This window comes from Phyllostomus hastatus, unplaced genomic scaffold (assembly GCF_019186645.2).
Source record: "Phyllostomus hastatus isolate PE091 unplaced genomic scaffold, TTU_PhHast_1.1 phas_contig_5, whole genome shotgun sequence".
NCBI classification, from domain to species: domain Eukaryota; kingdom Metazoa; phylum Chordata; class Mammalia; order Chiroptera; family Phyllostomidae; genus Phyllostomus; species Phyllostomus hastatus.
The window spans coordinates 595,557-667,645 of NW_025333897.1; the positions used below are offsets into that span (position 1 = coordinate 595,557).

The 72,089-nt window shown below is 42.5% G+C and overlaps 2 protein-coding genes across 3 annotated transcripts; one reads left to right on the forward strand and one right to left on the reverse strand.

Moving 5' to 3' along the window:
* Window positions 1–7,341: 7,341 nt before the first annotated feature.
* On the forward strand, window positions 7,342–7,799 carry LOC123823896 (ornithine decarboxylase antizyme 2-like). The gene is given in 2 exon segments (XM_045846950.1): window positions 7,342–7,390; window positions 7,393–7,799. Coding segments are annotated over 2 exon segments (456 nt in total).
* A 39,123-nt stretch (window positions 7,800–46,922) lies between these two features.
* LOC123823893 (cytochrome P450 2A13-like) lies at window positions 46,923–54,514 on the reverse strand. Of its 2 annotated transcripts, XM_045846943.1 has the most exons (9): window positions 54,302–54,514; window positions 53,855–54,017; window positions 52,882–53,031; window positions 52,537–52,697; window positions 51,829–52,005; window positions 50,727–50,868; window positions 50,136–50,323; window positions 49,437–49,578; window positions 46,923–48,913 (listed from the first exon to the last, which is right to left on the reverse strand). In XM_045846943.1, exons 1-9 carry the CDS (start codon window positions 54,479–54,481, stop codon window positions 48,732–48,734), a joined length of 1,485 nt encoding a protein of 494 aa, XP_045702899.1. In that variant the 5' UTR covers window positions 54,482–54,514; the 3' UTR covers window positions 46,923–48,731. The 2 variants fall into 2 exon arrangements, with proteins under 2 accessions (XP_045702899.1, XP_045702900.1); XM_045846944.1 differs by lacking the exon at window positions 53,855–54,017 and having other exon boundaries at window positions 52,882–53,095.
* Window positions 54,515–72,089: the final 17,575 nt, after the last annotated feature.

Below are 72,089 nucleotides of genomic sequence, written 5' to 3' on the forward strand. Positions count from 1 at the left end.
GTATAAAAATGTCACCCTGTAACCATAGAGGATACATTTCAAGACCCCCATTGGATGGCTGAAAGTGCATGAAGGACCAAACCCTACATATACTATGCTTTTTTTCTATACATACATTTCTAAGTTAAAGTTTAATTTACACATTAGGCACAGTAAGAATTAACAGCAATAACTAATAATAAAAATGAACAATTATGACAACATAAATGAAAGTTATATAAATGGCTTTGGGGCCATTATTAAGTAAAATATGGGTTACATGACCACCAGCTCTGTAATGCTGTGACTGTTGATTTGGTAGCTTTGACAAGTACTAAGTGACTAATGGGCAGGCAGCACATATACAACATGGATACACTAGACTAAGGGATAATCAATGTCCTGGAAAGGATGGAATTAGATGGTGCAAGATTTCACATGCTACTCAAGAACAACACACAATTTAAAATGTATGGGTTGTTTAATTTTAGAAATTATCATTTAATATCTTGGGACCATGGTTAAGCGTAGGTAACTAAAACACAGAAATTAAAACTGCGAATAAGAAGGGATTACTGTACCTTCATTCCTTTTTATGACTGAATAAAATTCCAGTGTATGAATATACCAGGTTATTTTATCAACTCATCTGTGGATGGATGTATCCATTTCCAAGGCAGGTACCTTCCTAGGTACCACAGCAAACTATCACAAATGGGGTTGCTTAAGAAAGCAACACAAACTTTTCCCTGGGGCCCAACTCAGCTTAGTGAAGTTCAAGGTTCTAACTTCAGGGCTAATCATTGAAAGGCAGAATTGTGGCAGGGTGAAAATGGAGACAACTGTACTTGAACAACAATAACAGAAATCCAAAAATAAACAAATAAATAAATAGGCAGAATTGTGGTGCTTGAAAGAAATTTTTCAAAGTAGACAAAGTATATTTGTCACATTGGTACATGTGTCCATTTACATGTACAGAATAGAGGTTTTTGCTTCCTTAGTCCTTTTCATGGTGGTAGCAGGGTTGAATTTTAAAAGGTGACAAATATCTATAGGAACATGTATGTGTTCCTGTTTGAGAATTTCCATAGAGTTCAACGGCATTATTTAAAGTATTTTTTTTGCATCAACCAGAAAGCTCTCCTGACTGGAATCTGGGGGTGAGGGAGCCTTGTGTTCTTGTGTAAAAGTCTGGAGTGGAGTCTGTCTTACTGAGTCAGGAAGTGTTAGGAAGAAATCAGTCAAGACTCAAATTCCACCCACTCCAGACTTTCTTGCAGAATTTTTGTTGATTATCTTGAATACATGTTATTTATTTCATTTGTTGTTTGCTCTTGGGATCATTTGCATTGGTTTAAATGGTTATTTAAAATTCCCTTCACACAAAAAAACTATGGTACATTTATTCCAGGGGTGTCAAACTCATTTTCACCGGGGGCCACATCAGACTCATGGTTGCCCTCAAGGAACTAAAATAATTTCAGGACTGTATAAATGTAACTACTTTTTAATTGTTGAAGAATTGAAATTACATTGGGCCCTTTGAAGGCAACCACAAGGCTGATGTGGCCCCCCATGAAAATGAGTTTGACACCCCTGATTTACACAATGGAATATTATGTGGCAGAAAGAAAGAACTCCTACCCTTCTCAACAGCATGGATAAATCTGGAGAGCATTATGCTAAGTGAAATAAGCCAGGCCGTGAAAGACAAATACCATATGATCTCACCTATAAGTGGAACCTAATCAACAAAAAAAGAAACAAGCAAAATATAACCAGAGACATTGAAATAAAGAACAAACTGACAGAAACCAGAGGGGAGAAGGGAGGAGATAATGGAAGAAAGAGGGGAAGGGTCATCAAGGAACATGTATGAAGGACACATGGACAAAACCAAAGGTGGGTAGGATTGAGGGTGGGGTAGGAGGGAGTGGTGGGGAGAAAATGGAGACAATTGGACTTAAACAACAATAAAGAAATATTTAGTCCTGACTGGTATGGCTCAGTGGATTGAACACCGGAATGCCAAGTAAAGGGTCTCTGGTTCAATTCCCAGTCAGGGCACATGCCTGGGTTGGAGCACCATTCCCCAGTAGGGGACACACAAGAGGCAACCATGCATTGATGTTTCTCTCCCCCCTTTCTCTTTCCCTTTCCCTCTCTTTAAAAATAAATACATAAATTTAAAATTTTTTTTAATTTTTAAAAAATACATAAAATTCTCTTCACAAATGATAGTGATTTCCTTGATGAACAAGCTAACTAAATAGTCTCTTATACACATATTCATATTTCTCTGCAAATGTTACACACAGTGTAGTTTCAACCACTTCTACAAAGCTTTAGCCAGCATAACCAATTTTGGTTTAATAGAAGAAGCAGAAAACCTTAAATGTCAAGTGTTTCCACCCACAGGAGGTTTCCACCCACTTTATGTATTACTTTTAAAATTATAAGATGGAAAAAAGGACACGTGTAGTAACATCATCCAGTGGCAGTTGTATGTGCTATATCTTGTTAATCTAGTGCCACTCTAAAATATGTAAGTTTAATCAACAAGCATAAATTAAAACTATGTTTACTGACTTAGCAACCAGTCATTTGTATCTTTGTTCTTAGTTTTACATTGTCTAGATATCCAAAAATTATTTATAAATTAGCTCCCCTCAATTTAATATTATTCTAGGCTCTTAAAGTTAACTAAAATCTGAGAAATGCATTGAAAAATTGAGTTATGACTGTAGCATTTTAAAAATGTAATTCTTTATTAAAGACATTATTTACAGGCCCTGGCCAGGTTGCTCAGTGGGTTGGAGTGTCATCCTCTACACAAAAAGGTTGCAGGTTCAATTCCCCCTCAGAGCACGTGCCTAGATTGCAGGTTTCATTCCTGGTCCGGACATGTAGGGAAGCCACTGATCAATATTTCTCACTTCTCTCTCTCTTTCTCTCTTTCTCTCCTCTCTTTCTAAAATTAATAATCATATCCTCAGGTGAAGATTAAAAACAGATATTAGTTACAATAATTTGATTGAGTTAAACACATGATTTTGTAATCTTAATGCAATGATGATAGTCTACCTTAAAAAAAGAAAAAATAAGAGTATTCAAAATAACTAGGCTATGCATAAGATAATAAAACAAGAACATAAACAGACTAGATTATTATGCCAACATCATTTTTACATAGTGGTAAAAGCAAAAAAAAAGACCTAGAAGTGTTTTACAAAAACAACAACAACAACAACAACAACAACTACTGAATCAGTCAGAACAGTATCAACTAGGAATATTACCAGAAAAGAATATTTTTCTTGATCAGTTATATACTAAATATTTAAAGTTTATACTTGCTAATAGTAATTTTTAGTGCATTATAATCTTAAAACCTAGCAATCAAAGTCATTAATTAAATTGATAGTTAATAACATTTTTGCTTTTTTTCCAATATACAGCTTTTTCAAAAAATATGGAGCTAACATTTTAAAAGTATATAAAGTTAAAATGCATAAATCTTTTATTTTCTGTATTTTTAACTTTACACATGTACTTAATATATTGACATTGTTTTTTAAAAGTCTATTGGAATATTGTCACCACTCCGTTAAATTTTAAGAGACTTTATAATTAGATTAATTCCCTCCTTGATGCAGACAGCATATGCCAGTTTGTTTCAAAATACTTTATATTTATAAAAGGGAAATTGTACCAACTCTTGTGCAAACTATAGGAGTCACATGTGGTAAAGTTGAAAAAATCATGGTAGAAACTATGGTAAATTGATGGCAAGAGGATTGCAAATTGTTTATCCTCACCTCCCATGTTCATACTCTGGGAAATGAGACTGTGTAGTTCTTCTCAGAAAACTGTACACTCTTTCTCAACCCCTTCAGTCTGGGATGTCCTTGTCATTTGTTTTGGCCAGTGGACAGTAGCAAAGGCACTGCAGGTAGAGATCGGAAAAGTGCTCCCGCATGGGATTTGCTTCTCTGGGACTTTCCCAGCAACAGGTGAACAAGCTCAGCCACATGGAGAATAACCAAGACATCCCAGCCAATTGCCAGTCTGCTAACTCAGTGACCAGCAGTAACACATAAGTGAGCCCCAAGCAACATCAGCCAAGCCCAATCTAAATTTCCAACACACCCCAAATGTATAAGCTATATATAGGAATGTTTGTTGTTCAGACCACTATGTTTTAGAGTACTTTGCTTTCCAACAAAATTAAGTAATACAGAGACAGAGGCTGAAGTTTCTATAAAAGCATTGATTAGTTAATAAAAACAATCACATAAATTAAGAAGCCTTAGATCTTTTAGCAAAGTAACTTGAAAATCTCAGTAATTTTGTGATTACCTTCTGAACCTGGCAGGATAACCAATTTCTCCCTCTCTCTCTTTCTCTCTCTCTCTTTCTCTCTCTCCCTCTCTCTCACTCTCTCCTTTAAGTGTCTGCCTCTCTTTAGCATATATTAACCCTTACCAAAAAATTACATTCTCTCTTTTATTATTTAAAAAAATTTGAAGTGACAGTAATTTTGAAAGCGTTAAATCATTTACAGAAACCAGTAAGCACTGACCATTTTGTGCTAAATATGTGGTGTTCATTTCATTAACTGTTTGGTTCTTTTGCTAGGCAGGGGACCTGGCCTGAGCTGGTCTGCTTAAGGCCAGTGTGTGTGGGTTCTTGACTTCATGCAGGAAAGATCTCAGAACATGAGTCCAGGTGACTTTGAAGGTACATTTATTAAAGCTGGGGACAGTGAAACAAGGAAAGGCCTACCGTAGAAGAAGCGAGAGGAGAGACCTAGGCTGGGGCTTCTTCATCTCACTGGCAAGTCAGGGAGAAGGAGGCCTTGAAGACAGGTTTAGGGGGTTAGTTCAGGATGAGCTGTTACTGCCCCTTGTAACCCTGGTTTCGAGTCTCACGAGGTCCGGTAGAGTTTAGGAGATGCACACCTGAGAAGGAAGAAGAGGGGGAAGAGAAAAGTGCAGGCATGCTCCTGGGAGTGAGCACTGGGTTCTTGGAGGGTTTTTAAAGTCTAGAAGTTTGGGGGAGGTCTTAGGGGGACATCTCAATAGAATATTCATCAGCTTTTCTATGACCTTTCAGGGTCATGGTCTCTGCTGATTGGTCAGCCCAGGGTTAGAGGGTCATTAGTCTTTGCAGCTGGTCTTGGTGCCACCCATCTGGTTTTGCTGCTTCCCAGGACCTGGAGCTGAAATACAATTGAGGCTTAGATGTTGTCTCTGGGGAGGTGACCTTCTGTATCTGGCAGTAAATTGCTTGGCCAGTTTGTTCAGCTCTCTGCCTCAGTGTCCTGATTCCACGTGACAAGGAGTTTCCCTAGCTTCTTAGTAGCTTGCCTCAGTTCCATAATGACGAAACATGAACATAATACCAGCATTCCAAGAGAAGGAAATTCTAAGTTTTAGGGAACCCAAATGGGTGAAGACCACAAACACAAAAATATAGGGTATCTTACCAATCATAAAAAAATTCCAAAAACTTTTCAACCCCACAGTCTCAAATGCCAAGAAATATCAGATCCTCAGAGATGCAAAGATGAACAGAAAAAGTGTCGTCAACAGGAACCAGATTCTATATTCCCTGTCCACTGCCACCTGGTGGCCAGTCCATAGAATGAAAGTTCAGACTCCACCTTGGCCACTGCCTGCATGGACAAAAATTAACCTTGAGCAATCAGTACAGGCCCAGTCCTAGAATCGACCTTAGCCAGGAGCCAGGTTTGGCATTGAAGATCAGAGGAGCTCAAGCACCACATGAGATTTACCAAGGCAGCCAATGGAAGCCGAGCTGAGTGAGTGAGGTCCAGGCCCTGGTGGCATGAACTCTGGGGCTGTATTTTCTGTTGTTACAATGGAAGAACTCAAAGGGGTTGGTAGAACCACGGTATAATTCCAAAGAGAAATTCACAGGCTTTGGTTAATTCTTAGCATATTAATTCCTTAAATCACAGAAAACCAAAAATGGATTGATTTTATAGAATAAAGGCCAAAAGGGGCATTTATATAACAGAAATAAAACAGGGAGAAGGAAAAACCATGAACTTTGATTTCCTTTCCTTGGATGGGCAGCTGAGGAACTAGCAAATACTTTATTTAGCTGAATGGTAATCAACTAAATAAAATTCAGTTCTTCATGGACTCTGCAGAAAACTCTGAGAATTTAAGCGCATAGTGTGTGAAAGGCTGGCTCATCAAAAACCAAACAAGCAAGCAAAATATAACCAGAGACAGTGAAATTAAAAACACACTGACAGTAACCAGAAAGGAGGTGCAGGGATAGTGGGGGAAAAAGAAGAAAGTGTTTTCAGGAACAACTATAAAGGACACATGGACAAAACCAAAGGGCAGTAGGATCAAGTGTGGGAGGTGGGAGTGGCTGGGGGGGGCGAGGCGGGGGAGTGTGTCGGGGGAGGGTGGAAATGGAGTCAACTGTAGTTGAACAGCAATAAAAAATATTTAAAATAAAAGAAACAAACAAAAAAGGCTCGCTCTTTATAATGCTTGTGGCTGTCCTCACCACCTCCAGGCCAGGGTTTAGCACTCCCTTATCAGAATCTCACACTGTCTTCCACTATACATCAGTGCTGTATCTCTTCCCAAACTTTGTAAATTCAGTGGGGGGAAAAAAGATGGCTCAGTACTGTTCAAATTTTAATTTCCTTACTTACTAAAGAGCTGGACTTTTGTGTGCTTATTTATTCTTTGCAATTCCACTTTCCTGAGATGTCAAATCATTTCTTTGACCTTCTTTACCTACTCTATTTCTGAACTTCTCTCATTGACACTCTAAGCTTGTCATACAAGGAAGATGTTGAGCCTTATTTATAATGTTGGCTGAAGACAGTCACCTGATACACTGATTCTTGCTTCTGAATCCAATTTTTTAAACCAAGGAAATTACTTCTTATAAAATCAAGTGCTTTCCTATTTTTCTTTGGCAATTTGTTTTATTATCTCTACTGTCTGAAATACCTCATCTTCCACACAAATCTTTTAATCCAGCAATTATAGTTTGAGGAAGTGTCCAAAAAGGAATGATAAAGACAATCATTCCAGCATTGCTTTCAAAGACAGAAAAGAGAGGGAAGTAATCTACATGTACATGGATAGGAGTCTAGTACATCCCACGCCATGAGACCATTTAAAAGGTCAAAAATTCTAACTTAGCCACATGTAAACATATAATAATTACATGCATAATATTTACATTCCATAACTATCATTTAGAAATATCTAGAGTTGGAGGCAGGGGACCCCACACCCACCCACTCATCCACCTACCCACTCCCTGTGTGGCCTCCTCCCCCACTAAGCAGAGCCAGCAAAGATGATAAACAGCCAGGACAGCAGTATTTTGCCTTTGAATACCTGCCCCCAGTTCCAGGGCCTCTGTGTCCGTCCTGATGCCCTCATCCACTATCGAAGGTCCTGGGTGGGCAAGGGGGCGGCAGGGGTCCTTCTTTCTCAGCTGTAATATATAAGAATGAGAAGCTCCCTGTTAACCAGGACCTCCGTCTAAACGATGGGAGACCTCCCATCATCCACTTCCAATATGATGTCACTGAGGTGACGGTCTCTTCCTGGCATGCAGTTCTGTCCAACCAAAGCCTGTTTGTAGAAATGCCAGATGGATCATTAGCTGATGGGAGCAAAGAAGGATTGCTAGTGCTGCTTAAGTTTGCTAATGCACTGATTGTACCTCGAGGCCATTCCCGTGTCCCTTCTCAGCCAGATGTGATGTTCATGGTTTACCCCCTGCACCAGAACTTGCCTGATGAGGACTAACGGTCAGAGGATGCTTTGCCCAAGAGCCACAAAGAGTTAAGAGGGCAAGTTAGGCAGCCCTGGGACAGAACTGGGGGCTCCTTGCTGTCCAGGGAAGGAGGCTCGGGGGCCTCCTTCCCCTCAAGGTAAGGACTGCCTATTGAGTTCTTGGAGTTGACTGGCTGAAATTGTTTTCCATAGAGAACAGTAGAAACATATTATTCACATGTAATCGCCAATAGTAAATATTTATGAACTGGCATTAGAAGCTTTTTAAACTGTGCTGTGTGATGTGTAGGGGAGGTCATTGCCTGCAGGCGGAGGGACTATCTGGGTCTAGGGCAAAGCCTGGAGGGCCTGTGGGTCCCCAGCTGTTGTTGTTTGTCTTTTGGTTTTGAAGACTTGTGTATTTTCTTTCCTTGCTTCCTATTGTTACAGAATACAACAAGGGGGGCCTGGGACAATATACTATTATTGAAAGAAGGCCCCGGGTCCGTTATGTCCGCCACCAGAGGAAAGACATCTCTCAATGCCAGAGATTCGTGAAAAGGAAAGGAAATGTTTATTTAATGCTATTCAAACTTAAAGTAGTGACCTAACGTCTTTATCAAAAATCCCAAAGTCCCTCAAAACACCCACAAACACACACAGTCCTTCCTTCCTTCCCCCTTTGCCCAGTCCAGAGTACCGTATCTCAGGAAAGGAAAACGGAGTCCATGGCTCAGGCAGTCCTCTGGTTCTTAGTTAGTCCTCCATCTCGACTGGGAGACCTCCCTGGGTTCCTGGCACCCTCGGCTGAGTTGCCGGGATCTCTGCTAAAACCAGGCGGTGGTTCCCCCTTCTAAAGCTGTGGGAGTCCCCACTCTGTCCAGGCCATGTGGTTCTCCCTCTCAGGGCTGCAGGAAGGGGAGAGTCCCCACTTTGCCAAAGCCGCGTGGTTCTCTCTCCTAAAGCAGCACGGTTCTCTCTGGGATGCAGGAGTCTCCACTCCGTCAAAGCCACGTGGTTCTCTTTTCTATGGCTGCGGGGAGAGTCCTCACTCTGCTAAAGCTGTGTGGCTCTCCCTCCTAAAGCAGCATGGTTCTCTCCTCCTCAGGGCAGCATGGCTCTCTCTCTCAGAGGGCTGCGGGAAGGGGAGCGTCCCCACTCTGCCAAAGCCGCGTGGTTCTCTTTTCTAATGGCCACCAAGTCTGGGTTTTAAATCCCCGTGGCCAATCTTCCTCTGCAGCCTCATTTCCAACTCCTCCCACACTCGGCTTCACATGCCAGAACTCGTATCCTTCTAGCTTTACTGGGCTGCCATCTTGAGTCTGGGCAGGTGTGGCCCCATGTCCTGGAGCCAATCTTCTCTGAGCTCCCAGGCAGGCACTGTAGCTTGGGGGATCTGCCCCCAGTCACGTCTTGGTGGGGAAGTTACTTCCATTCCCCTGGCTCAGAGATGATCACAGCTATTTAACATATCTAAGTGACCAGCCAAAGGCTATAGATATGTTAAATGACCACGCCAGAGGGTAGCTGCAAGGCTGTTGCTATACAAAACAGCTCTCAATGGCCCTGCTCCATTTGTCCCTTCCCCCAACCCACACCCTTGGTGGGGGGATGGAGACATCTTAAAATCTCCTGGACACCTTAAGTTCTGGACCCCATTTCAAATGCCCATTTGGGGTCCCCCCTCTAGGCTGCACCCTGTAACACTATCACCCCAGGGGTTCCTGTGTATCAGCTTTTTAGCCCATGTGCAGCAGTGTCCTTGAGTTGTTTTCTGACACTCCACCTGGGCTTCTCTCTGTGCATGGTGTCTGGACTGGAGAAAACCGGTCTGATGCCCTCCTTCTGTAGAGCTTAGTGTTGTTCTGGCATTTGGTTAAGTTAGAGTAATCTGTTTAATGTTGTCAGTGCATTTTTAATAACATTTTTTTATATTTTAATTGTTGTTCAAGTGCATTTTTAATAGGTGCATTGAAGTTTGCTCCCACCACCAAAGATTTTTTTAGGGTATCTGGAACTTAAAAAACAGAATCCAAATTCCAATTATCAGCTCACAATCAGTTTTTGCCCCTGGCTACAGCCCCAGCAAAAATCCTTCCTAGGGTCGCAAAGGTCAGAGAGGAAGAGGAATAGTGACTCAGGGCCTGGGGGCAAAGGGAGGCAGAGGGGACTAGCTGGGTGCCTCTGCCTAGCTGAGTATAGTGCTAATGGCACACACCTTCAACCCACCCCTCCAGCAGGTTCTGAATAGTGCCTGAGACCCTGCTTCATAGGGCCTAAAAGGGACTGGGGCTGTAGAAGTGGCCTGCCCTTTTCTGTTTTCAAGGAACAGCTTGTTCTAAGGAGGGAGGAAAGGAGAGAGATCTATCTAGTCTGGGTGAGGGGGGTGGGAGTGTCAGGGAGGCAAGTGTGTTGTGTTACTGGGTCAGTAAACTGACTCAAAGTTAAAAAAATATTTGGACAATGATGACTGACGATTCTATCTTTCTAACTAGGCCCTAAATAAAATAACTGCTATTTTTCTTTCAATAAGAGAGAGATTGCAAACTCCTTAAGGAAGACTTTAGTAAAATCTTTTAACAAAGTTCTTTAATTTTCTATTAATATGATATTAAGTAAAAATCAGAATTATGGGCACAGGTTTCTTGGCTCTATGCTACTGAGGTTTCTTTCTTCTGTTTCAAGGATCTTCTGTATCATAGAGACCCCACTCTATGTAGGAAGGGATTGCAAGACAATTACTTGTCACAAGGAGAGGAGAGAATTAACAACTTCAATGTTCCCAAGGGTAAGGTATCAAAACTCCCTCACTGATCACTGAAATAAATGGCTTTAATCACACCCAGTTATAAATTTTCCTGTCCCATTTGTGGGTGGATAGAGGCGATACTTCTTCTTTTTTCTAGGCCTGCACAATCTAGCCCAGCAGACACTAGTTATATGAGGTATATAAAATGTAGCTAGTGAGTCATGATTGGTGTGGCCCAGTGGGTTGAGCATTGTCCTGCAAACCAAAAGGTCACCAGTTTGATTCCCATTCAGGGCACTTGGGCACATGCCTGGGTTGCAGCCGGATCCTTGGTTGTGGGTTTCAATGTTTCTCTTACACATCAATGTTTCTCTCCCTCCCTTCCCCTTTTTCTAAAAGTAAATAAATAAAATCTTTTTTAAAAATGTATCTACTGAAACTAGATAACTGAATTTTTAATATTATTTAAGTTGAGTGCATTTAAATTTCAACACTTGATTTAAATTTAAGCTAAAAAGTTTAAGTATGCTCAGAACAACTTTGACTTGTATATCAACTTTTTCAGGTTTACACTTTATGAAATCTAAATACAGATCAAGAATTTTTGTTGAAAATTCATAGTCCAAATTGATATGTACTATAAGTATTGTTAACCTAAAAATAGATGCCAAATGTCATATGTGCATGGATATGGGAGCCTTCCAGATGGCAGACACCAAATAGTGTATTCCCATAGGACAAAAAGCCAAACTCTCAAGACTAAAGAAAAAACATCCAATTTAACCCAAAGTGAATTTCCTTCTTATGACAAAGGACACAACAAAGATAAAGAATAAAGACAAAACAGCATGCAACACAAAAGAGTATTGAGCCACCAGTGGAAGTGATAGGGGACTCAAAACTTGGAAAATTTTAGCGTAAGGTAAATAGCCATAAATCTAGCAAGTAATGTGTATGTTAAGCTTTTTGTTTCAGAAACTACAGATAAGGCTCATCTGGCACCTGAGAAACAAAAAACGGCTGACCTTCTGGGGTGCTGGCTGGAGATACCACATGGAGACATCCATATCAGGTGACTACCTCTTCCCTTGGAATTTCAAGGCCTGTTTGTCCTCCCCCAGCCCCCTTATAAAAGATCTGGCCAGGAAAGAGAAGGAAAGATGGTTTGTTAGGGTATGAACCTGCCATCTTCTCGGATCACTGGCCATCTGAATAAAGTGCCTATCAAAGATTCAATCACTGTCATTGCTTATTGGATTTGGTAGTGACAGGCAGCCCGAATGCTGATGTCTTTTCCGGTTACATATTTTGGCGACTACGATCAGACAGAAAGGACATCTGTATCTGTCTGATCTGAAAGGATTTCTGTTGGAGCTCCATCTGGTCCGAAAGGGTATCTGTTTGGAGCTCCATAGAGTTCCGTCTGGTAATATAGGCAGGGAACCCTCTGTTCCGAAAAACAGCCTGCTGGGGTGGGTTCTGGTAAACTGATTGACATATGAGCGTATATCAAAAGCGTATGTTGTTATGTTGTAATGCTGTTTGTTGGGAATAAGGAAATTAAGAACTAAATTTAACCTTAGTAAACAAGAACCACATTGTAGCTAAAAAGAAATGATAAAAGAGACAAAGTGCAGTTAAGCAAACATCCTGTGTCGAGCACATGCTCTCCCCTGGGTAGGCTAGATAAGCAATGCTTTGTAGTTTTTAGGAACCTAGCTAGCTAGAGCCAGGAGATTACTAGGTTAATGAACAAACATCCTGCCTTCCTGCCTTATGCAAGAATGCTTGGTTTGAAATTCCCGCGCGCGGTCTTTGTAAGCAAATTGCTAACTGCCACATCTGCTTCTGTATAAAGCTTGCTTGCCCGCCCCTATATAAGAACGTAGTTGTAAGTGCTTGGCGCAGCTCTGTCGTTTGCAGCTCCTTGTGGGCACTGTGTCGCTGGACACTTTGAGAGTTCGCCCCTGCACAGGTTAAACTTGGCCAATAAAGTAACATCTTTGATACCCTGAAAGTCTCCAATATTTGTTCTCGCATTTGCTGGATGCTACACTGTTCTGTTTGTGTCCTGTATAATTTAGACTCAGGAAAGTGCTGGTCAGTGAATGGGTCTTTAAATTACTGTATTATACTGTAACTAAAGTTGTTTTGTCAAAATCAGAGAAGTGGGACAAATTGCCTTACCTAGTTTTTGGGTTTACATGATAAAGATGCATGCAGAGTTAAAAAGCAAAAAAAAAAAAGAGGAAAGTCAATTAATGGCTCAGAGAAAAGAGAATTTACACATGAAAGATAGAAGGTCAGAGGAAAGGGGCCAGGAAGATCTAGGTATTAAGACTGCTGCAGGCTGATCAGAGTTCCTGCAGCCCCAGGGGATCCACTCCTGTGAGTGAAATGGGAAAAGTGCACCTGAACTGACATCGCCGTCTTGAATCAGTCAAGAAACCAGATTCGGTGGAGGAAAAGCCCCTACTGGGACAGGGCAATATCCTTTTTGGAGACTTTTTTCAGTGAGAGTAAGGCCAGAAGGCCAGTCTGCTAGATGTTATCTGACACATACTCTGTTTTGTACATTGGATCTGTTAAACTGGAAAAGCTCAAACCCTTCTTATGGACATAACCCTGCTAAAATTGATAGGGGTTTAAGATTTGGGAAAATTTAGCTTAAGGTAAATAGTCATAAATCTAGCAAGTAATGTGTATGTTAAGTTTTTGTTTCAGTGACTACAGATAAGACCCATCCTGGTGCCTGGGATTCAGCAGTTGACCTCCTGGGTCACTGACTGGGGATTACCTCATCTGGAGACTTCTGTACCAGAAAGAAGCAAGCGACTACCCTTCCCCCTTGGAGGCAACTGTTGAATTTCAAAGGCTTTCACTGACACCTTGTTTGCCCTCCCCCAAACCCCTTATAAAAGATCTGGCTGGGAAAGAAAGAGCAAGATGGTTTGTTAGGGTATGAACCTGCCATCTTCTCAGATCGCCGGCCATCTGAATAAAGCGCCTATAAAAGATTCAATCACTGTCATTGCTTATTGGATTTGGTAGTGATAGGCAGCCCGAATGCCGGTGTCTTTTCTGGTTACAAAATGACTGATTTGATTGCGTCAGTTTTTGCCATTTATCATCTCAATTGGGCAGACATAGGAGCCTTATTGCATTCTTTGCTTCAGTAAGGGGGATGAGCAGAGGCTGGTGTTGAATAAGGCAAATGAAGGGGCTTGGAGGTTAAGCCAAGAAAATCCAGATGGGGCTCTGGGCCTTCCCAGGGCTGTACCCATAACTGAGCCCAACTGGGACCCTTAAGGGGATGGCCTTTCTCTCTTAGAGCATTATAAGAGATGCCTCCTTGAAGGAACGGGAAAGGCATCCCTGAACAGAAAGTCTGAGTAAGTGCAGGCCATGCAACAAAAGTCCACAGAGGACTCCTCCCAACACTAAGAAACAGTTAAGGAGATTCCTGAGAATGGCAAGTGACTGCTGCATTTGAATTCCAAGCTTTGGGCTCACTGCTAATCCACTGTGTGAGGCTCTGGAGAGACCAGAATATAGCCCTTTAGAATGGACAAAGGAGCGCACTCAGGCTTTTGAGTCTCTGAAAGTGCACCTGGCTTCAGCACCAGCCTTGGGGCTTTCAAGCCTACTGGAGCCCTTTCAATGACATGTGTGTGAGAAACAGGGCTTTGCCCTAGAATTCCTCACCCAAATGTTTAGTGACATTTGCAATCCATCTCATAATTGTCAAGGATATTAAATCACATCGCACAGGGGTGGCCAGCCTGCTTGAGAGTGGCAGCCACCTGTGAGCTCTTGGAGGAAGCTGAAAAAGTTTGCCTTAGGGCAACCTATGCCAGTTATGTGTCGAAGCAAGTGTTGAGCCTGCTGGAGCCAAAGGGAAATATGTGGCTGACTGCTGAAAGAATGGGCAGGTACCAATGTTACAGAGCACACAAGGGGGGCCTGGGACGATATACTATTATTTTAAAAAAGCCCCCAGGTCCGTCATGTCCGCCGCCAGAGGAAAGATGTCTCTCAATGCCAGAGATTTGTGAAAAGGAAAGGAAATGTTTATTTAATGCTATACAAACTTCAAGTAGTAACCTAATGTCTTTATCAAAAAATCCTAAAGTCCCTTAAAACATCCACAAACAGACACAGTCCTTCCTTCCTTCCCCCTTTGCCCAGTCCAGAGTACCGTATCTCAGGAAAGGAAATAGGAGTCCATGGCTCAGGCAGTCCTCTGGTTCTTCCCAGTCAGTACTCCATCTCAAATGGGAGACCTCCCTGGGTTCCCGGCACGCTCAGCTGAGTCGCCAGGATCTCTGCTAAAACCAGGTGGTGGTTCCCCCTTCTAAAGCTGCGGGGGTCCCCACTCTGGCAAAGGCACGTGGTCCTCTCTCCCAGGGCCACGGGAGTCCCCATTCAGCCAAAACCACGTGCTTCTCCCCCTGAGCAATGGCTGCAGGGGGGCGGGTCACCACTCTGCCAAAGCTGAGTGGCGGTTCTCCGCTAAAGCCACATGGTGCTTCTCTCCCTCAGGGCCTCGGGAGTCTCTGCACTGCCACAGCCGCATGGTTCTTCCTCCAATGGCTGCCGAGTTTGGGTTTAAATCCCCGTGCCAATCTTCCTCTGCAGCCCCATTTCCAACTCCTCCCACACTCGACTTCACATGCCAGAACTCATATTGTAACCGGAAAAGACACCGGTGTTCGGGCTGCCTGTCACTACCAAATCCAATAAGTAATGACAGTGATTGAATCTTTTATAGGCGCTTTATTCAGATGGCCGGCGATCTGAGAAGATGGCAGGTTCATACCCTAACAAACCATCTTGCTCTTTCTTTCCCAGCCAGATCTTTTATAAGGGGTTTGGGGGAGGGCAAACAAGGTGTCAGTGAAAGCCTTTGAAATTCAACAGTTGCCTCCAAGGGGGAAGGGTAGTCACTTGCTTCTTCCTGGTACGGACGTCTCCAAGAGGTCATCTGTTTATTCTTAGGCGCCAAGATAGGCCTTATCTGTAGTTACTGAAACAAAAACTTAACATACACATTACTTGCTAGATTTATGACTATTTACCTTAAGCTAAATTTTCCCAAGTCTTAAGCCCCTATCAATATCCTTCCAGCTTTACTGGACTGCCATCATGAGTCTGGGCAGGTATGGCCCCATGTCCTGGAGCCAATCTTCTCCAAGCTCTCATGCAGGTGCTATAGCTCCAGGGACCTGCCCCCAGTCAAATCTTGGTGGGGTAGCTACTTCCATTCCCCTGGCTCAGAGATGATCACAGCTATTTAACATATCTAAGCAACCAGCCAAAGGCTATAGATATGTTAAATGACCACACCAGAGGTTAGCTGCAAGGCTGTTGCTATGCAAAACAGCTCTCAATGGCCCTGCTCCATTTGTCCCTTCCCCCAACGCACACCTGGGGAGTGGGAGTGAGGACATCCAAAAATCCCCTGGACACCTTGAGTTCTGTACCCCATTTAAAATGCCCACTTGGGGTCCCCCCTCTTGGCTGCACCCTGTAACACTAAGCCCTTTCTTCTTGACGATCCCTACCTCTCCCTCAAAACTGTAAGTAAAGTAATTCCTGCCTTTCTTCTCCCAGACCCTGACTCGGCTGCACTAATACATGACTGTGCTGAAATAACTGATGAAGTGTATTCTAACAGAATTGATTTACAGGACCATCCTTTAGAAGAAGCAGACTGGACTCTCTGTACAGATGGAAGCAGTTATATGGACGCAGAGAGGCTGGATATGCAGTTGTGACTCTTCAAGGAATAGTGGAGGCCAAGGTCTTGCCACCAGGAACCTCTGCCCAGAAGGCTGAACTGGCTGCATTGACAAGGGTGCTGGAACTGTCTCATGGAAAGAGAGTGAATGTGTGTATCAACTCAAGGTAAGCTTTTTGATTTTGCATGCACATGGTTCTGTAGGAGGGTGCAGCCAGAGGGGGCCCCAAATAGAGATTTGGAATGGGGTCCAGAACTCAAGGTGTCCAGCTGATTTTAAGATGTCCTCACCCCAACCCCCCAGGTGTGGGTTGGGGGAAGGGACAAATGGAGCAGGGCCATTGAGAGCTGTTTTGCATAGCAACAGCCTTGCAGCTACCCTCTGGCGTGGTCATTTAACATATCTATAACCTTTAACTGGTTGTGTAGATATGTTAAATAGCTGTGACCAGCTCTGAGCCAGGGGAAGGGAAGTAACTTCCCCACCAAGATGTAACTGGGGGGCAGGTCCCCCAAGTTACAGCACCTGCGTGGGAGCTCACAGAAGATTGGCTCCATGACATGGGGCCACACCTGCCCAGAAGCATGACGGCAGCCCAGTAAAGCTGGAAGGATATGAGTTCTGGCATGTGATGCCAAGTGTGGGAGGAGTCGGAAATGGGGCTGCAGAGGAAGATTGGTGCGGGGATTTAAACCCAGACGTGGCAGCCATTGGAGGGAGAACATGCAGCTGTGGCAGTGCAGGGAGGACCGCAGCCATTGAGGAGAGAACCATGAGGCTTTAGCAGAGTGGGAACTCCCGCAGCCACGTAGACACCATCCGTGATGCAGCTGCCTGCGGGCCTCTACTGCCTGGCTCCGAGCCCCAGTTGGCTCTGCAGCCGCAGCCACAAGAAGGGGGCCACCAGTAAGTGACTTGGGAGCACCAGGTCACTGCCCAGCCGCTGCAGCCACTGCCAGGCCTCCATATGCTGTGCCCGCACTCTCATCGCTTGGGCTCAGCCAACCTCACAGCCACCTGCTCTGGCCAGGACACGATGAGCTCCGCACTAGCCCTCTCAGTGCTTCTGCTGCTGCTGTAGCTCTCCCAGAAAGAGGGATCTCCCCTCTGCCCCGCAGCCATGAGAAGAATCACCATGAGGCTTTAGCTGGAGATCCTGGCAACACAACCAATGGTGCTGGGAACGAAGGAAGGCCTGCTGAGCACAAATTACTAGGAAAAACCGAGAGCTGCCTAAGCCACGGACTTCTATTTCTTTTCCTGAGATATGGTACCCCAAACTGGGCAAAGGGGGGAAGGAAGGACTGTGTGTGTTTGTTCTCAGGGACTTTGGGATTTTGACAAAGACATTAAGTCATTACTTTTAGTCTATATAACTTTAATAAATAACTCTTTCCTTTTTCACCAATCTCTAGCATGGAGAGCTATAATTCTCTGGCTTAGGGAAAGGTAAACCTAGTACAGGGGGACCCCAGGAGAAATGGGGATCAATTTGGTAGCATTGTGGGGCCCTCTTCCCTGGTGGCCAATTAGGGAGGATCATGGGAGACCACATGCGCAGTAGCTTTAAAGTAATGCAACTACTTGTATATACTCAGTAAAAGCCCACCAAAACTAGCCAGAAAGGATCCTCCCTATAAGAATAGAGTCCCTCCAGCCCATGAGGTCAATCTCTGCTTGGAGTTGGCCTGCTCCCATGTTCTCTTCTATAAACTCTGGGTGTTCGGTTCAATTCTTTGTCCCGATCACTAAGAACCTGGTTACCTGTGCCCACCTGTGACAGTTCCATCTGAGAAGACAAAAGACTGTTAACCTCCAATAAAAAAGAAATTAAGCATGTAGCCGAAGTTCTAAAGTTATTAGAGGCTGTCCAGGCACCCTTACAGGTGGCAGTCGTGCATTGCCTGGGGCATCAAAGAGAGGTAACTGAAGTGGCTAGAGAAAGCAATCTGGCTGAACAGGCAACAAAAGAGACTGCTAAAGGAATATTTATGATGCCATTAGTACTTGTTCTGGACTTGTCAAAATTTGAATATTTGACTGCAGACTTAGAAAATGTTAAGGAATGGAGTTTTAATGAAGAAGGTCCTGATAGCCAATAGAAAAGAATAAGAAAGAAGCTATACTGTTTTCCTGAACATTTAGTAGAGCCAGTCATAAAGCATTTGCATGAGGCCACACACTGTGGAAAAGACTCATCAACCACCTATGTCAACTGTGGCTCACAGGTTCTGGAATTTCTAAAGCAATAAGAAAAATAACTGTTAGATGTGTTGTATGCCAAAAGAACAACCCCAAAACAGAACCCCACCAAAAGAAATAAAGAAAGCAATATCAAGGACAGTGCCCATTTGAGGACTGGCAAATAGAATTTACCCAGATGCCAAAGCTTCGAGGGTGGAAATATTTGTTAACCTTTGTGGACACCTTTTCAGGATGGGTAGAAGCCTATCCCACTAGAACAGAGAAATCTTCAGAAGTAGTAAAAGCATTATTGAAGGAAATAATCCCTCGCTTTGGTCTCCCTGACAGCATTCAGAGCAATAATGAACCTGCTTTTGTTTCAAAAATCACACAGAAGGTTAGTAAAATCTTAGGAATTAAGTAGAGACTCCACACGGCATAGAGACCCCAGGCTGCTGGGAAAGTAAAAAAGATGAACCACACCTTGAAGAAAAATATAGCCAAAGTGTCAAGAAGCTCATCTTCATTGGGATCAAGCTTTACTTATTGCCCTGCTCAGGGTAAAGGTGGCTCCTCAAAGTGGGATTCAGTTAAGTCCCTATAAAATTGTGTACAGATAGCCATTTCAGGTCACAATTGGGGTGAAAGATATGTATGTAAATAAAAATATGAAGGTAAGAAAAAAATATGTGCAATATTTAAATCAGACCTTAGCTATAATGAATGACTTTGCCTGTATTAGGGACTTCTCTCCCATAGGTCCACTGCATTTGTTCAAATCAGGAGATAAGGTGCTGCTCAAGATTTGGAGGACAGGATCCCCAGAAAATCAACTAGAAGAAAAGTAGACTGGACCTTGGGATATACTCCTCACCACCCCCACCATGGTGAAACTGATGGAAATAAAACCTTGGACTCATCACACCAGGATAAAGAAAGTACCAGAGGAACAATGGATCGCCAAGCCTCAAGAAAACCTGAAAGTCATCTTTCGGAAACAGTGACTTATGTTCTTTTCTTTACCTACTGTTTAAAGCCTTGTTATAGACAATTTATTCCATTCAAATGGAATAAAAATATCTGAGTATATTTGGCCAAAAATGTCCTGAATATTTCTGACTTTTGTCTTGCAGGAGGAACTTGTTAAAAAAAAAGTTTCACTTCATGTCTTATAAGTGTCTGTACTCCTTTGGAAAGCCTTAGAAGTTATACTGTTTGATGATATTGAAAAGAAAATTACCTATCTGATATTTATAATTGGGACCAGTGGTAACTATAAAGGACAGGGAAATGTTTTCCTTAAAGGTCACTAATGTACCCCAGCTAGAAATTGTGCAACTTTTGCCAGCGGTGCTAAAACTCTCTTGTGTTCTCAGCAGGTGTGAAGATGAATTGCACCACCACCAGTGATGTATCTTATGCTTATGTTTCTGTTAAACTGCCAACAGGATAGTTTCTAATCTGTAAAATGTCTATTCCTATGTTCCAGCAAACAGCTCTGGGGGCTGTGCTCTCTGGAAAGACTAACGGTGTTTATGCCTCAGAAGCCCCACTTAACCCGGGTTCGATGGGATGTCTCCCTTACATCTAATTGCATCAGTAACTTACACCTTTTAGCCCTGATAAATATGTGTCCTTAATTATGTTTGTAATGTCAACCATGGTAACTTATTTAATGTAGAAATAAGCACATTAGCCTGCACTGTGGCAAAAGCTTTAAATGCCACCTTGCAAGCCATCAGTGCCATTAGTCAAGAACAAAGACAAGTCAGAAAAGCAGTTCTGGAAAATCGTGCAGCTATAAACTACCTTCTTTTAAGACATAATCATGGATGTGAGGAAGTTAAGGCACTCTGCTGTTTTAACCTAACTGGTAGTTCACAGCTTATAGAGCATAAACTAAAGCAAGTAAATGATGTGTCTACTATAAAACAGGGAGAATTCTTTTTTTTTTAAAGATTTTATTTATTTATTTTTAGAGAGGGAAGGGGGGGAGGGAGAGAGACAGACAGACAGACAGACAGACAGACATCAATGTGCGGTTGCTGGGGGTTATGGCCTGCAACCCAGGAATGTACCCTGGCTGGGAATCGAACCTGGGACACTTTAGTTCCCAGCCCGCGCTCAGTCCACTGAGCTACGCCAGCCAGGGCAGAGAATTCTTTAGTATTGACTTGTCTAAACTAACCTCCTGGCTGCCTAGTATACCTGGTCTTTAAGAGGCATTTATTGTTTTTCATCCTTGTCATTGTCTTCAATATCATAGCTTGTTGCTTACTATGTGCCTCCTTATATAGGCCTGCAATTAGGTAGATTCCTAACCACCCCCACACCAGACAGCCAAATGCTAAGTTCTGATCTCATAAAAATGAGATAGTTTAATACTAACAGTGGGGAATGATAGGGGACTCAAAACTTGGAAAATTTTAGCTTAAGGTAAATAGCCATAAGTAATGTGTATGTTAAGCTTTTTGTTTCAGAAACTACAGATAAGGCCCATCTGGCATCTGAGAAACAAAAAACGGCTGACCTTCTGGGGTGCTGGCTGGAGATACCACATGGAGACATCCATATCAGGCGACTACCCCTCCCCTTGGAATTTCAAGGCCTGTTTGTCCTCTCCCACTCCCCTTATAAAAGATCTAGCCAGGAAAGAGAAGGGAAGATGGTTTGTTAGGGTATGAACCCGCCATCTTCTTGGATCGCCAGCCATCTGAATAAAGCACCTATAAAAGATTCAATCACTGTCATCGCTTATTGGATTTGGTAGTGACAGGCAGCCCAAATGCTGATGTCTTTTCCAGTTACAGAAGAAAATCTATGGGAGCTGCTCACCAGCCACAGACTTCTTGCACAAGTGACAGCCAGGAAGAAGACTCTCCTGAGGAAAATAATTCCACATGCCATGGTCAACTCCTGGGGCTGCAGTTCCACACGGGCACAAAACAAGCATTTCTGGAGCCCTCCTTCCCTGCCATCATCACCCCAATTACAGGAAAGATCTCTCCTCATCTCAAATGAATTACCTGACCTCAGTAATAAAAACAGAGAAGTCCAGAGTCTGGGGGGAACTCAGAGCTGGGGAGGTGGATGTTGGTGGAGCAGCGAGCACAAAAGAAGGTCTGGAGGCAACATACCAAGAAGCATTTATTTGAGGTAAGAAAGAATAGTTATTTTGTTACAGGGTGCAGCCAAGAGGGAGGATCCCAAATAGGCATTTGAAATGGGGTCCAGAACTTAAGGTGTCCAGATTTTAAGAAGTCTTCACCCCTTACCCCACAGGTGTGAGTTGGGAGAAGGGGCACACAGAGCAAGAACATACAGGGCAGCTTTGCAGCTAATCCATGGCATGGTCATTTAGCATACCTATAGCCTTTGGCTAGTCACTTAGATATGCTAAATAGCTATGGCCAGGCTCAAGGCCAGGGGGATGGAAAGGGATCTCCCCCCAAGATGGGACTGGGGGACAGGTCCCCTGAGTTACAGCACCTGCATGGGAGCTGGGAGAAGATTGGCCCCATGACATGGGGTGACACCTGCCCAGACCCACGATGGCGACCAGAAAAGCTGGAGAAGACAGAAGATTGAGGGCAAGTGTGCCCAAGTGTAGGAGAACCATGTGCAGCCCTGAGAGAGAGAACCACGCGGCTCTGGCAGAATGGGGACTCCCATGGCCCTGGGAGAGAGAACCACGTGGCCTGGACAGAGTGGGGACTCTTCCAAAGCTTTGGGAGAGAGGACCACGTGCCTTTGCCAGAGTGGGGACCCCCGCAGCTTTAGAAGGGGGAACCACCACCTGGTTTTAGCAGAGATCCCAGCGACTCAGCTGAGCGTGCCGGGAACCCAGGGAGGTCTCCCATTTGAGATGGAGTACTGACTGGGAAGAACCAGAGGACTGCCTGAGCCATGGACTCCTATTTCCTTTCCTGAGATATGGTACTCTGGACTGAGCAAAGGGGGAAGGAAGGAAGGACTGTGTGTTTGTGGGTGTTTTTAGGGACTTTAGGATTTTTTGATAAAGACATTAGGTCACTACTTGAAGTTTGTATAGCATTAAATAAACATTTCCTTTCCTTTTCACAAATCTCTGGCATTGAGAGACGTCTTTCCTCGGGCAGCAGAGATAATGGACCTGGGGCCTTCTTTCAATAATAATTTATCGTCCCAGGCCCCCCCTTGTTTGTTCTGTAACAATTTGGGAAGAACTGATTCAGGCAGAGAACCAAATATTATTCTAGTTATGAGAAGTCAAGGGAGTTTTATGAGAAAAGGAAGGGAAGTAATTACATGAATAGAAAGTAGGAACTTCTATTGGTGTCAATAAGCTAAGGAAGGAATTTTTATATGTGCAAATAATCTGTTATTCTTTAGTGATAAGTGGATGGTGTCAATTATAAAGAACATCTTTAATTTTCAGTCCTGTGGTCAGGATGTCTGATTTCCTGTTAGCTTTGCAAGCATTCGTTAGAAATACAGTGTTGGTTTGGCCTGTTCCAAAGGCTCTTTTGCCCAGTTCGTGCATTGCAAATGTTCAAAGAACAAGAAATGCAAAGCCCTTCATCTGGAATGGAGGCTCTGACTCCATTTTGAAGTGACTCTGTTTACATTATTTTTCACAGTACAAAATACCAACAAGCTAGAAGACTTAATACCAAAAATATGAAATAATAATTTTTACATAATTTGTGGATATAATTATATTTTATTTAATTATATTATGTTGATTATGATGACAGTTGTCCTGATTTTTCCCCCTTTGCCCTTCTCCACCAAGCACCCCCCCCCACTCCCTCAGGCAATCCCTCCACCATTGTTCATGTCCATGGTCATGCATATAAGTTCTTTGGCTGCTCCCTTTCCTATACTGTACTTTACAACCCCATGGCTATTCTGTAACTACCTATTTGTACTTCTTACTCCCCTCCCCTCTTCACCAATTCTCCCCCTTGCCCCTCTCATCTGGCAACCTTCCAGCAACTAACTTATTTTCTCTTTCTTTTAAGAGTCTCTCTTTATCTTTAACTTTTGCCTTTTAAAAATGATGTGTCCTGGAGTGGACCTCTTTGCATCCATCACAATTGGGACTCTCTGTGATTCCTGGCCTTGCACGTCTATTTCCTTTACCGAATTAGGGAAATTTTCCTTCACCTTTTTTTTTTTTCAGATAGATTTCCAATTTCTTGCTCTTTCTCTTCTCCTTTTGGCACCATTATGAGGTGAATGTTAGATTTCATAAAGTTGTTCCGGTGGCTGTTTATACTATTCTCATTTTTCTTGGATTCCTTTTTTTGTGTTGTTCTGTGGTCATTTTTGGCTTCCTTATGTTCCAAAACATTGAGTTGATTCTTGGCTTCATCCATTCTACAGTTGTTTCCTTGAAAATTGTTCTTTATTTCAATTAGTGTATCCTTCATTTCTGAATGGATCTTTTTTGTACTGTTGTCCTCACTACGTTCCTTGAGCATCCCTATATAACTAGTGTTTTGAACTCTACATTTGATAGATTGCTTATCTCCATTTTGCTTAGTTCTTTTTCTGGAGTTTTGTTCTGTTGCTTTATTTGGGCCATGTTTCTTTGTCTTCTTATTTTGGCAACTTCCCTGTGTTTGTTTCTATGTACTAGATAGAACTCCTATGCCTCCCCAGCTTGGTAGAGTGGCCTAATATAGTAGGTGTCCACTGGCACAACTCCCCTATTACCCAAGCTGGGTACTCTAGGTGCTTCCACTGTGTGAGCTGTGCACACCCTCCTGTTTTAGTTGAGCCTTGATTGCTGTTGTTACATCCAAGGTCAGCCACTACCTGTGTTCTGTCCAGAATCACACAGCATAAGCTACAAAGTGATCTGCACATGACTGCTACTCATACTGAGCTTGGAGGTGCCCAGGCGAGGCCAAGGTGTAAACCAAGGCCAGCCTCTGCTAGCTCCTGGTTTGGGGCAACTTAATGACAGCATGGGTCTCACTGAAGCAAGATGCTTCTTGTTTGAGGTAATTTAGGGAAATCTGAAGCATGGGCCAACACAAGCCATTCCTATGGAAAAGCCACTGGAAACAGCTTTGGTGGACCTGAAAGTGGGGTGGGGCAGGGCTCATGGAATCACCAGGGTGGGGCAAACAGTGTGAGTCAGGTTGATAGAGTCTCAGACATGGCACAGACCTGTCAGCTCTGTGGCTCTGTTGGGAGAAGGCTTAGAAAAGGAGCAGTGCCCTCTGCCAGCACTTATGTTTGGGAGAAAGCTGTCCCCCAGCTCTCAGCCTGGTGTTGGATGATTCAATTCTTCCCTTCATGTCTCTGATGCCTTTCATTCTGCTGCAGCCACACTGAAGCTCAGAGGAAGTGCGTCTGTAAGTTTGTTCTTGGGCCTTTTAAGAGGATCTGCCAGGAAGTCCAGAGGTTTCTGTCTTCCACAGCCTCAATCTCTGCTCATTTTCACAGGCAGAAATTATGGTGACTTCTGTTCTTAGCACTGAAAGCTTGTGCTAGGTAGGGGTCGTGGTATAGCTGGGACCTCTGACTCTCAAGAGACTCCCAATTTTTATCCACCACCTGTGGGTATGAGACTCACCCATTCTGCATTTGCCCCTCTTACTAGTCACATTGTAGGTTCTTCTTTAATTCCATAGTTTTAGGACTTCCATTCAGCTTGATTTCTGATGTTTCCAAATGATGGCTGTTCTGTAGTTTTGTTGTAACTTTGATGTGGTTGTGCAAGGACATGTTTACCTACACCAACTTGATTGTAAGTTCTCCAGAGTGTTTGGGGGGGGGGGGGCGGGTGTTACTATTCAGTTGCACGAGTTCTTTATAGATCTTGAGTGTTAACCCTTATCAGATATATGATTTGCAAATATATTCTTCCATTCAATATGTTGGCTTTTTATTTTCTTATAGTTTTCCTTTGCAAACTCTTTTTATTTTAGTGTAGTTCCACTTGTCTATTTTTGCTTTATTAACTTTGATTTTGGTGTCAAATACAAAATCATTGTCAAGACTGACATCAGTTAGTTTACCACACATGTTTTCTACAAGAAGTTTTAAGTTTTCATGTTTTGTGTTCAATCCTTAATACATCTTGAGTTGGTTTTTGCATATTATATAAGATAATGGTCCACTTTTATTCTTTTGCATGTAGCTTTCTAATTTTCCCAACAGCATTTATTGAAGAGACCATCCATTCCCTAATATATATTCTTGGCTCCTTTGAAATAAATTAATTGTCCAAATATGCATGTTTTTTTTCTGGGCTTTTTATTTTGTTTCATTATTAAACTTTACAAATATGCCAGAGACTTAAAAGTAAAGAAGAATGATAACTTTGGAATCATAGAATGTGATAAACTTAAAATTCTATGTGTTTAGAAGTTTAGAAGCTCAATACTTCTCATCATAGATTCTTAAAATATTATAATTTTAGAAATTTATATTTCTACATAATAAAATTTTAGAACTTGGAAGCATTGAATTATATACCCTTATGCCCTACAATTTTCAAGTTTTCCAAGGCATTCTACTTCCTACTACCTGCATTCTCCCTATTGTTCATTCCACTCCAACTACTGGCCCCCTTCCTGCTGCTCCTCCAATACAGCAGACATCTTAATACTTCAGGATGTTCGTTCTGATCAAATCCTCTGCCTGGAACATTCTCTCCCAACATGCAGCTAGTTTACCCACCTATTATCTTTTCAAAAAGTCCTTCCCTGAACACAGGAGGCAATAAGAAAAAAAAAACAGAAAATGTTTACCATCCTCCTTTTCAGGAGAAAAAAAAATCCACATATGGCAGAAATGAAAGATTTACTAACTGAAATAAAGAACAACTTACAAGCAATCAACAGTGGAGACAATGAAGCCGAGAATCAACTCAATGATTTGGAACATAAAGAGGCAAAAAAAAAAAATAACCAATCAGTACAGCAAGAAGGAAAAACAATTCAACAATCAAGGATGACTTACAGCCAAGATGGAGGCATGGGTAGATACACTTTGCTTCCTCGCACAACTAAAAGAAGGACAACAACATATTCAAAAACAAGAAACAATCAGAACTACCAGATAATCAAACTATATGGAAGTCTGACAATTAAGGAGTTAAAGTAGAAACATTCATCCAACTGGTAGAATGGGTGGAGACATGCCAGGATGGAGAGGACATGGAGCAGTGAAACAGAATGACTGGGAGAAATGATGTGATGTGGACCAGGTTGTCCCACATTCACATGTGGATAAGCCAGGAGGAACAACTAGGGAAGGAGACAGACAATGCATCCCAGGGTTTTAGCATGGGAAACTAAAGCCTCAAAACCTCAGGCTGCAAAAAATCTCTGGGGGTTGTGGTGAAGGGAGAAATTCTGAGGCTCGCATGACAATTCACTGGACATATCCATGGGGACTTAGAACATACACAAGCCCAGCCACCCTGAAGTCACCACCAAAAAAAGGCCCAGTTTGCTTATGGGTAGTGAGGGAAGTGACTGAAAGTGAGGTGAGAGCCCAGCAAGCTGCAATTTTCTCTCTGACCTCTCCCCCACATACAGCACCACAACTCAGCAAAGTGGGTTGCCCCACCTTTCCAAATGCCTAAGCTCCATCCCTTATAATGTAACAGGTGCACAAAGACAAAGAAATATGACCCAAATGAAAGAACAGATCAAAACTCCAGGAAAAGAACTAAACAACAAGGAGATAGCCAACCTATCTGATGGAGAGTTTAAAACATCCTGGTACTCAGGATGCTCACAGAAATGATTGAGAATGGTTCCAAATACAACAAGTTAAGGCTATGCAAGTGAAATAAAGAAAAATAAACAGGAAACAAAGAGTAGAGGGAATAAAACTGGAACTCAAATAAACAAATTGGAGCAGAAGGAAGAAACAAACATTCAACTGGAACAGAATGAAGAAACAAGAATTCAAAAACATGAGGAGAAGCTTAGGAACCTCTGGGACAACTTTAAGGCTTAAGTCTTCCAACATCTGAATCGTAAGTGTGCCAGAAGGGAGAAGACGAAGAGCAAGAAATTGAAAAATTACTTGAAAAAACAATGAAGAAAACTTCCTTAATCCAGCACAGGAAATAGATTTCCTGGATGTCCAGGAATCTCAGAGAGTCCCAAACAAGTAGGTCCCAAGCTAAGAAACATCAAAATTAAATTCCCCAAGATTAAATATAAGGAGAGAATCTCAAAAGCAGCAAGAGAAAAGGAGAGAGTTATTTACAAAGGAGTTCCCATAAGACTGTCAACTGATTTCTCAAAAGAAATCCTGCAGGCAAGAAGGGGCTGGAAAGAAGTATTCCAAGTCATGACGGGCAAGGACCTACATCCAAGATTACTCTATCCAGGAAAGCTATCATTTAGAATGGAAGGACAGATAAAATGCTTCTCAGATAAGGTCAAGTTAAAAGAGCTCATCATCACCCAGCCCTTATTATATGAAATGCAAAAGGGACTCATCTAAGGAAAAGAAGATGATAAAAAATATGAACAGTGAAATCAAAAGAAACTCACAACGATCAATGACTGAACCTAAAAAACAAAAACAAAGTAAGCAAACAACTGGAACAGGATCAGAATCACAGAAATGGAGATCAGATGGAGGATTATCTGGGGAGGAGGAGCGGAGAGAATGGGGAAAAAGGTAGAGGGAATAAGAAGCATAATTGGTTAGGTAGAAAACAGACAGGGGGAGGTTAAGAATAGTATGGGAAATGGAGAAGCCAAAGAACTTATATGTACAGCCTACAGACATGAGCTAAGGGGAGAAATGCTGCTGGATCCAGAATACAGGGTGGATCATGATAAAGGGGCAAAAGAATTGGGGCAACTGTAATAGCATAATCAATAAAATATAGTTAAAAAATCAAAGATAGTGTAAGGAGCCTCTGGGACAACTTCAGGAGGTCCAACATTCACATTGTAGGGATGCCAGGAGAAAAGAAGGAGCAAGAAATTGGAAATCTACTTTTAAATATAATGAAGGAGAATTTCCATAATTTGGTGAAGGCAATAGAAATACAAGCCCAGGAAGCACAGAGAGTTCCGAACAAGATGGACAGAAAGAGGACCTCACAAAATCATATCACAATTAAAATGTCAAAGTTAAAGATAAAGATAAAATATTAGAAGCAGCAAGAGGAAAACAGATATGTACTTACTGCAAAAGAGTTCCCATAAGACTGTCAGCTGATTTCTGAAAAGAAACTTTGCAGGCAAGAAGTATTCAAAGTGATGAAAAGCAAGGACCTACAACCTCTATCCAGCAAAGCTATCATTTAGAACAGAAAGGCAGATGAAGTGCTTCCCAGAAAAGGTAAAGCTAAATGAGTTCATCACCACCAAGCCATTATTACATGAAACGTTAAAGGAACTTATATTTAAGAAGAATATGATGATGAAAACTATAAGCATTAAAATGGCAATAAGTGTATAACTATCAAAAATTAATCTAAAATTCAAACTAATTAAACAAGCAGAACAGAGACAGGATTATAGATATGGAGAACATTGGGACAATGGCCCATAAGGAGGGGGTCTGGGAGAATGGGGAAAATGTGAAGGGATTAACAAGTAAATTGCTAGTTACAGAACAGGCAGGGGAGTACAAACAGCAAGTGTAGGAAATGAAGTTGTCAAACAACTTATATGCATAAACCATTGACACAAACAAGGTGGGGGGATGACCAGAAGGAAAGGAGTGTGCAGGGTGGAGGTGGGTAAAGGAGAAAACTTGGAACAACTGTAATAGCATAATCAATTTTAAAAAGCACTTAAAAAATAATAAACATAATAGCCCTGACCAGCGTGTCTCAGCTGGTTGGGTGTTGTTTTGCAAAGTAATAGGTTTCCAGTTCAACCCCTAATCAGTGTGCATACCAGGGCTTCAGGTTCATTCTCAGCTGGGGCACGTGACTGGTGTTTCTCTCTCACATTTGTGTTTGTCTCTCTCTTCTTTATTCCTTCCCCAATCTAAAAAATAAAATGTTTTTTAAAAAATAAACATAAATAAATGAGGTAGTATGCTAAAATGGTAATAATTCCAGGATTGGGATTTTTAACTGAGGTAATCAAGGCTGGTCTCAAAAGGCACTGGAGCAGCAACTCATACAGGTATCTGGGAAGGGATGTTCCTGACAAAGAGATTAAAATCAGCAGAGGTATAAGGCAGGAGGCTGCCTGTAGGTTCAGAACCCCACAAGGAGACACATGTAGCTGGAGTAGAGGAGGAAGGGAGAGTGTAGGAGTAAAGAAGATGGGGTACAGAGTTAGAGGGCAAGACTGGGTGGGGCCTTTGGGGCCTCCTTGAAGATTTTGGCTTTTATCCTGAGTGAGATGGGGGTGTGTCTTTGTGAACACAAGTTGACATACTGACATATTTTAAAAGGCAAACTCTAGATGCTGCATGGAAAATATTGAAGGGGAAGATAGCAGAGACCACTTGTGTAGGTGGGGAGAAGTGAGTGGATTTGGAACCTGTTATAAAGACCTGGGGACTCCAGGTTAAGATGGAGATGTAGGTACACATGCCTCACCTCCTTGCACAACCACAATAAAAATTACAACTAAGCTACAAAACAACTGTCATCCAGAATCGTCAGAAAATCGGGCTGAATGGAAGTCTGAAAACCAAGGAATTAAATAAGTTTCATTCATCCAGATGAGTAGGAGACGTGGAGACTTGGAGAGGCACATAGATGTAAAGAGGGACACGGAGACAGAGACATGGAGTACCAGAATGGGAGGTCCTACACACATGTGTGCTGTATAAAAATTGGGAAGGATGCCTTGGGAGTGAGGGTCACAGACCCACACCAGACCACCTACACCAGGGATCCAGTGCCAAAAAGATAACTTCCCATAACTTCTTGCTGTAAGAACCAGTGGGGTTGAGACAATGGAGGAAACTGAGGGTTTCTCAGGGGTCTCCTCTTAAAGGCCCCTCAATGAACTTAGGACTTATGCAGACTCACTGTCTCTGGGCTCTAGCACCAGGGCAGCACCTGAAAGGGCACCTGTGGCATAATGGGAGAAATTGAAGTGTCTGGCATCAGGGCAAGTGCCAGGGGACAGCTTCCTCCTGGACAAAATTCCAGAGACCAGGCATCAGCATTGTCCCCTTTTTGAACCCTCCCCCACAAGGAGACACAGAATATCAACACCATATCAGAGGCTCCATCAACCTGGTTCATACTGGTTGCCCTGACCTGGCAATTACCTACAGCTCCACCCATATCCAACCAATTGGTGCACTTTTCCACACTAGGCCATGGGACTAAAACAGGGAATCAAAGCAGCTCTACTTAGTACATAGAAAAAAAGCACAGGGAAGCTACCAAAATGAGGAGACAAAGAAACATGGCTGAAATGAAAGAACAGATAAAAACTGCAGAAAAAGAACTAAACAAAATGGAGATAAGCAGTCTATCAGATGCAAAGTTAAAACACTGGTTATAAGGATGCTCAAGGAACTCAGTGAGTACTTCAACAGCATAAAAAAGACCCAGGCAGAAGTGAAGGATATACTAACTGAAATAAAGAACAATTTACAGGGAACCAACAGCAGAGTGGATGAAGCCAAGAATCAACTCATTGATTTGGAACCTAAGGAAGAAAAGGACATCTAATCAGTGCAGCAACAAAAAAAAGAATCCAAAATATAGGGAATAGCATAAGAAGCCTCTGGGACAACTTCAAACACTCCAATGTTCACATTATAGGGGTGCTAGAAAAAGAAAAGAAGCAAGAAATTTGAAACCTATTTTAAAAATAATAAAAGAGGACTTCCCTAATCTGGTGAAGGAAATAAGCATACAAGTCCAAGAAGTACAGAGAGTCTCAAACGAGATGGACACAAAGAGGACCACACCAAATCACATCATAGTTAAAATGGCAAAAGTTAAAGATAAAGAGAGAATCTTAAAAGTAGCAAGAGAAAAGCAGAGAACTACCTATAAAGGAGTTCCCATAAGACTGCTAGCTGATTTATAAAAAAATAAAAATAAAAATAAAATAACTTCGCAGGCTAGATGGGATTGGCAAGAAGTATTCAGAGTGATAAAAACAAGAACCTGCAGCCCAGTTTTCTCTACCCAGCAAAGCTATGATTTAGAATGAAGGGCAGATAAAGTGCTTCCCAGACAAGGTAAAGCTAAAGGAGCTCATCACCACCAAGCCCTTATTATATGAAATGTTAAAGGGACTTATTTAAGAAAAAGAAGATCAAAACTATGAACATAGAGATGGCAATAAATTCACAGTCATCCACAATTGAATCTAAAAAGCAAACTAAGCAAACAAGTAGAACAAAAACAGAATCATATATATGGAGATCTTTTAAAGAGGAAACCCCTCCCCCTTTAACCCCCTCCCACCTACCCTCTGGTTACTGTCAGTTTGTTCTTGATTTCACTGTCTCTGGCTATATTTTGCTAGCTTGTTTTTTGTTGTTGATCAAGAGACCCACCTCAGAACAAAAGACCTTCACAGACTGAAAGTGAGGGTTGGGGAAAAAAAAATCCAAGCAAATGGACAGGAAAAAAAACCCAGGGTAGCAATACTCATATCAGACAAAATAGACTTCAAAATAAGAGCAATAAAGATATGCAGAAAATACCTCATAATACTAAAGGGAAGAATCCATCAAGAAGACATAAACATTATAAATATATGCATAGCAGCACCCAAATACATAAGAAAAATCTTGAAGGACTTCAAGAGAGATATTGACAGCAACACAATTATACTAGGGAATTTTAACACCCCACTGTCAAAAATGAATAGGTCTTCCAAACAAAATATCAACAAAGTTAATTTTGGGAATTTAGTGATCAAGAAAAGTGATATACTACAGTTTAATGTTTTATTTCTTTGGTTAGTAAGGAGATAGCACATTTTTGTGTTTACCCATTGCATTCCTTTTTTTATGAGATGTCGATTCATGTTGTTAGCCCCTGTACACAGTCTACATTCAGAATTTTTCTCATTGATTCTATAAACCTGTCATACACTGACCCTTATTTTGTTTATTGGGAAAAGAGATTTTCATGATGTGTTTGCTTTTGAACTTGTATTTTCTTAAACAATGAAATTATTTCATATGAAGTCAAAGTCTAATTTTTCTTTGGTGATTTATCTAATTATCTCTAGTTATAGAAAGAATCTTCTCCTTTGTAAAGGCCTTATAACCCAACAATCACACTCCAAAAAAAAGTGTGCAATAATAAAAACACATATTTTATTTCAATAATGCATATAAAGACAAAGATAAGATAAGTAATCCTTCTATCCATTGTTGAGCAGAGCAGCATATGTAGTTTATCAGTACCAGGGGAGGAGTTCAACTACCTGGAGGGCAGCAGAGATCATCATTATACCAGCCATCAGGAGCAAACACTTCTGCCCACTGCATCTTGCTATCAGTGTCACCAAGGGAAAGTGATATATCAACTACACAATGTAGTTGAGCATGGGAGGAAGCAACACTTTATTTACACAGACAAAAGACAGACCAAGATCAGCTTCAATAGTGCCCATTGATCCCCTATAGACAACAGGCATCTCCTAGCAGTCACCCAAGGCAATTTGCCTATGGTTTACCTCTCTTGTGCCACATACAAGGACCCCATTCCCTTCCCATGGGGACAGTTATATCAGTGGGATTACTCAGACACCATATGATAAACATCCTTAAGCAGAATAAATGGGTATTCATTGAGTTTACAGAGCAAAAGATATTCCTATCCAAGATTATAAACCCAGCACAGGCTGCATGAGCTCTTCATCTCTTGGTAAGAAAGTGTCCAAGACTCTTATCAAGGTGGCAGACCACCCAGGTCAGGCAGGGCTGGCTGAATGGGAAACTAGACTGAAAGCTAGATGTAAACTACTGTAGGAGTTGCCACAGCAGGAGATACTCCCAGTCTCACAAGAGAGAGTTCATTGGAAAGTGGGGCTAGAGCAGAGGATGCAAGCTTCATTGTTCCCTCTCTAATCTTTCCCCCACAGACAATGCAACAATGCAGGACAGAGGGTACCCCACTAGGGTAACAACTTAAGGCCCCACCCCCTTACAACAAAACAGATACTCTGAAACAAAGAAATATGGCCCAAATGAAAGAACAGAGAAAAGCTCCAGAAAAAGACCTAAGTGACAAGGAGATAGCCAACCTTTTTGATGGAGAGTTCAAAACACTGATAATCAGGATGCTCATAGAAATGACTGAGTTTGGTCATATAATGAAAGAACAAATGAAGGATATTCAAAGTGAAATAAATGAAAATAGTCAGGGAACCAACAGTGAAGGGAAGAAAACTTGGACTCAAATCAATGATTTGAAACAAAAGGACAAAACAAACATCCAACCAGAACAGAATGAAGAAACAAGAATTCAAAAAAATGAAGAGGCTTAGGAAACTCTTGAACAACTTTAAATGCTCTAACATCAGAATCATAGGGGCGCCAGAAGGAGAAGAACAAGAGCAAGAAGTTGAAAACCTATTTGAACAAATAATGAAGGAAAAATTCCCCATTCTGGTGAAGGAAATATACTTCTAGGAAGTCCAGGAAGCTCACAGAGTCCCAAAGAAGTTGGACCCAAAGAGGAACACACCAAGGCACATCATCATTTAGTTACCTAAGATTAAAGATAAGGAGAGAATCTTAAAATCAGCAAGAGGAAAGGACAGAGTTACCTACAAAGGAGTGCCCATAAGACTATCAGATGATTTCTCAGAAGAAATCTTACAGGCAAGAAGGGGCTGGAAAGAAGTATTCCAAGTCATGAAAGGCAAGGACCTACATCCAGGATTGTTCTATCCAGCAAAGCTTTCATTTAGAATGGAAGAGCAGATAAAGTGCTTCCCAGATAAGTCAAGTTAAAGGAGTTCATCATTACCAAGCCCTTGTTATATGAAACGTTAAAGGGAATTATCTAAGAAAAAGAAGATAAAAAATACAAACAGTAAAATGACAACAAACTCACAATTATTAACAACTGAACCTAAAAAGAAAAAATAACAAAAATAAACTAAGCAAACAACTAGAACAGGAATAGAACCAAAGAAATGGAGATCACATGGGGGTTATCAACTGAGGAGTGGGATAGGGAGGGGGGAAAGTTAGAGGGAATAAGAAGCATAATTGGTAGGTACAAAATAGACAGGAGGAGGTTAAGAATAGTATAGCAAATGGAGAAGCCAAATAACTTATATGTATGACCCATGGACATGAACTAAAGGGGAGGGGCGTAATGTGGGTGGGAAGGGGTGTGCAGGGTGGAGGGGAATAAAGGGGGGAAATGGGACAACTGTAATACCAAAATCAATAAAACATATTTTAAAAAAAGAAGAAGAAACTATGGTACATTTACATACCACAGAAATAAAAAAAAAAAGGAGCTCTTACCCTTCATAACAGCATGGCTAGAACTGGAGAGCATTATGCTAAGTGAAATAAGCCAGGCAGTGAACGACAAATACCATGTGATCTCACCTATAAGTGGAACCTATTCAAATCAAACAAACGAACAAAATATAATGAGAGACAAAGAAATAAAGAACAAACTGACAGTAACCAGAAGGGAGGGGGAAGAGGGATAATGGAGGAAAGTAGTCGAAGACTCATCAAGGAACATGTATATAGGACCCATGGAAAAAGCCAAAGGTGGGTAGAATTGGAGATGGGAAGTGGGGATGGGTGGGGTGGGGTGGGATGAAGTGGGGGGGGGTGGGGAATGAAGCTAACTGTACTTGAACAACAATAAAAAAGATGGAGAAATTCAAACCTAGATGAGGAATGGTGAATGACCAAAAAGAAAGCACATTAGCTCCTACACAGGAGAAAGCAAAGAGAAAGTGGAAGCAGTATAGTGAATAATCTATAAGAAAAGAGGGAAAAGGATGAGATACCTTTGAAGATTCCTATGAGGAAGAACCTGAAATTCTAAAATGTGAAGTTGTTGTAAACCACTCTGCCTAGTTTCAGAAACTGTAACCTCTCATGGCTAACATTGAGTAAAAAGGCCTTGGAACCCTATGCCACTAAGCAGACAAAGCTTATATCCCTGACAGGGGCACTGCCTCTGCACCCTTAACTTCACCCTGCCTGGCCCCCAGTGGATGACCAGTTAGCCAATGACGGGTAAGATCCCTCAAGGGAGGGACGACCTAAGACTGGCATGTTCAGAAGGGGCCCTCCAGGAAGGACTTGGGGGGCTATAGGTAAAAAGTGTGATGGACCCTCGCCCTTTGGCTTTGGCCTAGCCTGAGTCCTCATTCTGCCTGCAAGAAGTCTGCTAACCTCTTGGCTGCCTTACTTCCTCTGCCCAACTTAAGCCTGAAACAATGCACAGGTGGGTGTGGCCATGTTCTAGAAAGGGTGGGTTCCCTGAGGCGATCAGGCCTAAGAAAGAATGCTTAAAATTCTTTGAAACCTACTTTGCTAATACCCTAATTGAAATGATAAGAGTCCAAACATAGAATGAGTTTGTTTTCCCAAAGTTTTATGGCCCTTTAGCTGTGACCCTGACTCAAATAAGTCTTCAGAGTTCTTTGAATGTTATCTATTGTTTGATCATTACTGCCTGATAATAATTCATGAGCTTTACATATAACCCTGCATTCCTATGCAAAATAAACCCAATAAAAGCCCATTGAGGAACAGGCTCCTGGCCCTTCTCCTTTGACAGATTAGCCACCTTTCCTCTCCAAGGAAATCGTATCTTGGTAGACTTATTCTCATCCTTGGCAGCCAGAGGGCCCCTGTGGGCAGAGCCCTGCCACATGAAGTGAAATCTGCCCTGAAAGTATAGGGAAGAAAAAAATCATCAGAGGTAGGTGGGATACTGAGAGAATTATTTCAAGCCACAGAGACTAAATCTGTCAAGATCCTAACAAGAATATGTCAATAACTATGAAAAACAAAACAATGGCCTACAGACTGGAAATGTTTAATATACATACCAATTTTCAGGAAAGGACAGGCCAAGGAGTACAGTAACTGTAGGACCATTGCTCTAATTTCTCACACAAGTAAAGCAATGTTCAAGGTGATGCAACAAAGGCTTTTACCTGAGATGGAGCAAGAAATGCCAGATGTTCAAGCTGGACTCAGAAAAGGAAGAAGCACTCAAGAACTAATTACAGACATTTGTTGGACACTAGAGTGTTCCAAAGAATTTCAAAAAAATAGTCTATGTTTTATAGATTAATAAAGCCTTTGTGTGCATCATGAAAAGTGATGAGTTGGGTGTGCCTCAAAGAAATGGGTGTGCCTCAGCCCTATTGTCCTGTTGCATAACCTGTATTGTAGATAGGAGGCAGACAGAATATGGAGAGATAGAATGGTTTCCTCTAGGCAAAAGTGTCAGACAAAGTGTATTTTTTCTCCCTGTTTATTTAATCTGAACACAGAACTGATATACCATATGAAAAACGGAGCTGGACTCAGAGAAAGGAGAAGTGAAAATTGATAGAAGAAATATCAGGTACTTAAAATATTGCCCTGGCTGGTGTAGCTCACTGCATTGAGCATGGGCTTCAAACCAAAGGGTTGCCAGTTTGATTCTCAGTCAGAGCACAGGCCTTGGTTGCTGGCCAGATCCCCAGTATGGGGTGCATGAGAAGCAACCACACATTGATATTTCTTTCCCTCTCTCTCCTCCTCTTCCCCTCTCTCTAAAAATAAACAAATAAAATCCTTTAAAAAAAGGAAAAAAGATATTAAGATGATGTATTTTACTGGCAGAAAGTAGCAATGATCTGAAATGACTGCTAATGAAAGTGAAGAAGAAAGTTTCAAAGCAGGACTACAGTTGAACATCAAGAAAAAAAAATCATGACCACAGAAGAAGCACACAACTTTAATATAGACAATGAACACATTTAAACTGTTAACAATTTTGCTTACCTTGGCTCAGTCATGCATTCAAATGGAGACCACTCAAGATATCCAGAGAAGGCTGAAGCTCAAAAGCACAGGAATGGGAGAATTAGGGAGAGATCACTAAGAGCAAAGATGTGTCATTAGAGGAGGATCCAAGATGGACGCATAGGTGGTCACACTGTACCTCCTCGGGCAACCAAAACTAAGGACAACAAGAATTTACAAACAAAAAACAACCAGAACAGAGAGAAATGAACCCAATGGAAATCTGAATACCATATATCCAGTCTGGTAAGGAGGGGAGGAATCAGAAGCCTATGGAGAGGGGTTGAGGGGTACTGTCAGGAAAAATCGGTGGCTGGCAGACGCACGTGCGCAGGCGCAGACCACAGCTGATGGAGCAGTGGCAAACCCTGGGTGCGGGAGGCAACCAGCAGACCCAGTGAGGCGCACAAGGCAGCTGGCTGTCTGCAGCTGCACATTCACACACAGAACTTAGAGAAAACAGGCAGCACGACACTGACCGCGCATCCCAGGGATCCAGCTCCGGGAAACAAAGCCTGAAGGCACCGATTAAAAACACCCGTGGAAGTTGAGGCTGGGAGATTCTATCAGCCTCACAGGAGGCTCCTTGGAGAAACCCGCAGAGTCCGAAAGAGTGCACAGGCCCACCCACCCAGGAGCCAGCACCAGAGGGCACAAATTTGCTTGAGGGAAGGGACAAGGGGGATTGGAGTCCTAGTGAGAGCTGAGCTGGAACCATTGTTCCCTCTTGGACCCCGCCCCCACATAAACGTCACAACTCAGCGACTGAAGTACCCCGCCCTGGAGAACACCTAAGGCTCCACCCCTCATACATAACAGGCGTGACCAGACCACAGAAAAAAATTTAATTTAATTTAAAAGATGTCTCAAACAGAGTTAAAAGCCCCAGAGCCAATTTTGTTAAGCGACCAAGAAATAGCCAACCTATCAGATGCACAGTTCAAAGCACTGGTGATCAGGAAGCTCACGGAATTGGTTGATTTTGGGCACAAATTAGATGAAAAAATGAAGGTTACCATAAAAGAGATGAAGGAAAATGCACAGGGAACCAATAGTGATGGGAAGGAAACTGGGACTCAAAACAATAGAGTGGACCAGAAGGAAGAAAAAAACAACCAAACAAGAAAGAATGGAGAAATAAGAATTCAAAAAAATGAGGAGAAGCTTAGGAACCTCTAGGACACCTTTAAACGTTCCAATATCCAAATCATAGGGGTACCAGAAGGGGAAGAGGAAACACAACAAGTGGAAAAGTTATTTGACAAATAATAAAGGAGAACTTCCCCAATCTGCCAAGGGAAATAGACTTCCAGGAAGCTCAGAGAGTCCCAAAGAGGTTGGATCCAAGGAGGAACACACCAAGGCATATCATAATTACATTACCCAAGGTAAAAATGAAGGATTGAATTCTAGAAGCAGCAAGAGATAAGGAGACAGTTACCGACAAAGGAGTTCCCATCAGAATGTCAGCTGATTTCTCAAAAGAGACCTTGCAGGCAAGATCTCTGGAAAGCAGTATTCCAAGTCATGAAAGGCAAGGACCTACATTCAAGAATACTCTATCCAGCAAAGCTTTCATTTAGAATGGAAGGGGAAATAAAGTGCTTCTCAGATAGGCCAAATTAAAGGAGTTCATCATCACCAAGCCCTTATCATATGAAATGTTGAAGGGACTTATCTAAGAAAAAGAAGATAAAAAATATGAACAGTAAAAAAAGACATCAAACACACAGTTAGTAACAAGCACACCTAAAACAAAAGCAAACTAAGCAACAAAGAGAACAGGAGTGGAACCACAGAAATGGAGATCACACGGAGGATTAGCAACAGGGAAGTGGGAGGAGGAGAGAGGGGGAAAAGATATAGAGAATAAGTAGCATAGACAATAGGTAGAAAATAGGGGGAGGGCAGGAATGGTGTGGGAAATGTAGAAGCAAAAGAACTTATGACACGTGGACATGAACTAAAGCAGGGGAATGAGGGTGGGAGGGAGTGGGCAGGGGGGAGGGGAGTGAAGGGGAGAATGGGACAACTGTAATAGCATAATTAATAAAATATATTTTGAAAACTAAAAATAAAATAAAAACTTTAAAAAAAGATGTATCATTAAAAACCAAAATTAAGATCATACACACCCTCATATTCTCAATTACTATGTATGGATATGAAAGTCAGACAGTGAAGAAAGTTGTGAGAAAAAAATTGCTCCCTTTGAAATAATGTGTCAGAGGAGACCCCTACAGCTTCCCTGCATCACCAGAAAAACAAACAAATGGATCCTGGAACAAATTAAGCCTGAAATGTTGCTGCAGGCCAAAATGACAAAACTGAAGTTGTTCTACCTCAGGCACATCATGAGAAGGCAGGGCTCTTTGGAAAAGATGATAAAGGCGAGAAAAATAGAGGCATCAGGAAAAGACGATGACCAAATATGGGGATAAATTGATTCCACAAAAGACACCACAGGCATGAGTCTACAGCAGTTGAGCAGGGCTGCTGAGGACAGGATGCTGTGAACATCACTCATTCACAGGGTCTCCAGGAGTCAGAGCCAACTCAATAGTACATAACACACACACATTATTGTTCGGTTTTTAAATGCTTAATCTTTCCAGAAACAAAGAAACAAATCTTTCCATTTGTTATGGCAATTTGTTATTGCCATAACAAATTACCACAAACTGGGTCAAAAATATATTCTCTCACAACTCTGCAGGCCAGAAGTCCTAAATCAAGTCATCAGAGCTGGACTCTCTCCCAAGGCCACCATTCAAGTCCCTATACTTATCATACACACAAATGAGTGTATAAAATGTATATGAATTGCTTCAAGAAAAGAAAATGAACACTTACCACTTAGCCTAAGAAATAAAACATTATGAATACTGGAGAGGCCCACTCTGTCCATCCCTTTCTAGTTATATCCCCTGTCTCCCCCAGAAACAATTCCCCTTCTGAATTTTTTATCATTCTCTTGCTTTTCTTCATAATTTTACCAAATATAAATCATCCTTAAACAATACATTGTTATATTACCTTAGTTTTGCCTGTTTCTAATCTTTAGATGAATGGAATCACACCATATGTATGCTTCTGTGATTTGGGGTTTTTCCACTCAATATTACGTATCTGCAATTACCCATGTTGATGCATGTGGCTATAATTCATTTTGATTCATGGATGAATATGTCATGTGAATGAATCCAGTTTATGAAAACATTACAGTCTATTTACCCATTCTATTGTTAATGGACAGTTGGGGTTGTTTCATGATATTTTTATGTCTCTTGGTGTAAGCTTGAAAGAATATCTTTAAGGTATACACATTTAGAAGGGATATTGTTGATTCAAGTTAGCTCAGTAAAGACAAGCTTTTCCAACCATATCACATAATTTATAGTTTCTACCATCAGTGGAAAAAGTTCTACACCCTCTCTATCAGTTGCTATTATCATTAACTTCTAGATTTTGCTGATTCGGAGGGTATCAGAATGATGTCTCAATTTGATTATAATTTGCATTTCCCTGATTACTAATGAAGTTAAATATTTTCACATGCTATTGGTCATTTATATTTTCTGTGAAATGATTATTTGTGTTTTTGCCCTATTTAACCCTGATTTGTCTTTTTTCTTAGTGATTTTTTCAAGGGAATGTTATTTTTTTACTGTTGTTCAAGTACAGTTGTCTCCATTTCCCCCCTCACCACTCCTTCACACACCCCTGGCCCACCTCTCACCCTCCATCTTACCCCCTTTGTCTTTCTCCATGTGTCATTTAAGCATGTTACTATTGATTCTTAAGAGTCTTATAATTAGATTTTTAATATTTAACTCTATGCTATCCAGGAGCTCTTTCTCTCTCAGCCCCTGACTTCTTTCTACCCATCTCCTTGGGATCAACAGAAAAGACATAAAGACAGAGAGAGATAAAATGACCTTCCTAATCCTCAAATTACAGGGAGTACACTTGCATTTTTATAAGATGCCGAGGTCTCCAATCTCTGACTTTCCTTAAAACCAACGCTCACCCAGAGTTGAAATATGGCTCAGAAATTGTATTTATTTTTGAGTATGGTATAAGTTGGTGATTGAGTTTCATTTTTTTGCATGTAGCTGTCCAGATCTCCCAATGCCATTGGTGAAGTGGCTATTTTTACTCCATTTTATGCTTCTGCCTCCTTTGTCAAATATTAATTGACCACAGATATTTGGGTTTATTTCTGGGATCTCTGTTCTCTTCCACTGGTCAATGTGTCTGTTCGTCTGTTCATATGCCTGTACCAGGCTGTTTTGATTTTAGTGGCCTTGTAATACAGTTTGATATTAGGTATTGTTATCCCTCCTGCTTTGTTCTTCCTTCTCAAAATTGCTGCAGCTATTCAGGGTCATTTATAATTCCATATAAATTTTTGAAATGTTTGTTCCATATCTGTGAAATATGCCATTGGTACTTTAATAGATATTGTACAGGAGACCATTCTGTGTGGCATGGGCCCAGACAGGACTCATGCACATGGAGAGGTTCCCCCATGGGGAATCAGGCCTGCATTGTACCCAGAGTGCTATGAGACTTGCTTTTGATAACACTCCCTCACCCTGAAATGAGGCAGCAAACGTTTACTGCATATCTTTAAAGTAACTTCCTAAAATCCATGCTATACCTTCCAAGGATGAGTGTAACCAGTTCAACCACTTTTTCCTTTGCATTTGCAAATATCCTTCTTCTGTGATGAGATTAGTGGCATCCTCTCCTTTGTTTTCTGTAAAAGGTAACCACCTAAAGTGAGCCTGTGCATAGTAAATGAGGGCCATCAGGTAATGTGCCCAGAAAAGCAATAAAAGCTTGTCAAGGCAAGGGCAGAGGCTTTTTCTCCTTTTGAGGGAGAAGCTGCGCCATCCCTTTTCCTCCTCAGGACTTGGTAGACCATGTGAATTTGTCTTGTCTCATCCATAATGCTGTAGACCCCACAAGCTGGGATCCACATCAGTATTGTATTGAATCTATAAATTGAGTAAATATAAGACGTGATACCATAAAAGTCCAAGAGGAAAGCATTGGCAGGAAAATCTCAGATACTCCATGCAGCAGTATTTTCACCAGTATGTCCCTTAAAGGAAGGGACATGAAGGAAAGAATAGATAAATGGGACCTCATCAAAATAAGAAGCTTCTACATGGCTAAAGAAAACAGCATTACAATGAAAAGAGGACCAACTGTATGGAAAATATATGTGCCAATGACGCCTCAAACAAGGACTTAATCTCCAAAATATATAAAGAATTCACATGACTCCACTCCAGGAAGACAAACAACCCAATTAAAAATGGGGAAAGAAGCCCTGGCTGGTGTAGCTCAGTGGATTGAGTGTGGGCTGGGAACCAAAGTGTCCCAGGTTCGATTCCCAGCCAGGGTACATGACTGGGTTGCAGGCCATAACCCCCAGCAACCACACATTGATGTTTCTCTCCCTCTCTCTCTCTATCTCCCTCACTTCCCTCTCTAAAAATAAATAAATAATTTTTTTTTAATGGGGAAAGGACTTGAACAGACACTTATCCAAGGAGGACATACAGAGGGCCCAGGGACATATGAAAAGATGCTCAGCATCACTAGCCATCAGAGAGATGAAAATTAAAACCACAATGAGATACCACTTCACACTAGTCAGAATGGCCATCATAAATAAATCAACAAACAACAAGTGTTGGAGAGGATGTGGAGAAAAGGGAACCCTAGTGCACTGTTGGTGGGAATGCAGACTGGTGCAGCCACTGTGGAAAACAGCATAGAATTTCTCAGAAAACTAGAAATGGAAATGCCTTTGACTCAGTAATTCCACTGCTAGGATTATATCCTAAGAGCTCTGAAACACCAGTTTACAAGAACCTATGCACCCCAATGTTAATAACAGCACAATTTACAATAGCCAAGTGCTGGAAGCAACCTAGGTGCCCATCAGTAAATGAATGGATCAAAAAAACGATGGTACATTCACACAATGGAATACCACACAGCAGAAAGAAGGAGCTCCTACCCTTTGTGACAGCATAGATGGAAGTGGAGAGCATTATGCTAAGTGAAATAAGCCAGGCAGTGAAAGACAAATAGCATATGCTCTCACCTTTAAGTGGAAACTAATCAACAAAACAAACATACAAGCAAAATGTAACCAGAGACATGGAAATTAAGAACAATCTGACAGTAACCAGAGGGGAGGTGGAGAGATAATGAGGGAAAGGGGGGAGGGTTTTCAGTAACAACTATAAAGGGCACATGGACAAACCCAAAGGGGGTGTGGAATCAGGGGAGGGAGGTGGAGATGGCTGGGGTTGGGGGGAGTGGTTGGGGGTAAATGCAGATAACTGTACTTGAACAATAATAAAATGATTTTTTAAAAGAGGAGGAAAGAAATTGTTGAAATTCTCAAATGTAGACAAAGTACAAAAGATACCAGAAATGATGTCAAACTCCTTATAGTAGATCCTGAAGCCATGCTTGGTAAGATCATTCTCAGAAATGAATTCTTCAGTTTATATAAGGATTAAAGTTAAGTGAATGTGTTGTTAGCAAATTGAGATTTATATGAACTGATTTCATTCAAACCAGTCTGTTCTTCTTCCTCTTAATATTTCCAACACCTTGCCTTGTAGGCCACAGTATTATGTAGTGATTAAGTGATTTAGCTTTGTAAACAAACTTAGATTTCAGTCTTGGTTCTACAGCTTCCTAGTTGGTGACCTCATTTTGAAACTTTAGATAATAGCATATCTACAGAGTTGTTAGGAAAATTAAGCAAGGTGGTGCATGTACACAACTCAGCATAGTAGTTGGCAGATGACATTCAATAAATCATTAACTACAGTAATAAATATAGCCATTTTATTAGCTGGCTATTTATTTTTTTCCTGCTTCCATTCTCCCTTCCCAAGTAGGAAGTAGGTTCCTGGGAAGAATGTCTTTGGCCTAAATTCCTGGACACATTCAGAATGTAAACTATAGGGTAGAGACTGGATAGTCTTGTTGACTCCTATATCCTCAGTGCTTAGAACTGTGCCTCATACACAGTAGATGTTCTGTTCGCCTTTGCTTAGTAAATGAACCACTTATCCAAGTTTCTCTTTATTTTCCAATCTTACTCAGAATAAGCTCTCCTTTCAACATCACAGCTTTCCCTAACCCTCTCTCTAATTAAGGTTACTCATTCAGCCATTAAAAATGGGCCTCAGGGTCAGAAGTTAGGGTCAGTACCTCTTGCTCCTCAATATCACTTTGACATCCTTGAGTATAGACATAGTAGGTACTTTTAAAACCTTGTCAGCTAAATTCCAACCTTAGGGTCATGCCAGGGTCAGTTGCCATCAACTATTTTTCTCTCTTGAATATGGTCATATTTCCTATATCTTCATTTTCCTAGAAATTTTGGATTTTATCCTGAATATTACAAGTGACACCTCATAGAGACTCTGGATTTTGTTATATTCTTTTGAAGAATATTGATTTTTGTTTTGTTTTGTTTTGTTTTGTTTTGTTTTGTTTCAGGGAGCAGTTAACTTGATTAAGCTCAAATACTCAACTCTGAAATCTCATTTCAGTTCTTTTGGCCTTATGTGGCACCGTGGAGTTTTCTAGCATATTGGTAGTTCAATTATCAGTATAAAGGACACATAGACAAAGCCACAGGGCAATAGGATCAAGGGGGAAATGTGGGCATGGATGGGGTAAGAGGGATGGTGGAGGGAAATGGAGAAAACTGTACCTGAGCAACAATAAATAAATAAATAAATAATAAATAAATAAATAAATAAATAAATAAATCGAAACTAATAAAAGAAAAAGAAATTTGGACAGAGTTTATACATAGAATTTAGGGCTCCCAACACCCCAACCCCCCAACCCCAGCTCTCTCAATTTTGAGATTCTACCACCACTACCAGCAGGTGCTATAATCACTCTGAATTCTGTCCCCTGGTTCTTCAAGTCACAAAACCACAAAGTTTTCACTTGGGTTTTAGCCATCTCCAAGGCACTGTCCAAGGCCTACCTTTAAGCCAAAAGCTATAATAAGCAGGAAATTCCATTCTTCCAACCCCCTTAGTATCTACCTGCTTTTGTTCATTCATCAGTAATTTCAGGGTATTGGTTCTTAAAAAATATTTTATTCTAAGTTTATGGCTGTTATTTTTAGGATACTTGATCAATGGAGTTACTCAATCATTACCAAATCAGAAACTCCTCAGACCACTTCCAGAGTATGACTCATCCGCCCTCATACAAAAATCCTTTCTCCTTCAAGTCTGTCTCCTTCATTCCTGATATCTACCAAACTTCCTCTGTCCAGCCCCAAGCCCTGCCATTTTCATGGGAAAGAAGCACTTCAGTAGTCATGGACATGAGTTGTCCAAACAATTAGAAAGTACCTTGACTTTCTTGTCTTCTTTAGCCCTCTCCTTCACTCCATTTGAGCCAAGACTCCAACAGTCTCACCATAATCCTAATAACCCTGCAGTCTCAAAGACAAACATTTCACTCTGACCACAATTCTTTAATCCCTTGTTCTCCCAGCTCATTCGCCACCTCATTGCCAGTGGCCTGGGCAGTAGCATTGGTTACGCAGGTCATCAGTTGATGTTCCAAGAAATGAAGAAATGGTAGAAGGTCAACGTTGCCTCCAATTAAGAGAATTTAAAAAAAATTTCAGAATCTTTTGTGTCAGGCTTATAGCGAAGCTTTTAAAGAACAAGAGAATGTCAGGGACAGTTTCCTTATATTCCATGAAGAAAAAAGGGAGGGCTTGGCAGTCCATAGTATGGGTGAAGGGCATGAAATTCAGAGTCACACAAGGACATGTCAGACTCTACCCTTGACTGTACAACCTAAAGCAAATTATTTCCCACTCTTTGGCCATTACTTAACTCAACTGCAAGTGGGAATGATAAAACCAACCTCATAGACTTGTTGTGAAGAGTTTAATAGGACTATACTCATAAAAACTTCACACAGTTACGTAATATGCTCAATGAATGACATCAGTGGCAGTATTATTTACATTTAAAACAAGAAAGCTCACCAAGATCCTGACTTGGAAATGTTTTGGAACTGGTTAGAGAGGGTAGTTTCATAACACCATGAATTTTCTAAAGGTAACTGAACAGTAATTGCTTTAAAATGCTTACTTTTATGTTACGTGAATTTTCCATAAAAAAGATTCTCATTTGGAAGAGGGTCATAAGTTTCAGGCACACTTCTGAGCATGAGCCAAGTTTTTCCTGAGAGTTTTGAGTCAGGCTGGAGAGTAGAGGATAGAATGTTGATTGGTGAGGTTGGTGGAGGGGGCAGGATGTAGCTGTCAAATATGTTTGTTCTGTTTCCTCCATCTCCCATGTCCAAGACTTGGCTTGTGGCTCTCTGTGCCTAGACTTCCCTCTTTTCCCCTACTTGGTGAACTCCTCCCACAAGACCCAATTCAAATAACACCCCTTCTAAAAGGTCTTCCCAATCCTCAACCCAAAGTAGTATATTATCACTAATAATTACTAATTAATACTAATAATATCCTTGAAGACTTTAATTTATTCAGGTCTGCTCTTCCACTAAGAAGTCCCTAAGAACAAGAACTGTGCCTAGTTCACCATGTCCAAAGCTGAGGTCATTATGTGCCTCAAACCTGCTCCTGATCTGTGTCTCCAAAACAGTAAATGACATTTCCATCTATCCTCCACATTGGATCCCACCCTCTCCCCCTTGCCTCCACACAGCCAACATACAACCAAGTAAAAATTCATTTTTCCTTCTACATCATTCTCCAACTCACTGGGTCCTCCCCCATCCTCATGGCCTCATCTCCTCTCTTACCTATAGCCTCCACTTCCTCATCTCTCAGCTTATAGCCTCAGCTTCTCCAAAAATCTAATAAACCTTTCTGAATCACAAATCTGATCATTTTTTCCTCTGCTTAAAACCCTTCTGTGGCTTCCTACTGCTTCTAGACAGAATGCAAACACCCCACCAAGTTGCATAAGGCTCCATAGGGTTTGACTTCTGCTGATGGCTCCAGTTTCAAGGGTGAACAGGGCCCCAGATCTCTACTCTAAGAGCTCTCAACCCTACTCTTTGAGGCTCTTACATATTGCCTGCAACTCTCCCTCACAACACTGTCTATCCTTCCATTGAAAATCCTTGTTGGCCCTTTAGAGGCTTACCCTGAACCTACAAGGTTGACCAGGTGCCATTTCTGGACTTTTACAGTTCCCTGGGTCCCCCTTCCTGGCCCTTACCCATCTCTTTGTGTCCCACTATTCTGCCTTGATTTCTCTGCTAAGGTGCCCCACCCAATCCCTGAGCCTTCTACCTGTGCCTTCCCTTCCCACCTTGAGCCTGCTGCCTATGCCCCTGATCCTTGCACTGACCCTTTTGTCTGTGCTCCATTATCCCAAGCTGACCTCTCTGCCTGTGCCTTCTCATTCCAGGACTATACATTCTGAGCTGTCACTGCCTTGTGACTGGTCTGTCTCCCCTCTAGAGTGAAAGCTGCATAAGGTCAGGGCCCAGGACTGTCTTGGTCACCCCTATGTCCTCAACATCACCTATCACAGGCTGACAAAAGTAAAGGGTTCAGTGAAAACTGGGAATGACTCTTAAATTTGTTGAATGGCTTATGAGTTGGGTGGGGGTGGGTGAAGATACCATGGGAGGGAGAATTTTCTGAGAGGATATTTAAATTGATCCAATGGGAGTGACCTACCTCAGAATGCTCTTAAGACATACCTGTGTTATGGAGGCTCCTTCTACTTAGTGTGACCCTTGAAAACTGTGGGAGGTAAATACTCTGAAACATAAGGACCTTCTTGTTTTTAAGAACCTACCCAAAGTTTGGTTGGCTTAGGACAGCCCTCCCTGTGTGGATCAGAGTTCAAGTACTTGCTGAGCATTTATTGTGTTCTGTCAGATCTCAGACAGAGACTTTCTGAATGTCAGCTGTATCTCCCATAATATGGGCACAAGCACAGTTCCTGTTTCACAGGTTTGTGAGCATCAAGGGGTTCGAGTGGGTAATGATTTGTTCATAGAGCTGACACAGATTACATGCTTATTAACTAATTGCTATTGTTATTATTATCATTCATGGTATAGTATAAGGTTTTCCTTCCTTTCATCCCAGCTCTGAAGGCTCAATCTCTAGCAAGGTGAACAGAGAGCCCACCAGTTTTTCTTCCTCTCCTATCCACCTTCCTTTCCTCCAGCCCTCTGCCGACCATTCTTAGCTAGACCCCTACTGCTAGCCCCACCCAGGCCACCCCTCTTCACCTGTTTTCTCCTCCCACTAGCCCTGGGTATTTGGTCAGGGACAGTGGCAGCTCTAGCTCAGCGGGGCAGGAAGCTCATGGTGTAGTTTGGTGGGATGGTGGCAAAGCCCACATGTTTGGGGGACACATCAATATCTTGGGGTGACTGCTGGAACTTAAAGTAGAAGTTCTGCATGATGGTGGTAAGGAAGAGGAAGAGCTCCATTCTAGCCAGGCCTTCTCCAAAACAGTACCGCTTTCCTGAAAAGACAAGTGGGAGGAGGTGAGGCCCACTCCTCTCCCAATTCCTGATGTATTCTCCTGGGGAGAAGGGGATGTTCTGTCGAGGCCTGAGAGACCTTCACAGAAGCCCCTAACATCCCTCAGCCTCAGTGTCCCTTGAATGCGGGATGGGGGTGAGTCATATCAAGATGTAGCAATGGGAATTTACATGACCCTTCCTCTGAAACACACTAATATGGCCACTGTGCTGCTATCTCCTTCTTAGGACTCTGAAGAATTTCAGTGACCTTGGGTAAGTCTCTGAGTCACTGTGGGCCTTGACTTTCCTCATCTCTGAAATGGGTACAATCATCCCTTTCTTTCTGCCTGGGCTTAGGTACTTGGTATTTATGAGGTTTGCAGTTGGTTGGCTACAGGGTAGATCATAAGAGGGACTTCCAAGCTGAGGAAGATACTAGGCTACACCTCAGAGAGGGGAACTGGGATGAAGGGGCCCCTGTTGGTGTGACTGGTGGCTTGGCATCACACAGTGGACTCTTACCGATGGAGAAGGGCACAAACGCATCATTCTTCTTAAACTGCCCCTTCTCATCTAGGAAGTGCTGGGGGTTGAAATCAAGAGGGTTGGAGAAAAACTTGGGGTCCTTCAGCACAGAGCCCAGCATTGGAAACACTTCGGTGCCCTGGTGGGGAGGTGGAAGGGGATTTGATAAGTGGGAGGGGGAATGTGTGTGCTGAGAGTTCATGGAGTTAGAGGGGGTATTTGTGTACTGTAGGTGAGGAGAAATGGGAGGCAGGGTATTCAGGGTCTTTCCTGAGGTAGGAGCTTTGGAGGACATGACTTTTATGTCCCTGTGACCAAAAGTTCAGGGATCCTGGGGTCTCTGTCTCCTGGGGCAGGGGATTTGGGGGTCATGGGGTCATGTCTCTCAAGACAGGATATTTGGGGGCCATGAGAGTCTTGTCCCAGAGGCAGGCAAGCCTGGGGAGTGAAGTTAATGTCGCCTGAGAAATGGAATTTGGGGGACATGGACTTCATATGTACCTAAGACCTAAGGCAACAGGTCTTAGGTACACATGGGATTCAGTTGTCTCTAAGTGGAAAAGTTGAAGGGACATGTGCTTGAGGAAGTCTGCAGTTGAGGGAGTCAGACAGGCACTGGAAAGCTTGTAAGGAGAGTGGGGTGTTGGGTCAGAAGGATCAGGTTTGAGGTCCATGTAAACTGGGTAAGGCCAGCACCTTGGGGAGCAGGAAGTTTCGAAACTTGGTGTCCTTGGTGACTCTATGGGGCAGGCCCATGGGGAGCACATCTCCGAATCTTTGGATCTCGTGGATTACTGCCTCTGTGTAGGGCATCTTGGCTCGGTCTTTGAACTTGGGCTGACGGTTCTTGCCAATCACCTGGTCAATCTCTTCATGGACCTTGGCTGGGGGATAGGGGAGAATATGTTTAGGTACCTAGGGTTCTCTGGGCAGGATGATAATCCAAATCTGTACAACTGGATATATGACATGTATGACTTCATGTGTGACATGGAGAAAGCATTCAAAACAGGTTGTACAGAGACATTGTTGGCACTGGGTCCTGATGACCTGGTTTTGCCAGAATTATGGGGGAAGCTATGAGGGAGGAGACTTGGGGATTGGTAGGCTCAGCACAGGAGCAATTAACTAATAAGTTCAGATTGTTTTAGCTGAATATCATGACCTAGTGTTTGTTTACCAGGATGTGTTTGAGGGCCCAGGGGTTTGAGAGGTGAGGATGCACAGTGGGCTCAGAGGAATTTTCAGAATCTGTGGCCTCCATTTCCTTGTGTCCTCCAGCTTTACCTGCCACATCTGGGTGCTTCATGAGCAAGAGGAAGCCATATCGCAGAGTTGTGCTGACCGTCTCGGTGCCAGCAAAGAAAAGGTTAAGTGTGGTCATCACCAGGTTCTTCAAGTAGAACTCTGTGTTGGGGTTCTTCTGTTCCTGCAGAGAGGGGAAGCTTCAGGCCTAGCCCACTCCCCTGATGCTCTCAGATTCCAAAGGTTGTAAGAATGGCCCCAGTTGTGCCAGGCCTTTTTCCAGGCTACTGGTTCTGCCTCAAATGCTCTTCTCACACTCTTTGCCCAGCTGACTATCTGTCCTTTAGCTACCAGCTTAGTTGCCACTTTTTAATTGTAGAAATATTTAGAAAGGGAGGGGTAGAGACAGACAGTGAATGAGAAAGAGAGGTAGAGAGACCATGATAGATTGCCTCAGAGAGAGTTGAAGAGATATTTTCTGAAACACAGACACTTTTCAGCAGCTGTACAGTATTCCCTCCCCCAAAACCTTGCAGCTTACTATGGAGAATCCACTCCCTGATCCTTTCTTCTTGAACTTCAGACTCCATAAAGCCCCGTCTCCTTTCTTCACAGAAAGGGGACTGACATCCAGCTGGGAGTGGGGACCTTCAGGTGTCACATAGTAAAGCCAGGTCACCTGTCCATACAGGTTACCTGACAACTAGGGGATGAAAGGTAAGAGCATGGTGGCCAAAAGCACCGGCCTTAGAGTTTGAGAGGCCAGGGTTTGAGCTAGGTTCCACTGCTTCCTCACTGTGTGACCTCAGGCATGGCACTTATACTCTCTGGGTCTCAGTTTCCTCATTCCTAAAACCAAGATCATACTAGATCCTCTACAAGAACTGGCACAACTGTTAAATAGGTGAAAACCATAAAGTTATTAAAATAGTGCCTGTTGCATGACAGTGTTATAGATGTGCTTGTGCTTATGATTTGCACATGCAATTCCAGCCCATAGGTAAGGGCTCAGTAGAGAGAACAGTGATGGTTAACTCATTGGAGTTGTGACGATTATTATGATGTAGTGGGAAAAATAAATGGGCTTCTTTCCCTCCCAACCCCCTGTGTGACTTCTCTCTCACCACTGACTGCTGACATGTACCTCCTGCATGCGGATGAGGAAGGAGTCAATAAAGTCCCGTGGGGTGTTGGGATCCAGCGTGCGTTGGTTCTGCTCCACCTTCTTGGCTATAAAGTCCTCCAGACCCTGAAGTGCCTTAAATGCCTGTTGCTGTGGCCCTGGCAGGTGTTTCATCACTGAGTGGAACATTTCATATAGCTGAGGGTGGGACATGGAGACGAGAAGGTAAGGGAAGGACACGAGTTGACGGACATCATCAAATAGGAGCAGGACTTGTCTCAGGGCAAGGGAGGCACTGGTTTAAAGGCACCTGTCCTGATGTTTAGGCATTTAGATGGGGCTTGATGGAGTAGATATCTTAATTTTCATGTGAGTTAAGTGTGAAGTCCCTTGTCCTAGAATTTAGGTAAATTGTGTTGGGATCCATATCCAGAATTCTTCCCTCCTTCCCTCTCTCTTTTTCTCCTTCCTTCCCTCCTTCTGTCCTTTCTTTGCTCCCACCCTCCCTCCCTTCCTTCCCGTTTCTGTAGGGAAAGTATAGCTGAGATATCGAGGTATCAGAGAGCAGGTTTAGGGTACCTCTCCTGGGTTGACTTGTGCAAGGGAGAAGATTGGTTTTGAGGGGATGGTGTCCATAGGAGGATAGGATTTGGGGCACCTGAGTCCATGTGGGAGAGTAGATGGTTAGTTGTGGTAGGGTCCACATTGAGCCAGGGCAGGACCATTCACCTGCCCCATAGACGTAGCTGTGAACTGGAAGCTTTCCAGCATCATGTGCAGCAGTGACAGGAACTCTTTGTCCTCATAGTCAAAGCGGTCCCCAAACACAATGGAGCTGATGACATTGGAGACAGTTCGGCTCAGGAAGAAGGTGGGGTCTATGAGGGCGCCTGTGAAGAGGTGTGGGGTCAGTAAGTGAAAAGAGATTTGGGAGAGTGAAAACTTAGTGATGTGATACCACCAGTCTGTGAATTCCAGGAACACCTTCCTCCAACCCAGTTCCCTTCCCAGGTCAGAAAGAACCTGTCTCAGTAGGGTGTTTTCCTCCTCAGTACCCTGGGGTCTCCAGCTCACCACGTGTGGCCTGAAGGGCCTCAAGGAGGAAGCCTGCCTCCTCCTGGATTCGCTCTTCAATGCCCCGCTTGCCCACTCCGAAGTCCCGCAGCGTGGTGATGGAGAAATGCCGGAGCTGCTTGGCCCGCTCCCCGTTGCTGAAAGCCACGCCTGAGGAGGCAGGGTAGGAGTGGGGACTGGGCTTAAAGGGGGGCAGGGCCTGAAAGTGTTGGGGCTGGGGGAAAGAGAGAGAGAGAGAGAGAGAGAGAGAGAGAGAGAGAGAGAGAGAGAGAGAGAATGACACACGGAGAAATACAAAAAGAGAGACCAAGTTGTACGGAAATGATAAGGAAAGGTGAAAGATGGGTGCCCAGAGAACTAGTGAGATTCAGAGACACGCACATGAAGAGAGGGAGATAGTGGAGGGAAGGAGGGAAAGTGAGATATCTGGAGATCTGGGAGGTGGAAGTAAAAATTGAGAAGGATCCTAAAACTGAGGTAGAGAACGGTGAAAAAATATATAGGGAGAAACAGAGAAAGTGTGGAGAAAAGAGAGTATTACCAAGAAATGGAGGTATGAGGAACTTGAAAGAGAAATAGTGTGAGCTTCTAAGACAAAGGAAAGAGAGGCAGGGGGATGGAGAGAGAAACAAGGAGAAGCACAAAAAATGAGAAGGAGAATAAGATAAAAAGAAACATGGAGATAATGGGACCAGGCCTCCAAAGCAAAAATCCCAAGAGCTTCTAAGACATACAGAGAGGAGAGAAGTTTAATGAGAGAGAACTGGGAGATGGGGCAGAGAGAAGCAGGGAGATGCAGACACACTAAGACAAGTTGGAGGTATCACAGGGATAAACAGGGATGGAGACAGAGATGGAGAGGAAGGGTTCTGACGTAGCCCTGAGTGGGTGGGTCAGTTGGCAGAAGAATTCTGAGGAAACTAAAGCCACTAAGTCTGCTTGACCACATTCCCCCACAGAGGATTCCCCTCACCGTAGCCTTTGCATATCCATTCGAAGGTGGCCTGCTCGCCTCGCCCACTGAATTTCTCTGCCTGGTCCACCAGAGCCTCCTTCACTGCCTCCTGGCCACACAGAACTACCACCACCCGTGGGCCCAGGTGGACTGTGAACACTGGACCATAGCGCTCCCTGATCTGAAGGAGGGGGCAGAAGTGGTGAGTGTGTGAAGCCTCAAGTCTGAACTGGCTCTGTACCCAGCCCTCACAGAATGGCATAAATTTTGCCCAGGTTCTGACAGTCAGGGGCCTGGACATACCAAGATCTGGTCTTTCCTGGCTAGAACCCTGACACTAAACCTTCAGAACGTCCCCTTCCTAAGAGTTCAGTCCACCCTTTCCAATCCCCTGCTACCAAGTCCCAGCCAGCCTGCAGAGGCCCCCAGCCCCACCCTACCACCCATCTCCCTGCCTCCTGACACCTTCATGAGAGAGTTGTACATCTGTGCTGTGTTCAGCTGCAGGTAGTTCCCGATGAAAGGCAATGCGGGTGGGCCAGGAGGGAGCTTTCCCCAGCACTTCCTTTGCTGCCAGACAGACATCAAGACCATTGTAGTGAGGCAGGCCAGCAAAGCCACCAGGAGCAGCCCTGAGGGCAGCATGGTGGTACTGAGAATGACAGTGAGATGGTGATGGCTGGGATGGTTTGCCTTTATACCTCCTGGGACAGAAAGGTTGATTTTGGTTCTGATTATGTAACTGTCTCATATCACCTCCCAATTACAATCCCTCCTGGACTCCCAGCCTAGCTTGGGATGCAGCCAGCAGCTTATGAGGCAATTAATGAGATTTACAGGAATTGGGCCAAAGGCTGAATTTGTGGCTCCTTGTGAGGGGCCTGCCCATGGCTGTTGACTTGGGGGGACAATAGACACATTGCAGAATGGAGTGTTCTGAAGTTTTTGTATGTGTGAGCCCCTAAGCTTGTGATTTTGGGTCTCAGAGTGAGAAGGGACCTAAAGTTGTGGATTTTGGGATCTGGAGAAGAGGAACCAAAGATTTAAGGGTATTGGAATGAGAAAATATGTGCTGTGGATTTGGGGGTGCTTCTCTGAGGGGTGATGTAGGTTTAAACATGTGAGAATGAGAGAAACAGACAGAGAAACAACTTCAGATACTGAGATCTGTACTTCTGAGAGTGGACTGCTGAACAGGAGCTTAATACATGTATTTCTCTGCTGCTGCTCCTGCTGCTGCCCATGCCTCTGCTGCTGCAAATTTCTGATCCCCATGGTTATAAGGAAAAACATTCACTGCACTCCTTGGTACAGTTAAGGTATTAATTCAAAGTGGTAGTTTCATTTTGAACATTCTGCCATAACATGGCATGGACAGCCACTGAAGCAGCAGGAGTATATATGGGTCCTGGTGAGTAGTCTGCTCCTAGGAGTACAGACCTCGGCATGCTAAATGAAGTTGCTTTGTCTCCACCACCCTCTGAGTTTCCTAAAGAAGGACCTTTCATGAGGGGCCACCCTATGGGTCCATATATTATACAGCACAGGATCTTTCCTCCGAGTGCTCCACAGATGAGGGGTCAAAGTCTGTTTGGACACAGAACTGATGGTCACAGGCTAGTCTTTGCCCTGAGCCCAGTGTGAGTCACAGCTTCATTCTAAGAAACACAAATAGGTCCAGGGCAAGACAAATGACCCCAGGTGACATTGAGGAGGCCCCAAACCCTATAGCCCTGTCCCTAAATGCTAATTAACTAGTAGAACTTTCAGCTCGGGCCAGCCAAATCTATAACAGAAGTTCAATAGGACCCAACAATGCAACACAAAGCAGCATAGCTCTGATTAACATTGGCTTCCCTGGTGGGGGAGCCCGAGCCTGTATTCCAATGTAGTTAGCAAGATTTAGATTACCTGGGCAAGGATGAAAACTTCAGTTGATCCAGGCACCAGTCCGGCACCTAGAATACCAAATCCCAGCCAGGCAAGGATGAGAAAAAGGGCAATTCCCTTCTCGGAACTTACAACACCACATCAACCACCAGTAGTCCCTGGGACAGTCTATAAAAGGGTCATGATGAAATCCAGCATGTGGTTTGTTTATTCACCTCTGGCTCACTAATCTGAGCAGCAGAGTCAAGGGATGGAAGCAGAGTGGGGGAGCTGATGAGCCAAGAGAAAAGTTAGGCCAGAGAAACAGGGTATTTGAAACATGGTGATTCAGAAAAAGCTGGATAAGCAGATCCCTCTCCACAGCACCTTGAGTGAGGACTCCCACGTGTATTCATGCATGTTCATGGAGCAGTTGACAAGCCACCAGTATCTATTATAGATGTGATGGCTGAATGGGACCACCGGCCCATTCAGAAAAAGATATCAGGAGAATTTGGGGAAAGGATAAACCAAAGAGAAACAAAACAGGCAGATGCAAGCAACCACAGTCTCTGAGGTGTGACTGAAAGACAGAGGAAGGGACTAAGCATGGACCAGAGATGTCCTAAGCACAGTCAAATGGAGGATTATGGATACAGCCACTGGGGCTACCGTCGAGGGACACGTGAAGTGAGCTCAGCCAAAGGCCGATTCTGGAAGAGGATGGAAAAATTAGCAGAGGTCTCCCGGAGAGAACTGGGTAAGGAATACTCATGTTATGGGTTAAATTGTGTTCCCCAAGAGCTCACACAGGGAAGCCCTAACCTCCAGTGCCTCACAATGTAGGCTTATTTGTTAATAGGGTCATTACAGTTGCAATTAGTTAAAACAAGGTCATACAGGAGCAGGGTAGGTCCCTAACCCAATATGTCTGATGTCCTTACAAAAAGGAGAAATTTGCAGAAGTCACACACATACATAGATAATGACACATGAAGATGGAGGAAAAGATCAAGCTGATGTTTGTATACACCAGGATTGCCAGCAAACCACCAGAAGCTTGAACTGTGACCTGTAGCTGCCAGAACTGAGACCGCACATTTCTCTTGTTTGAGCCACTTAGCTGTACTTAGTTCCAGCAGCCCTAGCAAACTAGTACACCTAGCACAATGCCAGGAAGCAATAACTCAGTAGGAGGCCCCCAGACTTCCCTCCCTCATCATCCCCCTGGGGCTGATGCAAAAAGGCCTGGGAGCCACTGATGGTGATGATGAAAGAGAGTGAATCACCTGAAACTGCTGTGTGTCTGACCCTTGTACTTGACTACTAATTTAATTCAGTTTGATCAGAAGCATACTCTGCAGGATTTTAGTCCTAATTTATTGAGATTCGTTTTACAAACTGGTGTATGGTCTGTCTCGGTGAATAAACCTAAATTTTTTTATGTGATTATAGTTTATGGTGCTTATGGTCTTTACTGACCTTTTGTCTAGTTGTTCGTTCATTTACTAAAACATGGATGTTAAAATCTCCAGCTATAATCATGGCATTGTCTCTTTCTCACTTCATTTCCATCCATTTTTTCTCATGTATTTTCAGGTGGCATTGTTAGGCACATACACACTTATGATTATTAAGTCTTCCTGATAACTTGCCCTGTTTACTGTTATAAAAGGTTCCTCTTTACACTTGCCCATACTCTTTGCTTTTATTCTGTCGACATAGCCATTCCAGTTTTCTCGTGCTTACTATTTGTATGGTGTATAACTTTCCATCCATTCACTGTCAAGCCTCTTGAATCTTCATATTTGGGGAGTCCCTTGTAGACAGCATACAGCAGGGACTGCTTCTTAATACTTTCTGACCATCTTTGACTCTATTATGAGTGTTTAGGCCATTAACATTTAATGCAATTATTGATTCATCTGTATGTAGAGTTCCTAATTAAATACTTGGTTCTGTTTGAACCTCTTATGAATTGCTCTTCTCCCTCACTTGCTTTCTTTTGGTGATTTAAAGTTTTATACACATAAAACTTAAATGCATAAAATGACATTTTAATTTGTCAGCTGCATTTTAGCTATACACCTCTTTTCTTTTTTTTTTTTTAATGGTTCTCTTGAGATTACAAAAACAGCTTTAACTTGTTCCAACTTACTTGGAGTTAATGTCACACTGGTTCTGGATTCATAAAGTATTTCTTTCAGCATGTTAAAGATGACCTTTCACTGTGCTGGCCTCTATGTTTTCTAATGAGAAAGACAGAGACATTCAAATCATAATGAACTCTATCATTTTTAATTAATTAATTTATTTATTGATAGATAAAGGGGAAGGGAGCAAGAAAAAGAGGGAGAGAAATATCAATGTGTGAGAGATATATCAACTGGTTGCTTGTTGCATGCCTCTAGCCAAGACCTGGCCTGTAACCCAGGTATGTGCCCTGTCTGGGAATCGAACTGACAAACTTTTGGTTCCCAGGCCAGTGCTCATTCCACTGAGCCACACCAGCCAGGGCATAAACTCTATCTTTAATATGTCATTTTTCTCCTCTGGCTGCTTTCAGGATTTTTCTTTCTCTTTGTTTTTCTGAAGGTTGACCATAAGGTGCCACATGTTAGCTCTTTATCTTGTTTGGTGTGTGCTAAGCTTCTGCTATCCATAAATGTGTGTCTTTCAAACAATTAGGGGAAAACTTAGGCTCTCATTTCTTCAAATATTATCTCTCCTTTTTCTCTGTCCTCTGCCTCTGAGATTTCCATTACGTATGGTAGTATGCTTGATGGTGTTCTGCAGTTCTCTGAGGCTCTGTCCCCTTTTTAAAAAATATATTTTATTGATTTTGCTATTACAGTTGTTCCATTTCCCCCTTTTCACTCCCCTCTGTCCTGCCCACCCTCTCCCACCCACATTCTCCTTCTTTAGTTCATGTCCATGGGTGGTACATAGAAGTTCTTTGGCTTCTGCATTTCCTATACTATTCTTAACCTCCCCCTATTTTTCCACCTACCACTTATGCTACTTATTCTCTGTACCTTTTCCCCTTCTCTCCTCCTCCCACTCCCCTATTGCAAATCCTCCATGTGATCTCCATTTCTGTGATTCTGTTCCTGTTCTAGATGTTTGCTTAGTTTGCTATTGTTTTTGTTTTAGGTGTGGTTGTTAATAATTGTAAGTTTGCTGTCATTTTACTATACATGTTTTTTATCTTCTTTTTCTTATATAAGTCCCTTTAACATTTTATAAAATAAGGGCTTGGTGATGATGAACTCCTTGAACTTGACCCTATCTGAGAAGCACTTTATCTGCCCTTCCATTCTAAATGAAAGCTTTGCTGGATAGAGCAATCTGGAATGTAGGTCCTTGCCTTTCATGATTTGGAATACTTCTTTCCAGCCCCTTCTTGCCTGTAAGGTCTCTTTTGAGAACTCAGCTGACAGTCTGATGGGAACTCCTTTGTAGGTAACTGTCTCCTTATCTCTTGCTGCTTCTAGGATTCTCTCCTTCATTTTCACCTTGGCTAATGTAATTATGATGTGCCTTGGTGTGTTCCTCCTTGGATCCAACTTCTTTGGGACTGTCTGAGCTTCCTAGACTTCCTGGAAGTCTATTTCCTTTGCCAGATTGTGGAAGTTCTCCTTTATTATTTGTTCAAATAACTTTTCCAGTTGTTGCTTTTTTTCTTCCCCTTCTGGTACTCCTATAATTCGGATGTTGGAATGTTTACAGATGTCCTGGAGGTTCCTAAGCCTCTCCTCATTTTTTTGAATTCTTGTTGCTTCATTCTTTTCTGTCTGGTTGTTTCTTTCTTCCTTCTGGTTCACTCAATTGATCTGAGTCTCAGCTTTCTTCCCATCACTATTGGTTCCCTGTGCATTTTCCTTCATTTCACTTAGTGTAATCTTCATTTTTTCATCTAATTTGCAACCAAAGTCAACCAATTCTGTGAGCATCCTGATCACCAGTGCTGTGAACTGTGCATTTGATAGGTTGCCTATGTCTTTGTTGCTTAGTTGTATTTTTTCTGAGGCTTTGATCTATTCCTCCATTTGAGCCATTTTTTTGTCTTGACATGCGTGTTACCTAGTGAGGGGCAGAGCCTTAGGTGTTCACCAAGGTGGGGCAACCCACATGGCTGCTTGGTGATGCTGTTTGTGGGGCAGGGGTCAGAGAGGGAACAATGGCACTTGCTCCACTCTCTGTCGGATTTCAGTCCCTTCCTCCGGTTCCTCCAAGCAAAATGGGCCCTTCTGGTGCTGATTCCTATGTGGGTGGGCTTGTGTACATTCTAGGACCCTGTGGATCTCTCCAACGAACTCTCCTGTGTGGCTGGGAGTCTCTCCCAGCACCTCAACCCTCACAGGTGTTTTCAATCTTGTTTTGAGGCTTTGTTTCCCTGTGCTGGGGGCCCTGGGTTGCACAGTCTGTCTTGCTCCCCAGTTTTGCCTGGTTTGTCTGTGCATAAATGTGGGTCACCTGGTCTACCAGCTGCCTTGCACATCACACCCTGCTTCACAATTGCTGCATTGCTGTGTATGCCCACTGCCACCCCACACCCAGGGTTCTGCCAGCCACCACCTGCATGCCACGATTTGCCCGTTGCCATCTTGTGCAACTGGGCTCTGTCAACTGCTGCCTTGTTGACAGAGCACCCGGGGTCTGCAAGCCACCATTTTTTTTTGCCAGGACCCCTCTTCCCTGGCCTGCCCGACTCTACTCCTCCTACTGGAGAGCTACAGACCACTTTGGGGGAGTACCACCCTGTCCCTGCACAGGTGATCCTGCATGGAGGGTGGACGTTGGTGTTAAATGGTCATAGCCAATCCTTGCAGCTTAGTGGACTGGAGAAATCTCTCACATTGATCGTTAATAGTAACCAAGGCTCAACTACGAGAGGAGGGTGTACTAAGCCTACTAAGGGTACATGTCAAATATCCAGCTTGGGCGATAGGGGAAGCTGTGCCACTGGACCCTACAGGACACTTACTTCATTAGGTCACACTACCAAGACATGGAATCTAAGTAGGTCTACCTCATACATAGAAAAAAATGTAGGGAGGCTGCCAAAACAGGGATACAACAAAACATGGCTCAAATGAAAGAGCAGATAAAAACCCCAGAAAAAGTACTAAACAAAATGGAGATAAGCAATCTATCAGATGCAGAGATCAAAACACTGGTTATAAAGATGTTCAAGAAACTCAGTGGGTACTTGAACAGCATAAAAAAAAAAAAGACCCAGTAAGAAATGAAGGACTTACTCACTGAAATAAAGAGCAATTTATAGGCAATCAACAGTGGAGATGATGAAGCCGAGAATAAACTCAATGATGTGGAACATAAGGAGGAAAAAAAACAACCAATCAGTACAGCAAGAAGGAAAAACAATTCAAAAATCAAGGCTGACTTCCAGCCAAGATGCAGGCATAGGTAGATACACTTTGCTTCCTCACAGAACCAAAAGAAGGACAACATATTAAAAAACAAGAAACAATCAGAACTGCCAGATAATCAAACTATATGGAAGTCTGACAACTAAGGAGTTAAATAGAAACATTCATTCAACTGGTAGGAGGGGTGGAGACAGGCAATCAGGATGGAGAGGGCATGGGGCAATGCAACAGACCAGCCATGAGAGATGGTGGCTGGTAGACTGGGGTGTCCCATATTCACATGTGGATAAGCCAGGAGGAACAACTGGGGAGTGAGACAGACAACACAACCTAGGGTTCCAGCATGGGAAATTAAAGCCTCAAAACTTAAGGCTGCAAAAATTTTGTGTGGGTTGTGGTGGAGAGAGGAACTCCCAGTATTACAGGAGAGTTCATTGGAGATATCCATGGTGACCTAGAGTGTACACAAGTCCAACCATCCTGGAATCAGCACAAAAAGTCCTAGTTTGCTTGTGGGTAGTGAAGGCAGTGACTGAAAGTGAAGTGAGAGTCAAGGAAGCTGCAATTTTCTCTCGGACCCTTCCCCCACATACAGCACCACAACGCAGCAAAGTGGGTTGCCCCGCCCTTCCAAATGCCTAAGCTCCACCCCTTACAATGTAACAGGTGCACAGAGACAAAGAAATATGGCCCAAATGAAAGAACAGATCAAAACTCCAGGAAAAGAACTAAACAACAAAGAGATAGCCAACCTATCTGATGGAGAGTTCAAAATACTGGTAATCAGGATGCTCACAGAAATGATTGAGTATGGTTGCAAAATAGAAGAAGTTAAGGCTATGCAAGTGAAATAAAGAAAAATATACAGGACACACTTCCGGCCAAGATCGAGGCATAGGTAGATACACTGTGCCTCCTTGCACAACCAAGATAGGGACAACAACAATTTAGAAACAGAATAACAACCAGAACTGACAGATAATCGAACTGTATGGAAGTCAGACAACCAATGAGTTAAAATAGACCCATTCATCCAGACCGGTAAGAGGGGAGGAGTCAGGCAACCTGGAGGAGAGGTGTGGTGGCATAAAGAGTGGTGGGACCAGGTGCATAAGGCATCCAGGGCACACAAGACTGAACTGGGAAGACCCTGGGCATGTGGTGGCAAGCAGCAGGCCCAGCAAGGTGGCAATTGTGAAGCAAGGCACTGCATGCAATCCAGAGTTCCAGCACTGGGAAATAGAGCCTCTGGGCACTGATTGAAAATACCTATGGGGATTGAGGCCCTGAGAGACTCCCAGCCTCACAGGAGAGTTCATTGGAGAGACCCACGGGGTTCTATAATGTGCACAAGCCCACCCACATGGGAATTAGCACCAGAAAGGCCTAGTTTGCTTGGGGGAAGCAGTGGAAGGGACTGAAGTCTGACGGAGAGAGGAGCAAGCGCCATTGTTCCCTTTTGGACCCCGCCCCCACATACAACGTCAGAACACAGCGACTGGGTTGCCCCGCCTTGGTGAACACCTAAGGTTCCCCCGCTCATAGGTAACAGGCGAGACAAAACAAAACAAAAAAAAATGGCCCAAACGGAAGAACAGATCAAAGCTTCACAGCAAATGCAACAAAGTGACTAAGAGATAGCCAACCTATCAGATGCACAGTTCAGAGCACTGGTGATTAGGATGCTCACAGAGTTGGTTGAATTTGGTCGCAAATTAGATGAAAAAATGAAGGCTACACTAAGTGAAATGAAGGAAAATGAAGAGGGAACCAACATTGATGGGAAGGAAACTGGGACTCATATCAACAGTGTCGACCAGAAGGAAGAAACAACTAAACAGAAAAGAATGAAGCAACAAGAATTCAAAAAAATGAGGAGAGGCTTAGGAACCTCCAGGACATCTGTAAATATTCCAACATCTGAATTATACAGGTACCAGAAGGGGAAGAGGAAGAGCAACAACTGGAGAAGTTATTTGAACAAATAATAAAGGAGAACTTTCACAATCTGGCAAAGGAAATAGACTTCCAGGAAGTCTAGGAAGCTCAGACAGTCCCAAAGAAGTTGGATCCAAGGAGGAACACACCAAGGCACATCATAATTACATTAGCCAAGGTGAAAATGAAGGAGAGAATCCTAGAAGCAGCAAGAGATAAGGAGACAGTTACCTACAAAGGAGTTCCCATCAGACTGTCAACTGAGTTCTCAAAAGAGACCTTACAGGCAAGAAGGGGCTGGAAAGAAGTATTCCAAATCATGGAAGGCAAGGACCTACATTCCAGATTGCTCTATCTAGCAAAGCTTTCATTTAGAATGGAAGGGCAGATAAAGTGCTTCTCAGATAAGGTCAAGTTCAAGGAGTTCATCATTACCAAGCCCTTATTTTATAAAATGTTAAAGGGTCTTATATAAGAAAAAGAAGATAAAAAACATGTATAGTAAAATGACAGCAAAATAACAATTATTACTAACCACATGTAAAATAAAAACAAAAACAAACTAAGCAAACAACTAGAACAGGAACAGAACCACAGAAATAGAGGTCATATGGAAGGTGAGGAACAGGAACGTGGGAGGAGGAGAGGGGGAAAAAGGTATGGAGAATAAGTAGCATATTTGGTAGGTAAAAAATAGACGGGGTGGACAAGAACAGTATGGGAAATGTAGAAGCTAAAGGACTTATGACACATGGACATGAACTAAAGGGGGAGAATGTGGATGAGAGAGGGTGTGCAGGGTGAAGGGGAATGAAGGGGGAGTAATGAGACAATTGTAATAGCATAATCAATAAAATATATTTTTTTAAAAAGAAAAATATACACGAAACAAACAGTGTAGGGAAGAAAATTGGGACTCAAATCACCAATTTGGACTAGAAGGAAGAAACAAACATTCAGCTGGAACGGAATGAAGAAACAAGAATTCAAAAACATGAGGAGAAGCTTAGGAACCTCTGGGGAAACTTTAAACCTTCCAACATCTGAATCATAGGGGTGCCAGAAGGAGAAGAGGAAGAGCAAAAAATTGAAAACTTATTTGAAAAAAACAGTTGAGAACTTTCTCAATCTGGCAATGGAAATAAACTACCAGGATGTCCAGGAATCTCAAGGAGTCCCAGATAAGTAAGTCTCAAGCTAAGAAACATCAAAATTAAATTTCCCAAGATTAAAGATAAGGAGAGAATCTTAAAATCAGGAAGAGGAAAGGAGAGAGTTACCTGCAAAGGAGTGCCCATAAGACTATCAGCTGATTTCTCAAAAGAAATCTTGCAGGCAAGAAGGGGCTGGATGAAATATTCAAAGTCATGAAAGGCAAGGACCTACATCCAAGACTACTCTATCCAGCAAAGCCATCATTTAGAATGGAAGGGCAGATAAAGTGCTTCCCAGATAAGGTCAAGTTAAAGGAGTTCATTATCATCAAACCATTATTACAGTAAATGTTCAAGGGAATTATCTAAGAAATAGAAGAAGATAAAAAAACTATGAACAGTAAAATGACAAACTCACAACTATCAATAGCTGAACCTAAAATAAAGAAAAAACACAAAACAAAAACTAAGCAAACAACTAGGACAGGAACAGAATCAGAGAAATGGAGATCACATGGAGGGTTTTCAGTGGGGAGGGGGACAAGAAAGATAATTGGTAGGGTTAAAATGGATTGGGAGAGATTAAGGATGGTATAGGAAATAGAATTCAATGAACTTTTATGTACAACCCATGGACACTAACTAAGGGGGGAATGCTGGAAGATTGGGGAGTGCAGGGTGGAGGAATAAGAGGGGAAAAATTGGGAAAACTATAATAGTATAATCAATAAAATATACTAAAAATAAGAAAGTGTCCAAGAAACATTCTAATGTGGCTAAGCAGGGTTTGAAAGACTGTACACACAAGACAACCTTTTCCAACATCCATCTATTGGGGACTTGTATGTCATACAATGAGATGCTATGTAACCAATAAAAAATCAAAATTGAAATTTAGATACATAGAATTACACAATGACTTCTGGTGAAATATTTGTGTTATAAAACTACCTTCTGGAAATATTTGGACAAACATGATAGAAGACTATGTTTCTTACCAGGCCCTAAGTAAATTGATACTTTTGCTTAAATAAGAGAAAAGTTCAGAACTTGAGAAAGACATTACTAGAAATATTTTAATGAAGTCTCTTTCATTTTCTACTTAATATAAAGTCAAGTAAAATTGGATGTTAGCTGCACAATTTTCTTTATTCTTTTTTAAAGAAGATTTTATTTATTTACTTTTAGACAGAGGGGAAGGGTGGGAGAAAGAGAGGGAGAGAAACATCAATGTGTGGTTGCCTGTCTTGTGTCCCCTACTAGGTACCTGGCCTAGTAGGCATGTGTCCTGACCAGGAATTGAACCCCTGACTCTTTGGTTTGCAGGCTGGTGCTCAGTCCACTGAGCTACATGAGCCAGGGTGTAAGTGCACACTTTTCTTAGTTTTCTGCTTCTGGGTTTTCCTCCCTTGGCTTCAAGTATCTGAGCATTGGAGGGGGGCTCCCAATGTAAGAGGAGTATGCAAAACAGGCTCCTGTTTAAGGAGGGATGATGAGCACTCCACTGCTCACAAGGGGTGATCTATCAAGACTCTGTTTTTAAGCACTGAAGTAAGTGACTTTAATGACACCTAATTACAAAATTTCTTGTCCTATTTTGGCTGAAGGAGGAGCATAGTAGTATAGACACTCTGGAAAAGAGTTTGTTAGATTCTTATAAAGCAAAACATACACTTATGAAATGACCCAGCAACCCCCCTCTTAAGTATTTACACAAGATAAATGAAAACTTGCGTTCACACAAAAGCCTGTATGATGCCCTGGATGGTGTGGCTCAGTTGGTTGGAGTGTGCTTGGTCCTGTAACCAAAAGGTTGCAGGTTCAACTGTTGTCAGGACACATACCTAGTTTGCAGGTTGAACCCCAGGTCCTGGCGCGTGGGATCCCGTCTGCTTGTGTACAGGAGGCAACCAGTCAATGCTCATCTCTTGCATCAATGGTTCTCTCTCTCCATTCCTCTCCCTCTACAAGCAATGAAGAAAAAACCCCCAAGTCCTCTGGTATGGATTTTTAAAAAGTAAATAAAAAGCCTGTATGCTAATGTTTAAAGCAACTTTATTTTTAGTTGCCAAAAACTAAGTCCAACCCAACTGTCCTTCAGTTGGTGAATGGACTTTATTTTTTCTTTTTTTTTTTAATTGTTACTCAATTACAGTTATCCCCATTTCCCCTCCATTACTCTCCCCTGCCCTACCCACACCCCACCTCCCACATTCAATCCACTCCCTGCCCCATTGTCTTTCCCATGGGTCCTTTATACATGTTCCTCCCCTTCCCCTTCTTTCACCCATTATCCCACTCACCCTTCACCTCTGGTGACTGTTTGTTCTTTATTTTCACATCTCTGCTTTTATTTTGCTCATTTGTTTGTTTTGCTGATTAGCTTCCACTTGTAGATGAGATCATATGGTATTTGTCTTTCACCACCTGGCTTATTTCACTGAGCATAATACTCTCTCCAGTTCCATCCATGCTGTAGCAAAGGGTAGGAGTTATTTTTTTTCTGCTGTAAGTATTCTATTGTGTAAATGTACCACAGTTTTTTGACCCATTCATTTACTGATGGGCACTTAGGCTTTTTCCAGCACTTGGCTATTGTAAATAGCACTGCTATGAATATTGGGGTGCATAGCAGTGTTTGAATTGGTGTTTCAGGATTTTTAGGGTATAATCCCAGCAGTGGATTTTCTGAATCAAAAGGCAGCTTCATTTTTAGTTTTCTGAGGAAATTTCATACTGTTTTCCACAGTGGCTGCACTAGTTTGCATTCCCACTAACAGCACACTAGGATTTCCTTTTCTCCACAGTCTCACCAGCACTTGTTGTTTGTTGATTTGTTTATGATGGCCATCCTCACTGATGTAAAGTGGTATCTCATTGTGGTTTTAATTTGTATCTCTCTGATGCCTAGTGATGCTGAGCATCTTTTCATGTCTCTGGGTTCTTTGTATGCCCTCCTTGGAGAAGAGTCTGTTCAGGACCTTTGCCCATTTTTGAACTGGATTGTTTGTCTTCCTAGTGTGGAGTCCTGTGAGTTCTTTATATATTTTGTAGATCAAACTCTTGTTTGAGTTGGGTGAATGGAGTTTAGTATGTACATATAATAGAATACTACTCAGCAATAAAAAAGAAATTAAGTACTGATACATTTTATGAAATGGATCCAGCATGCCATGTGAAAAAAATCCAGACTGAAAAGCTTCACACTATATGCTTCCATTATATAAAATTACAGAAAAGAAAAAAATAATAGGAGCCGAAAATGGATGTGTGGTACCCAGGATTAGGAGTAAGAAGAGAATTGGACCACAGAGGGTGTGGAAGGTAGAATTTTAGGGTGTGATATAACTGTTCTGTATCTTGATTGTAATCATAATTACATCACTTTATGCATTTGCCAAAATTCATAAAACTGTATGTGAAAAAAATGGATTTTAATGTATGTAAATTAAAAAATAAATTTTAAATTACATATGCAGCATGCATTATTTTTCTATTGAACAATAGCTGCTCTAGAAGAACTATAACAGAGAAGCCAATATGTATCGTGTTTTCTCAAGACACAGCAATATATAAAAATTTCATAGTACATCATGCTCTTATTTCCTCCCTTTTTCATAAGTTATATAAGTTAAATATGGGCAAAGGAATGGTTCAGGCTTATAGTAGATTGCCCTAAGAATATTACTTTAAGTTTTATGAAACATGTATTCTTTAAGATAAAGAAAAATATCAGAGTGCATGTATTCACCAAGACACCAAAACTGCATGTTTATATTTTCCAATGTACGTAAAGCTGTACTCATTCATTCATTAATTCATTCATTCATCCATTATTTACTGTGTATTCATTCTGTTTGAGGCACTGAGGATTTGGGAGTGAATGAGATACATTCCAGTAAGAGGATCAGGAGACAAATTAATGCAAATTAACATATAAACAGGACATCTGGTCAAGGTGGAGGCATAGGTAGATACACTTTGCCTCCTGTCACAACCAAAAGAAGGACAACACAAATTTAAAAACAAAAAATAACCAGAACTGCTAGAAAATCAAACTCTATGGAATCCAACAACCAAAGAGTTAAAGAAGAAATATTCATTGAGATTGGTAGATGGGGCAGAGATAGGCAGCCAGTGTGGAGAGGACACACAGCAAGGCAGCAGCTGGAGGACCAGGAGGGCAAGGAGGCAGTTTGTGGATAGGTTCAGGCAAGGTGGTAGCTGGCAGACAGGGAGGTTCCATATTTGTGTGCAGATAAACCAGGAGGGACAACTGGAGAGTGAGACAGACAGTACAACTCAGGAATCCAGCATGGGGAAAAAAAGCCTCAAAACCTCTGGCTGTTAAAACCTGTGGGGGTTGCAGTGGTGGTAGAAACTCCCAGCCTCACAGGAGAGTTCATTGGAGAGACCCAAAGGGTCCTAGAATGTACACAAACCTACTTGCTTGGGAATTAGCACCAGAAGGGCCCAGTTTGCTTGTGGATAGCAAAGGAAGTGACTGGAAGCCGGACATGAGGCATTGAAAGCAGCATTGTTCCCTCTGAAACCTCTCCCACATACAGCACCACAACGCATCTATGTGGGGTGCTCTGCCCTGGTGAATACCTAAGTCTCTGCCTCTTACAAGATAAAAAGTGCACTGAGATAAAAATATATGTCCCAAATGAAAGAATAGATCAAAACCCCCAAATACAACTAAGTGATGAAGAGATAACCAACCTATCAGATGTAGAGTTCAAAGCACTGGTAATCAGGATGCTCACAGAAATAGTTGAGTATGGTAGCAAAATAGAGGAAAAAGTGAAGGCTATGCAAAGTGAAATAACTAGGACTCAGATCAATGATTTGGAACATAAGGTAGAAATAACCATTCAACCAGAACAGAATGAAGAAACAGGGGGAGGTTAAGAATAGTATAGGAAATGGAGAAACTAAAGAACTTATATGTATGACCTGTGGGCATGAACTAAAGTGGGGGGAGAATGCTGGAGGGAGGGAGTTGCAGTGTGGAGGGGAATACAGGAGAGGAAAAAAACAGGACAACTGTAATAGCATAATCAATAAAATATACTAAAAAAAAACCACATCAACAAAAACTTGCAGTAGAAGAATGAAAGGGTAGCCAAAAGAACACCTCTTGGAAGAAACTCTGCAAGATGGAGGTTTAAGAGTTTCTAATGCTTGTTCCTTCCCAGAAATATGAATTTGAACAGCTAACCACACATGAAAAATATCTTCACAAGATCTGAGGATTTCAGGTAAGATATTATAGCACCTGGGTGTGGCAGAAAAATAAAAAAAGATGCACTGAGGTGAGTATGAGAGTTTTCCATCATCTCAGGAGCCCGCTGCACAGAGAGACTCACTCCCCATGGAGGAGGGAAAGTGAAGTGAGTGCTTAACTTTCCCATGGACCCCAACACTGGCCTGCACCAAGCTGGCTCCCACAAACTCCCAGCTTGCCCCACAACTGCATGTCCTCTGTACTGTGAATCTAGGCACAACCCACAGACTAAGATCTCAGAGTGGTGTCCACAAACCCTAGCATCATGTCCTCCTACCTGCTGACCCAGGCACCAGACCTGCTTGCCTAAGAACTCCAGTTGCAAGTCCACCCATGGGACACCACAGATGGCCCACCCAGACTCTCTGCAAGGGCTGACAGGTGATGGGATTTTCTAAGCCTGTGAAGACTAGAAGAGGTGCCTACTTCTCCAGTGGCATACCAGCAGAGGCTAAACGGTCTGGCATTGAAGCAAAAAGAAGCCATTGTCCATTTTCTGAGTACTCTCACCACAGACCCACACAACCAGCAGGCTGATGCCATATTTTAGACTCCATCAACCTGGCTAACACTGTTGACCTGCCTTGGAGATCCCCAGAGACTCTGCCTCACCCAACTTACAGGCCCACCCAAGGTGCTTTTACAAATGAATAACTGGTCTTTGCTCAGGCTTCAAAGCTTCCTAAATCTTATCAAACAAACAACAGCTGGCCTCAGTGAGCCCCAGGGAGGGCATTAGCAGCAGCCAGATTAGTTTCACAGGTGTGCTTCATCTGGCAATCTCCAAGCCCAGCACAAACTGCAGATTGCTTTACAGCTCATGCAGGGTGACCCCAGGCCAAACACAGGTGGGGACTGACCTTGCCCTGCACCACCCAGGAAACCCCAGAGCCAGCACATCTAGTGAATTGTTACAGACCACATCAGAGCACCACCACCCTGCCCCTGTACTGCTGATCCTCCACAGAGGGTGACAATTGGTGGTCAGTGGTCACTGCCAGTCCTTGCAGCTGACTGACCTGGCTAAATCCCTCCCACTGATCTGCCAACAGCAATCAAGGCTCAACTACAACAGGAGGTGTACTCAGCCCACATGAAGGGCACACCTAGAATATTCAGCTTGGGTGCTAGGGGAAGCTGTGCCACTGGACCCTACAGGACACTGACTACATTAGGTCATGCTACCAAGATAGGTAGTCATAGCACCTCTACCTAATACATAGAAGCAAACATAGGGAGCTTCCAAAACAAGGATACAAAAATACATGGCCCAAGTGAAAGAACAGATCAAAACTCCAGTAAAAGAACTAAACAAAATGGAGATAAACAATCTATCAGATGCAAAGTTCAAAACACTAGTTATAAGTTTACTCAAGGTTGAGGACCTCAACCATATAAAAAAAGATCCATTCAGAAATGAAGGATTCACTAATTAAATTAAAGAACAATTTACAGGGAAACAACAGTATGGTGGATGAAGCTGAGAATAAAATCAATGATTTAGAACATAAGGAAGCAAAAAAAGCAACAACCCACTAATCAAAACAATAAGAAGAAAGAAGAATTTTAAAAATGAGGATAGTGTAAGGAGCCTCTGGGACAACTTCAAGCATTCCAACATTCTTATTATAGGAGTGCCAGAAGGAGATGAGCAAGAAACTGGAAACCTATTTGAAAAAATAATGAAAGAAAACTTCCCTAGTTTGGTGAAGGAAATAGACATGCAAGCCCAACAAGCATAGACAGTCCCAAAGAAGATGGATGCAAAGAGGCTCACTTAAAGACACATAATTAAAATGCCAAAGGTTAAATATAAAGAGAGAATCTTACAAGCAGCAAGAGAAAAGCAGTTAGTTACCTACAGGGGTGTACACATAAGACTGTCGGCTGATTTCTCAAAAGAAACTTTGCAGGCTAGAAGAGACTGTCAAGAAATATTCGAAGTCATGAACAGCAGGGTTGGTCCTACAGCCAAGATTGTTCTACCCAGCAAAAATATAATTTAGAATTGAAGGGTAGATAAAGAGCTCCCAAGACAGGAAAAAACTAAAGGACTTCATGATCACCAAACATTTCTATGAAATGTTAAAGAGACTTACTTATTTTTAAACAGCTATGCTTTTTAAAAAATTTTTAATCATTGCTCAAGTACAGTTTTCTCCCTTTTACTCCCATTCCAGCCCACCCACACACCCCTCCCCACTTCCCTCCCATTACCCCCCTACCTATGCTTTAAAAAAAAAAAACAACCTTTTAAAAAAGATTTTATTTATTTATTTTTAGAGAGGGAAGGGAGGGAGAAAGAGAGAGAGAGAGAGAGAAACATCAATGTGCAGTTGCTGGGGGCCGTGGCATGTGCCCTGACTGGGAATCGAACCTGCAATGCTTTGATTCACAGCCCTCACTCAATCCACTGAGCTACGCCAGCCAGGCGAGACTTATTTTTTTTTCTTACTTTTTAAATTTTAATCATTGTTCAAGTACAGTTTTCTCCCTTTTACTCCCATTCCAGCCCACCCACCCAAACCTCCCCACTTCCCTCCCATTACCACCCTCCCCCTAGTTTTTGTCCATGTGTCCTTTAAATTTGTTCCTGTAAACCCTACCCA

What these genes read in the sequence shown, in the direction of transcription:
- LOC123823893 (XM_045846943.1), bottom strand. Translation starts at nt 54,481, where the DNA reads ATGCTGCCCTCAGGGCTGCTCCTGGTGGCTTTGCTGGCCTGCCTCACT. An exon ending in TCCTCATCCGCATGCAGGAG is followed by an intron (nt 50,869 to 51,828) that starts GTACATGTCAGC and finishes CCCTCTCTGCAG; the next exon opens with GAACAGAAGAACCCCAACAC. An exon ending in GAAGCACCCAGATGTGGCAG is followed by an intron (nt 50,324 to 50,726) that starts GTAAAGCTGGAG and finishes CCTATCCCCCAG; the next exon opens with CCAAGGTCCATGAAGAGATT.